Source organism: Diplotaxodon limnothrissa, linkage group LG3 (assembly GCF_057381915.1).
Source record: "Diplotaxodon limnothrissa isolate DT_005_m linkage group LG3, D_limnothrissa_male_GT1.1, whole genome shotgun sequence".
Classification (NCBI taxonomy): Eukaryota; Metazoa; Chordata; class Actinopteri; order Cichliformes; family Cichlidae; genus Diplotaxodon; species Diplotaxodon limnothrissa.
This window is the reverse complement of record NC_140598.1, coordinates 34,811,135-34,883,223: the sequence shown is the minus strand read 5'-3', so window position 1 is coordinate 34,883,223 and position 72,089 is coordinate 34,811,135. Positions and strand designations below refer to the sequence as shown.

Sequence of the window (72,089 nt, the reverse complement as noted above, 5' to 3'; positions counted from 1 at the left end):
AACACTGATCATTTTATTAAAGATGGAAGAATTTAGAATGCTTTTAACTCTCAGTGATGCCGCAGTGTTCATTTGACTTTGGGACTGTCATGGCTCTGTGCGGGCAGGCAGGGAGAGAGGACCCAAAATCCAGGACTCACAGAGGCAAACATAACTCAAAACACTTTGCTTTATTGCTGGATAGCAACCAAACAGAAAACTAACCAAACTGAGACTATAAAAACAAACTAAACAGGCAGGCAGGGTAGCAAAGAGAACACACAGTGAAACTGAGGGTATGACACGACAACAAGCAGTGGAAGACGCAGACACTAAATACAAGAGGTGAACAGGACTAAGAGGAAACAGCTGGGAGACACAGCTTATGCTGATTACACTGATGAGACAGGAAGAGCACAAATAGAACACACTGATAAAATACACTGACCTTCAAACTAAAACAGGAAATGCACAGACTGGACTCAGAGATGCGGTACAGACAGAACAGAGGAAGCACAAAACCAAACCTCTAAGAACCAAAGGGTGTAAACCCAAACACACAATCAGCATAAACTAGAACAAAGAATAATAATAACAACAACAAAATAATAATAATGAAAATAAACACAAAACACTGGGTCAAATGACCCAAGACTGTGACAGGGACCTGAAGCGGAAGTTTTGGACCCAGATTACTCTGCAAGGCTCCTGACTATGGCAGCCGTAATGCTTTGACAATCCATCAAGCAGTGCGGCTTCGTAGCTTACCAAAGTCGTAAAAGATTTTTTGACAGATTTTTGAGCGCCGTGTACCACATAACATTGGTTAGAGGTCAGTGAGCACAACCAGAATTCATACATAAGGCGCACCGTCGATTTTTTAAAGAAAATTAAAGGACTTTAAGTGCCCCTTATAGTGCGGGAAATACAGTATTTTATTCATGTTTTTTTGATGCCCTGTGTTGGATTATTGACCCCATGTGTGTTAGGGTATGGGTGGTTTTGTCAGGGCTGTGTGTGCGGGCAGGCGGAGAGGAGGATCCAACCGCAGGACTCGAACACAGAATTGTAAATCAAAACCTCAGCTTTATTGCTGACATGAAAACCAAACGTGAAGTGAATACAGAAACCAAAAACACACAGACATAATCTGAAGGTACGACATGACACTAAGCACAGGAAAACACAGTGCTAATATACACAGGGTGGTAATCAGGGAATGGGCAACAGGAGGGAGACACAGCTGGGAGAAATTGGACTAATGAGACAGGAGGAGCAAAACTGCACACACTAACATAAGACAGACTTTCACAATAAAACAGGAAATAAAACACAAGGACGCAGACTAAGAAACACAGACTTAACACGGGCAGAACTAAAAATAAACCGGAATAAGCTGGAACATAGAACATCATCATCATCATCATCACAAGCACTAAGAGAATAAGAAAACAATCAAACACACCAAAGTAACTTGATTCAGAGAAACATAAAGGACAATCCATCATTCAAAAATAAACCAAAACATAACTCAAAATACTGGGTCAAACTGAACCAGAACCGTGACAGGTTTGTTTAGTGTTGAGCACACCTTCATTGTTTCAACTGATAATTATTAACTCAAAACAACATTGAGGACATTGCTTTACCAGCTACTGTAGTTACTCTAAATACGATTTCTTGTGGTATTTTTGTATGTCACAGTCTCTGGAAAATTCTGGATCCCTGCATCATTTGTGGCTCGCCTTCAGGAATGACAGAGTTGTTCTGTGCCTGCTCGTCAGTCTTTGATCCAGATAAGTGCATGTCAAAGACCATCTGAAGGAATGAAGTCAACCTTTATTGATCCCAGAGAGCTTGAATCGTCCCAATTGTCCTCTTGCTTCATGGTTTAAAGCATAGGTGTCAAACTCTGGCCCTCGGGCCAAATTTGGCCCACAGCCTAATTACATTTGGCCTGCAAAGCCATACCAAATTACTATTAGAGCTGGCCTACTGGTATTATACAGCTAATATATAAACATTGTTTAGTATTAAGCTTTGCTTGTTCCACATTCAGTTTTTCAGCAAAACTTGTTTGAGTCCATAAGAAGAGATTCATTCTTAAATCTGGAGGAAGATATTTTTCAATAAATATTAACATTAGCCCGCGACCTTGTTCTAGTTTTGAATTTTGGCCCACTGTGTATTTGAGTTTGACACCCCTGGTTTAAAGTCAGCCAGTGGATAAAATGCAAAGGATATTTATTTATTTATTTGTCCACTAACATCATGAGGTTTAAATGTAAAAGTGCATTTCAATACTTAATGACCAAATCTCATCAAAACAAATTGTAATGCCCTATTTAACAAGTGTTATCACTGTGAGATCTTAAACCAAGATACTAAACATAAACATCAACATCTCAGTATTGTCATCATTCACATGTTGTTATACTAACGTTACCTGTGAGGTGTATTGCCACAGCCACTAACAATAATGTCCAAAAAGATTGGACTTGGGAAGACATGGGACCATGGAAGCCGGTCCCATTTAATCTGTGAGCTGTAACAGGACACCACAGTCTAAAGCAGTGTTGTTCCAGTGACACAGGAAACTGATCAGATCTTGAGATAAAGAAGTGAAGCAGCTGTTATGACAAGTAATGCACTGAATATTTGTGGTGACCTCATGCTTTCATTGTCCAAACTTAGTCATAAACCTGTTTGTGTTTCCCTTGATTTGTTTTCTTTTTTCTTAGATTATATCAGTAAATGTTATCAACTAAAGCTGATTTCAATAAAGGCAAAAAACTAAAAGGAGCATTTATTTGATTTCCTGAAATAGTAATACATGAACAACTGATACTAGTGAAGCAACATACAAACAGCTTTAAATTCTGTTTATAAAGACAAACTGATTCCAGATATTTGCTTTTGGCTGCAATTACTCTGAGTTTAGTTTGAGACAATACTCAGAACTTACTTTTTATGTACACTTTATGTCCAGATTTCCTTTTCCTTCTTTAGATCACATGTCAGGGTTACACGCTCAAACGATAATGAGAGCTCAGATATGATGTCATCAGTTTCCAGAGAAGCAGGAAACTGATCAAATGTTAAGATTTAAGATTTGTTGATTTGTCAGTTTGTGTCTGTCCTGGAAACATGTTTGTGTGCACAAATGAAACAAGGTTTGGACACACTCAAGAAAACATTTCATCATAGCAAGGTCAAAGGTCAAGGCCTAAGGTATCTAAGGCCTATCTGTAACCGGAAGGTCGCCGGTTCGATCCCTGGGCTCTCTGTCCTGGTCGTTGTGTCCTTGGGCAAGACACTTTACCCTACTTGCCTACTGGTGTTGGCCAGAGGGGCCGATGGCGCGATATGGCAGCCTCGCTTCTGTCAGTCTGCCCCAGGGCAGCTGTGGCTACAACTGTAGCTGCCTCCACCAGTGTATGAATGTGAGAGTGAATGAATAGTGGTATTGTAAAGCGCTTTGGGTGCCTAGAAAAGCGCTATATAAATCCAATCCATTATTATTATTATTATTAAGGTTTGTAACAGCTTAACCAGATCACATCACGCTGGCATTAAAAGCATTTAATGAAGTTTCATTTTAACATGTGGACACTCGCAAGAACCAATTGTTTGCAACACACACATTCTTTTCCTCCTCAGACTTCTGAAGAAACCACGCCTCCTGTTACTGCAGGTGAGTGTTTCCTTTAACCAGTGCTCAAGGACAAATGCTGCACAGCCTCACTCACTGCAGGGAAGCAGATGCATCAGTGTAATTTATGAGGTAAATACTTTATGTTTGGTTGTTTGTATAATTTACTGTATAATAGAAACATAAAGTGTGTCTCTGTGGTTCTAAGTGACAACTTGTTGCCTCAAACATGTAAAACTTTAGTTCTCATATGCAGATTTTGTGGTGATTTAAGGTGTATTTGTTTATTTGTGAGGCAATTTACAATAAGCTACATTGTAATAGTTAATATCCGTCTATGCTGTACATTACACAGTGTGAAGGCCATCTACAGAGAAGAAAAAGTTAAAGAATAATTATGTTAAATAATTATAATCATTTACATGAACTCTAACCTTTTTTGATTCAAAATAAATAAAATTAAATAAAAATAAGTGTTGATAGATCATCACATAGTGGCATACATCAAAGTTGAATTAGGATGTTGTTTTTAAACCACACGATTTTTTCTTTTTTAATTTCAACATGAATGCAGAGGTATATCTCTTTATTGTGATTATTTTCTTCTTGTTTTCCAGAACAAAATGAGCCTAAAAAGCTGGTTTGGATTCCAGGTCAGCCCAGGTAACCTGACACAAGTATTTTCAAATCTAAAGCTCAGTACTTGTTTATATGTGTATAAAAATTCTTCAGAAAACTCTGCTTTTCTTCACTTGCTAATTTTTACTGGTTGTTAGAAGATTATGAAGAAACCTTTTTGTGTTTGACATTGGAGATTATTATTATTATTATTATTATTATTATTACAGTTATTTTATTTTCATGATTTTCTTTCATTTTTCACTTCAGAGAATTTGACTCCTGCGGTGCTCAACTGCATCATTATTATTGTTGTCTTGGTGCCCATTCTTCTTGTTGTTACTGTCACATACAAGTGTAAGCAAAAGAAAAACAGTAAGTCACAAATTCCTTTTTCAGTTTGCTACAAGTTTAATGAGCTCTATGAATATTTTCCCCTTATAATGGTATTTTAAAAGATGTTGGATAATGAGAGATACAACCCAAGTTACTTAAGACTTTTTAAAAATCAAACAAAACACTAATCTACCATGTTTTGTGTTTCTGCAGGAGGGATCAAAAATGAAAATAAGACAGCTGAGAGGAATTCAAGTGAAGCTTTGAACTCAGGGGAAACAGAAAATGACAACAAGCATGTAAGTAAACAATGGTCATTACTTTTATCTACTTCCGATGAAAAAAGAAGCAGAATTGCGTGTCAGAGGGAAGTCTAACCTGAACAACAAAGTTCAGTCAGAGATGAATCAGAAGCACAAAGATAAGATAGCAACTCAGGAAAAAAAACAGGGGGAGGAGAGAGAAATGAACCAGCTGCACTTAAAACAAAATACAGATGGTGTAAAAATTAATGACTGTCATGTCTGTGAATAAAGGCATGATAGTGGGGCAAACTTAGATAAATGACAAATAGACTCAAGGACAGCTTTTACAACAGGGCAACGGCCCTAATCAGTGCAAACAGTTGACCTGATTGGTTACCTCCCAGGACTTCTTTTGGGGGGTAACAAAAATAACAATAATAATATTTTTGTATTTTTATAAAAAAAAAGGTGCAATAATAATTAATGTGAAATAGTAACAGTATGCAACACTTAGTCGTCATTTTTATTAGTGGTGTGCGGATCGATACTGAAATATCGATTCTTCCAATACCAGCAATTTATGTTCTAGAATCGATTCTCATATTATAATATCGATATTTTAGTACTCTGGGGTAAATTTGTAGTTTTTCCATTAAAATGAACGCAGTGGAAAGAAACTATACAATTCGGATCGTCTAATTTGGAAGGAACTACTTCCTCTTACGCCTTTCATAGTCATATGCGGATTACGGCTGTATAAATGTGTGGCAGCTCCTGGCATGCACACTCACAACAATGGCTGAGCGCAAACAGAGTCCTGTGTGGACACGTTGTTGTGGCAACACCACTGACTCAAACACTCGTCAAACACCTCGGAGTAAATCACATCACAGAATATGATAAGCTTATGTTGAGGCGAACAGAAGAGGGGGACAGGGACAGGTGCTGCTAGGGCGAGACAGACGTCTCTCGCAGAGTCCTTTAGTGCTGCAGGCAGGCAACATGCTCAAATAGCGCACAACGTCAGTTTTTTTTTTTATTTCTATATGATTATTCTGCATTATTAAGCAATAAAAACAAGTTGTCTGATGTCCTCTAATCATTATGAAGCAATATGGTTATGTTATTATTACAATTACATAATACAATTATATATTGTATTATGAAATGCAATGAAACATTAAGTTTAAGAGTATCGGTATCGGATCAGTATCGCTGATACCACCCTGAATTTTACTTGGTATCGGATCGGAAAGGAAATCAGTGGTATCGCACATCACTAATTTTTATTAGTTAAGTTACTGTGTTGTGTTGTGATGTGTGGTATCGTGTCATGTTGTGTTGTATCTAGTGCTGACGTTGGACAGTTTTCCAATTTCATTTTACTATTGTACTATGTATGACTGTGCAATGACAGTAAAGCGTTATCTTACCTTATCTTAGTGAGACTCCATTGTAAAGCAAACATGAGTTTTTAGAGTTGCTGCTTTGTTGACTTTTGACAGCTTGTTTCAGTCTTTATTAGCCCCACTGATGAAACAATATTTTATAGCAAGTACAACTACAGTGAACAAGTACACCACCTTCACAGAATCTGTGTGGCCAATAATTATACAATCTCTAAATTCAGCAAAGTCATTAAAATAAATAATCCATTAGATTTGAGGGACCACAGCCATATTTGATCAGTAACTCATCTTCCTCTTATTTAAAAAAAATTATGAAATGTTCTGGCTTTAAGTGTTTTTCTATGATCTATATAGAATCTTGTCCTCCATCAGAAGGATGCATTGCAGAGTGTCCATGATATAATGCTGGCAGTTTTATTGTGTTAAGCTAAATGACTGTAAATAGTCTGAAATTTCACTTTTAGAGCATTTCCTTCACACACACACACAATATTCTTTATGTCTGATGATCGCTCCAAAACGTGCTTCTTTTTCATAATGTTCTACTTTTCTCCAAGTTGAAAGAAAAAGAAGCTGCAGCCCTGAAGCTCAGTGATGAACACCAGACTGAGGAAGGAGATGAGAAGAACCTGCAGACACTGCAGAATAATTCACCAAACCATGTTGTGGGTAACATTTTTGCAAATTAAATCCAAAATTTTGAAGCTTTATTTTAAAAGCTCTGACATTTTTTCTCTAATCTCAGGTGGATGCGGAAGTAGCTGTGGCACAGCAGCAGCTGCAGTGTGAGGAGCAGCACAGGGGGCATGATGAGGTGAGGATGCAGACACAGAAGAAAAGGCTGGAGAGCATGAATGAAGTGGTCTAAATGCATGAAACCAGCTCAGATGTTTCCCCAGTTGTCATCTAGTCCATGCTTAGCTGTATGCTAACCTAAATGAATGAATAATTGATCCTCTCAGCTGTGCTTCTGTTTGTTAGTTGGATAAAACTGAGGTGATGACACCTGACACGCTTAAAGAAAAGCAGGAGGCCTCTTCACAGCTGAACCTCGGCCTTGCTGTCACCACGAGGAACAAAGTAAGCAACATCACCTCTTACAGCACACATGACCTTATATTACACTAACTCAGGACAACCATGTTATGGTACTTTTTAAAGAATCTTCTTTGATTAAAAATACTTTTGTTTTTTTTTCATTCAGAAGACACAGTTATCAGTTTTTCAGTGGCAAAAATCAGCCGATGGAAAATGAGCTGCAATGGCCATCGATGCTGATGACCACTGTACCAAACCTGTTTTTTAGAGAATTAAAAAGGACTTCTAGGATTAAAATGTAGACAGCTTTTGATCTAGATCACTTAAAATCATATTTGTTTTGCAATCTGATTACACTTTTCACCAATTCAAGAATATGTGTATTTTGTTAACAATGCTAAGAAAATGTACATTTAATATACAAATTTCTTATGTTGTTTTTTTCTCTGTGATCTCAGGTGAATGAGGAAGTAGCTACAGCACAGCAGCAGCTGCAGCGTGAGGAGCAGAGGGAGGTGGATGTTAAAGTGAAGAAAAGGCTGGAGAGGAAGAAGAAGGTGGTTTGTCTTGTATGATGTTCATTCCTTCTGTATTGAGTTGGAGAAATGCAGATTTTTTTGATTACCCTTCACTTCACTCTTCTCCTAGTTTAACGACATAGTGGCCAGGTTTGAGCAGAAGCTCCAGGGTGCACAGCAGCAGAGTAGGAAGAACGCTGAGGAAGATCTTCTGGACAGAAAAGTGATTACATTTATTTTAATTTTTAATGTATCTATAGCTATTTTTATATATTTTTTCAACTAATAAGGAATTAATACGGACAGCAGTTATATATTGCAACAAAATTGAAATGTTTTTACGTTCTTAAACCGTCCTACTTTTGTAACTATAAATAATTATGAGTGATGATATAAAACTTAGGCCCTGATAGGCCCTACATATATTAAACATTTACATAACTGTGATTGCAAACCACTTACAGTGGAAAATGCTGCTTTGATAAGATTTATTTGAACACAGGTTTCATCCTGATTTGTGTCTCTTGGTTTGTCTGTCGTAGTCTCCTCTCTCCTGTGACCCTGAAGATTCACTGAAAGTCATTGAAAAGATGGATGCAGAGTTGAAAATGAAAGATAATGATATGCAGATTCTGAAGAAAGAGCTGGAAACCAATAAAAAACAGGTTATTTCCTTTAGTTTCATTCCATGAGTTCATCTCATATTTGTCTCTTTCATGTTTGATATCATATCTAGTCAGAGGTTCAGCTGCTGCTATGAAGCTCAGTGCCTCTAATCAGGACAGAAGTTAACATTGGTGTTTATTTTCATTATCTTTGTTGCAGTAATTGTTCTTATTTATTATCATTTGTCCCTGCAGTTTTGTCTCATATCTCAAAAGACATCAACAGTTTTACTCTGTTACTGTAAATCTGAATGAAAGATTCATGAATGTGATTAATTGGCACAATGGGTTAAAAAATGATTTGCTACTCTGTGTCTCATTTTATATTTACAAAAATATGAGGTGTCTTAGTTTAAAAATCACATTTGTTTGACTGATTTATAGATCCATCAGCCGTCAGCTGATCATGAGGACACAAGTCAGACTATTGATGAGCTGAAACAAACCCAAAATCTGTTGGAGGAGAAGAATGCAGAGATCAGGGAGATCAGGAAAAAGGTATAGAGATTGACAGACCACGTGACTTTCGCGCATTGCATGCCGGGAACTCGTGGCAAAACAATCCAAGTACCGCATCAAATGCAAGCATTTGCAGCACCGCAAAAGGTTCATTCTTCGGTTCCAATAAATTCTTGCTTTTTCTTTGCCCCCCAAAAACGTATGTACAAAACGAAGGAGAACAATGCCGGTCCGTACAAAGACAGACTTGATGAAAAGTCAAAGAAAAGATACGAGGAAAAATCAAAGGAGTGAAAGGGTCAGACCCTTACGAGCACACAGAGTGGACAAAAGACGTTAGCGTGCTGCCCAACTTTCGCCACGCTCAGATTTATAATTATATGGTTCTTGCAGTGAGTGCATACACTCATGAAGTTTAGTAACTTCAGGTCACTGCAACAAGGCCAGGTACAGTTTACCGACGGATGGGTGCAGGACCTTGAAATGCACCGTGTAGAACGAAAGACCATCGAACAAAGGTAAGTTTACCAGTCTCACAAATCGTCTTCATAAATACACATTCGTTAACCGTTCATTAATAGGACCTTTGAGCTCAACGGTAATTAATTAGTAGTGGAAATAATTTCTGGTAGCATCACAGAAATGTAGCAGTGACAATAATATTGTATGTTGTAATCGCACTGGGCAATTAGTGATACAAAACAACTGTTTTATCCTGTGAATAAAAGTATATGTTTTTGTCAATGTACCATGGTAATAACAGAAGCGAAACGCAATATTGTGTCAGGACAATTCACTCTTTATGCACAATAAACAAAGGAGCATAGCGCGACAATTTCTGTTCAGCGCCAGACTTGCTTGTAACCTATATCACCAATTATGTTAAGAAAAATGACGTATTAACTACAACAGCAGACTGACCTCTGTGGAAATGCTTGGAGCAGACTAACCTGTGAGCTGGAGTGTTCTGGGACGTTATATTTTGTCTTTCAATGGCTGCAATCCAGTTGCCTCTTTGTTACTTCGGAAACATGGCTCAAACAATTTCTCTTCAACGATGTAATCCGATAAAAAAAAAAAAGAAAAGATTTCCGTGGCTTTCATGCGACCGGCTATTGCAGTTAATAATACAACAGCTTCTTGCCATTTTTTGTGTTTCTTTTTATCGCTGTATAACTGATTTCAATTGAAAGCCTGTGTGCGCTAGTACCTCTTGCCACGAGTTCCCAGAATTCTTTGCGGTTTTACCCCTAAGTGACGTCACATTTTCAATCTCTATACAGAAAACCACCTTCTTAGTCTGGTGACCCGTTTTAAGACCAGAGACTGGGGATGTCTGATCTTTTGGTTTCATTTTGATCATCCTTTTCTTCTAGTTTGAGAATGAACTCAATAAAGAGAAGCGGAGACATAAGGAAGACCTGAATTGCCTGAAGGAGGAGCTTGAGGTCCAAATCAAGAAGGTTAATTCCTTGATTTTAATGTATATATTATTCATATGATTTTAGCTAAAACACAGATATAAAAACTACCTAAGAAATGAACTTGATTTTTTGGGGGGGTTAAATTGTGACTGATTTACAAAAGTGTTTAGTGGGGTTAGACATCAAGGCAGCCAATATTTGTCCTCATATTTCCACACATAATCTACAAGAGACACCCACTGATCATTAACTATAAATATACTTCCTTTTTACTTTCAGCTTTGTGTCATGTTGGTCACAGTCCATTTGACAAACTATATATTTTTGGGGCATAGTAAAGGTTGTCATTACATAGATACTGTAAGTCACTCGAACGTTTTATTCATTTCTGCGTTCAGTTTGTCAGATTTACATAAATCTTCGATTGCTAGCATTGTGACGCTGAAGTTGATTTCATTCTATAATATTGGACTTATATTTGTAGGAAGGTTTGAACTTTGAGAGTGTTTAAATGAGAGAGAGAAATGATAATGCTCGTGCTTGTCTGAGAAAAGTGTATAAAATGTGTAGTGAGGGGTTTTACAGCCTTAAAACATATAAGAATATTATATATATTATATATATACAATAATTGTAAAAAAGTAAAGCTGACTACTTTGCGGATTTTGCCTATTGAGGGATATTTTTAGAAAGTCACTCCCGTGATTAACAAGGAATTGTAAATTGTAAATTGTACTACATTTGAACACGAGGATGCTGAAGGTGCTGCTGTAGCAATAAAGTGTAGATACATTATTTATATGATGCAATACTGGTATTTCAGCATTATATGTTTTTTTTCAAATCGTAAAAACAATAAACCAGCTAACACTTTTAATGGTAAAAAAAAAAAAAAATCAATGTAAACTTCCTTACATTCCTGCCAGCTTAAAGACCAGGTAAGTGAAGTCCAGCAGCAGCTGAAGGATGAACAGCAGAGCAGAGAGGAAGCTGAGAAGAATGTGCAGACTCTGATGAATGAATTGGAGAATAAGAACAAAGAGGTGCGTATTCATTACATTAAGATCAACATATGCACCATATCCGTGTGTTTTTCAAGGCTTTACTATTTGTTCAAAATCCTTTGTCACACTTTTTGGGTGTTTTTTTTTTTTTTAGCTACAAGAGTCCCAGTGTCAGTTTGAGTCTCTCAAAGAGCAAACCAGAAGTCTGACAAACTGTTGAGTGAACTGAAAGAAAGACACAAGGAGAAGGTCAGTGATTTTATAACCTACCCATCAATTCTGTATCAGTATTCACCTTTAAATGTTTTTTGTATAATCTAAAATTGTAAAATCTGAGATTTTTTTAAGATGACTAGATTCTACTTTTCTATATAAATCTCTCTCTATATATATCTATGTATCTATCTATGTATCTATCTATGTATCTATCTATATATATATATATATATATATATATATATATATATATATATATATATATATATATATATATATATATATGTATATATATATAGTCAGATTGTAGCTGACTGTTAAAAAAAAAGAAAAGGAAATCTTTCCTTTGTCTTGTTTTCTTCAGCCTATAGTATATATTTGTATTGCAAGAGCAGTGCAGAATAATAACTGAGGCATGTGGAATATTTACATTATGCGTTGTGGGCTATATTCGCAAAAGTGTTTCCAATAATTTCACTACTGCATCTCTGTGGTCCCCAAAGGTAAGCTCCTACTATTATGTCTAATAACTAGAGCTACAACAACATGAGTGTGGCCGCTAAAAAACAAAGGATAGAGTCATTAGTGGAATTAATGAGCAGAGTAAGCTCACTGTAAGATACGACTTTTCAAATTCATACCAAAAAATGAAACACCACACTGATCATTTTCTGAGGGTTGCACTACAAAGATAACTCTGGTTCTTATTGTGTGTATTTTTCTTTGCATCATCTGCAGAAAACCAAAGAAGAAGCTTAGGAGGCCATAAGAATGTGACATTGCTGGAGATTAACATTTGGTCCCAACAAAGCCAGGCCAAGCACTGGACAATCTCTAAAGTACTGAAAAAAATAATGATGTCATGGGCCAATAAAGTTCCCCTGAATTGTATTTAACCCTTTAATGCCTAGTGCATCATATTTCATGCACAGCCTACATTTTTTTTGCCAGTTTTTGGGACTTCAACATCATCAGTGTGATTTCTTCCCCCTAAAAAAAACATAAATAAATGGTACAATACATTTTTATGTAATTAAAAACACAGATAAGCAAATATGATACAAATTAACTGTCATATATGGAAAATGAAATGTGATTTATTGAAACAATTACAAAAAAATTAGAAAATTTAAAAAAAAAAACTATTTAAAAAAAAATGTGTTAGCTTGGTGTCCTCTCTACAGGAAAGGGCAGAGAAGTTAAGGACACCAGAAACAAAATTGTAGACCTTCTCCAGGCTGGGAAGACTGACTCTGCAATAGATACGCAGCTTGGTTTGAAGAATCTGCTCGACTGTTTCTGTACAGTGTGAGGTTACTGGGGAAAGGAGCTTTGTTTCCTAATGCTTGTGTACAACAACAAAGGGGCTTAAGACATGATGGTTTTTAAAAACATGCAAAAAGAAAGACAAAATTAAAAAATTAAAAATAACATAAACAAAAGCCATGTTATTGGATGTAGTGCTGTCCTCACTTGTTTCCTGCTTTTTCTTCAGCTGCAGTGCTCTGAAATTTCCTGGTCACCTGAGTAAAACAGGTTTATGTTTCTAAATAAACAATCAAACCAACAAGTAGGCCTATGATGCTTGATCTTAAAGCCTGAGATATGACCTTTGAGATATTTCCAGGTATTTCCAAACCTAAACCTTGGCCTAAACAGTGCCAGATAACAGGTTTAACAAACTCCACTCAAAACAGATTAAATGTTTGCTTTGACTTTACTTTTAAAGCTTAGCAAACAAACAAAAAAGATACAAAAGATACACTGTCACAGATAAATATAGTTGATTACTTGTAAAACCTAAATCAGTTTTTGAACTACACCTCTGGAGTCTTTACATTATGTACATTTGTAATATAATGTTGTAGATTGTAGGTCAGTTGAAACACTGGAGCTCCTGCACTAAAGTGATCTGGTGTCCCACTTTATGTGGCATTTATAATTCCTTGTTCCCATCATCCCACAAACTGGGAGAATATCCACATTGTATTGGCTCTAGTGAATTCAGCACATGAGTCTAGATCAGGGGTCGGCAACCTTTCTGATGATGAGTGCAATCTAAAATTTCCTAAGAAGTCAATATGTCATATGATTGCATTAGCAATAAAGTTAACAACGCTATATATCAACAGTTACACACTATATAGAGCAACTTTCTAGAATTATATCTGTTTGCAGATGTTGGCAGCTATTAGCAAATAGTTATCAGCTATTTAAAAAAAAGACACTTTTTATCCATAACAAGAACTCCATAACAGCAAATGAACTACACAACAGAAAAAGCAAATGCTATTTAAGAAAATAAACTGGGCCAATGTGGCATGTTTTTTAATACAGAGATACACATGTTAATGGGATCTCCGGTCTCCCACTCAGAGACACGGGTCTCCGAGTGTCCAGCATTCAGACGACTACCTGAGGACACTCACATGAGAGAAAATCTGCTCACACAGATATGTAGAGCCAAATACTGTCAATAAGGCCTCTGCAATGTTCTGAAGACAGTTAACCTTGTCAGGTAGTGATGTCCAGACGGTGAAAATGCAGCTCCATGAACACGCACAGCTATGGATTCCAACTGCATCTGTAGTTCTGCAAACTTTGACCCCGACAGAGTTGAGGTTTTCAGTTCAATCAGCTGCATTTCGATGTCCTCTGTGTCCAGCCAGTTAAAGAGAGAAAAAATCCAGCTGCTCATTAAAACTTTCTGACAGGAAAAGAAAAGAAAACTGGTCCATACACCTGAAAGTCCCGAAAACACACTGTGAATTCTGTCTACGGATGTATCCATGTACAGTGGCTTGCAAAAGTATTCGCCTCCTTCAACTTTTGCACATTTTGTCACATTACAGCCACAAACATGAATCAATTTTATTGGAATTCCACGTAAAGACCAACACAAAGTGGTGTACACGTGAGAAGTGGAACAAAAATCATACATGATTCCAAATATTTTTTACAAATAAATAACTGCAAAGTGGGGTGTGCGTAATTATTCAGCCTCCTTTGGTCTGAGTGCAGTCATTTGCCCATAGACATTGCCTGATGAGTGCTAATGACTAAATAGAGTGCACCTGTGTGTAATCTAATGTCAGTACAAATACAGCTGCTCTGTGACGGCCTCAGAGGTTGTCTATGAGAATATTGGGAGCAACAACACCATGAAGTCCAAAGAACACACCAGACAGGTCAGGGATAAAGTTATTGAGAAATTTAAAGCAGGCTTAGGCTGCAAGAAGATTTCCCAAGCCTTGAACATCCCACGGAGCACTGTTCAAGCGATCATTCAGAAATGGAAGGAGTACGGCACAACTGTAAACCTACCAAGACAAGGCCGTCCACCTAAACTCACAGGCCGAACAAGGAGAGCACTGATCAGAAATGCAGCCAAGAGGCCCATGGTGACTCTGGACGAGCTGCAGAGATCTACAGCTCAGGTGGGGGAATCTGTCCATAGGACAACTATTAGTCGTGCACTGCACAGAGTTGGCCTTTATGGAAGAGTGGCAAGAAGAAAGCCATTGTTAACAGAAAACCATAAGAAGTCCCGTTTGCAGTTTGCCACAACCCATGTGGGGGACACAGCAAACATGTGGAAGAAGGTGCTCTGGTCAGATGAGACCAAAATTGAACTTTTTGTCCGAAATACAAAACGCTATGTGTGGTGGAAAACTAACACTGCACATCACTCTGAACACACCATCCCCACTGTCAAGTATGGTGGTGGCAGCATCACGCTCTGGGGGTGCTTCTCTTCAGCAGGGACAGGGAAGCTGGTCAGAGTTGATGGGAAGATGGATGGAGCCAAATACAGGGCAATCTTGGAAGAAAACCTCTTGGAGTCTGCAAAAGACTTGAGACTGGGGCGGAGGTTCACCTTCCAGCAGGACAACGACCCTAAACATGAAGCCAGGGCAACAATGGAATGGTTTAAAACAAAACATATCCATGTGTTAGAATGGCCCAGTCAAAGTCCAGATGTAAATCCAATCGAGAATCTGTGGCAAGATCTGAAAACTGCTGTTCACAAACGCTGTCCATCTAATCTGACTGTTTTGCAAAGAAGAATGGGCAAGAATTTCAGTCGGTAGATGTGCAAAGCTGGTAGAGACATACCCTAAAAGACTGGCAGCTGTAATTGCAGCAAAAGGTGGTTCTACAAAGTATTGACTCAGGAGGGTGAATAATTATGCACACCCCACTTTTCAGTTATTTATTTGTAAAAAATGTTTTTGTTGATGATTTTCGTTTCACTTCTCACGTGTGCACCACTTTGTGTTGGTCTTTCACGTGGAATTCCAATAAAATTGATTCATATTTGTGGCTGTAATGTGACAAAATGTGGAAAAGTTCAAGGGGGCCTCAATACTTTTGCAAGCCACGGTATTTCCACAGTGCTGATGCTGCACTGAGCTCACAGCTCTTGAAGCATTTGAAGTGTTGGAATGTGGAAATTTCAACATCGCTTGAAAAAACTGCCAGCTAGCAACGTCCCTCTCACCAGTAAGCTAAGTTATTGTTAGCGAATTACAAATTAAATCTAGTAGTTGGAGTTGTTAGCTAAGATACCGTCATTAAGAAGTGGCACAACTGATGTGACTGATGTGAGCTAATTTGCGATGTGCACCACTGGCCCGGCCATTTAATTTTTAATGCATCCTCTCAGATTAATTCACTGCGTGTCATGCACAGGGCTGGGCTGGGACAAAAAATCAGCCCGGGCATTTTGACTAGAGACCGGCCCACCAGGTATTACAGGAAAAGCCATAAAGCCTTTTATGGAAAGCCTTTGGAAAAAAAACAACAAACGCTGTTGTGACAGTGATATACACTGTTTTATATGTATGATTTCTATACATTTTACATCAGACAAAAATTTTGGTTGTAAGATTCAGATAATTATTTGTTAAAAGCTAGACATTTTAAATGAGAATAACAAAGTATTTCCTTGTGCCCCCCTTTCCCTTTTAATGCCCTACCTGGCCCCCTGGCAACACTTTGCTAGATCCGCCCCTGCACAGTTACCAGCTGTCAGCTACATAAAAAAGGATCCTGGTGTTATTTGTCTCTCAGAAACAGTTCAAAACTTCCCTTCAACTCATTCATGTGACCTAAAAGGTAAACCTGTTTCTCCATCACCTGTTCAGCTCTGATGATTCAGTAAGGACATCTCCTGGTTTCATCTTCATGTTTCCCTCTCACCATATATCCAAATCGATATCATGACCAGCAGCTTTACAGCTGTGGCGCCAACAAACATCAGCTGATACTAGAAATTAATATTAAATCAATTCTAACAACAGCTGATCAAGCTTAAACGTGCTGCTGTTGTTTAGCGTGACATCTGCTGGTTTCCTCTTTCTGGTGCAAAGTGGGCGATAAACAAACAAGAGAGACGGGACTTGCGTCAGAAAAGCCGATCAGCTGATCATTGATCAGTTTCATGATTGAAGTAGCAACGGGAGAGGGAGGGGGAGAGAATGAGAGGAGAAGAGGCAGCTGTGCAGCAAAGTCACAGAATAACTCCAGCTTTTTCCATTCTATCTGAAGTCTGGGACAAACTGTTCCTTTTCACCTAAATACGAAACGCGTAATATTTTCTCTGACGGGTCGAATCCATTTTTACGGGACTACTAACTAAGCTTATGAATAAAATAAAGTTCATTATCAGTAACATCATAGCACCCACCCAGCAGTTTAGAAACTCCGTCCTGCTAGCTAGTACGCACTACGAGTTATTGTAACTGACTGTAAAAAGTCAGCATAACGAAAATAAACTCCACCTAAACTTGGTTTATATCTGACCCAGATAGACTGCAGGTCATAACTTCTTACCTGAAGTTCAGTTCACCTGACACTCGGACCGCCTCAGGTCTCTCCTCCTCCACCAAAAAACTGAGTTATTTTTCACACCGGCCAGCACCACCTTTCATTGTTTACACCGTTACTAGAAAAAAAAAAAAACATTCATAAAAATGAAAAATCGCCATCGGCCCACTGGACAAATGGTCGGTATGCCTAATGGCCAGTCCAGCTATGGTCCGACCATAGCTGGACTGGGCATCGCGAAGGGGTCGGCAACCCTGGGCACGCGTGCTGTTGCTGACCCCTGGTCTAGAAGCATGTGGTTAACAAAGAGAGAAAACATGAAGCACAGATGAAGCAGCTGGAATAACAATAATGGGAAAATAGAACACCAGAAAGGTACAAAGGCTAACGCACAATAAAACAGTTCAGTTATCATTTATGCTTATTGAATTATTAGTATTCATCATTCAATGCCAGAGGAGCATAGTTTGTCTGTTCATTTATTTATTTATTTATTTAGTTAGTTAGTTATTATTATCAAAAACTAATTTAAATCAGTAGTAACATTTTTGCCACATATTAACTTTGTTTTGTTAGTTTTTGTTTGTCCTGGAGACATGTTTGTGTGCACAAACAAAACAAAGTATGGATACACAAGAAAACATTTCATTATAGCAAGGTCAAAGGTCAAAGGTCAAGGCCTTAAGTTTGTAATAGTTGCTCAACCAGATCATATCACTGACATTACAAGCATTTAATGAAGTTTCCTTTTAACATGCGCACACTCAGATGAACTGATTGTTTGTCTGACAGGCACACATTCTTTTCTCATCAGACTTCTGAAGAAACCACGCCTCCTGTTACTGCAGGTGAGTGTTTCCTTTAACCAGTGCTGAAGGAGTCATGCTGCACAGCCTCACTCACTGCAAGGAAGCAGATGCATTGGTGTAATTTATGAGGTAAATACTTTATGTTTGGTTGTTTGTATAATTTACTGTATAATAGAAACATAATGTGTGTCTCTGTGGTTCTAACTGATAGCTTTAAACTGTTAAACTTTTAGCCTCAAAAATGTAAAACTTTAGTTCTCATTTGCAAATTTTGTGGTGATTTAAGGTGTATTTGTTTATTTGTGAGGCAATTTACAACAAGCTTCATTGTAATAGTTATTATCTCTCTATTCTGTACATTACACAGTGTGTGTGCAATGAAGGCCATCTACAGAGAAGAAACAGTTTAAGCATAACAAATCATTACGACCTAATTAACATGAACTCTTACCCTTTGTTTTGAGTCAAAATAGATAAAATCATTTATTCTGAATATAGTTAAGTGTTGATAGATCATCAAGTTGAGATAGGATGCTGTTTTTAAACATCTACATTTTTTGAGCACAACATGAATGCAGAGGTATATCTCTTTAATGTGACGATTTCCTTCTTGTTCTACAGAACAAAATGAGCCTGAAAAGCTGGTTTGGATTCCTGGTCAGCCCAGGTAACCTGACACAACTGTATTCAAATGTAAAGCTCAGTACTTGTTTATATGTGTATAAAAATACTTCAGAAAACTCTGCTTTTCTTCACTTACTAATTTTTACTGGCAGTTAGAAGATTATGAAGAAACCTTTTTGTGTTTGACATTGAAGATTATTATTATTATCAGAGTTATTTTATTTTCAGTATTTTCTTTAATTTTTCACTTCAGAGAATTTGACTTCTCCGGTCATCTGCATCGGTGTTGTTGGTACTGTTGTCTCGGGGGCCGTTCTTCTTGTCAAATACAAGGTAAACAAAAGAAAAACAGTAAATCACAAATTCCTTTTTCACTTTTCCACAAACTAAACACTAATTGACGATTACCAATTTAGGTGTTGTTTTTTGAGAGAGCAAAAATGAAAATAAGACAGCTGACAGAAATTCAACTGAGGCTTTGAGCTGAAGAAAAACACAAAATGAAACCAAACATATAAGTAAACAATGGACATTTCTTCTGTCTACGTCAGATGAAGAAAGAAACAAAGAGAATTGCGTGTTAGAAGGAAGTCTAACCTGACCAACAAGGTTCAGTCAGAGATGAATCAGAAGCACAAAGCCAAGAGAGCAACTCAGGAAAAAAACAGGGGGAGGAGAAAGAAATTGACCTAATACACTAAAAACGAATTATAAATGGTGTAAATATGAATGACAGTCATGGCTGTGAGTAAAGGCATGATAGTAGGACAAACTTGCAGAAATAGATACCACAATAAAATTACCAACCATCACATTGAGACTCTGTTGTAAAGCAAACACAAGTTTTTAGAGGTGTTGCTTTGTTGACTTTTGACAGCTTGTTTCACTCTCTCTTTAGTGCCACTGGTGCCACATTTGTGTGTACAAATCTAAACAAAAGTAAAGGTGCACTGATGAAAACATTTTAAATAGTATGTACACTAAAAGCAAACCATTAAAAAAGCATAAAAAAATCCACTTGCATAAACTGAAACAACTTCCTCAACATGTATGTACTGAGCTCCTGATCTTTTTAAACACAGAAGACACAAGCTGAACTCAAGAGGAAGGATGAGGAGATTGAGGTGCTCAAAAATGAGGTAACTCTATATAACAAATTAAAGCATTGTTCTAGTCTGGAGGGAGTGCCCAGGGCAGATCCAGGACACAGTGGAAAGACTACATGTCTCTACCAGCTTGGGAGCTGCTTGATGTTCCCCAGAGCTGAAGCAGGGAGCTGGGAAGATGGAGTTCTTGGCTTTCTTGCTTACACTGCTGGCCCCATTCTACAAGCCTGGATGAGCAGATGAAGATGGATGGATGTGATAATATGTCACTCCTCTCTTCATTTTTGACCCGAGACAGATTGGCAACTCTTCCCCCATTTATATGTAGCTATTACGCTAAGCTCTGGGATAACCAGTATGACTGATGTAACATTGATCCTCCCCACTTTTGTTAGCTGGAGAGACTTCAGTGGCTGAGAAATGACACACTTAAGGGGTAGGGGTCACAACGGAAGTTCACCAAGATTACCTCTGCTATCAAAAGGATGGAGAAAGTAAATCTCAAATACATACACAAATTCTTAAACATGTAGAGAGTAAAGGGACTTTTGCAAGACTTCTTTTCATTGATTTTTCTTCGGCTTTTAATACAATACAGCCCCATATTTTAATTAAAAGACTTTTAGAACAGTTTGAAATCAGGAAAAACCTGGTGGGCTGGATTTTAGATTTTCTAACTGACAGGTCACAAAGAGTGAGAATAAATGGGGTTCTGTCTGACCCAGTGTTCTCCTCCACAGGTTCTCCTCAAGGGTGCGTCCTATCGCCCTTATTATTCACTCTCTATACAAATATGTGTCAGGGCAGACATGAAAACAGGGTCATTATTAAATATGCAGATGACTCTGTTATTGTCAGCTTACTGAAAGAGGGTGAAATTAACCACGGTCCAGTCATTGATGACTTTGTTCAGTGGTGTGAGGAGTCTTATCTCCAGCTGAACATATCTAAAACAAAAGACATGGTTGTTGATTTTAGGAAACAACAAAATGGGCAAGCAGTCACTTTAATTAAAGGTCAGAAAATAGAGCAAGTACAATCATATAAATATCTTGGGACCATAATAAATGAAAAACTGAACTTTGATCAAAATTGCAAATCAGTTTGTAAAAAGGGTCACCAGCACCTTTATTGCCTTAGGAAACTTGTTCATTTCCACATTGACCAAAAAATTTTAACTTTGTTTTATCGTTCTTTTATTGAGTCTGTTTTATCCTTTTGTTTGGTGGCATGGTTTGGTCAGACCTCTGTCACAGAGAAAAACTCTCTAAATCAGATAGTGAGATGGTCCAGTCGTCTGATAGGTGAGCCACAGTCTTGTTTAGCCTCCCTGTACTCTAAGCAGGTACAGAGGATGGCTTTATCAATCCTTAATAATGGTTCCCATCCTCTAAGGGGTGAATTTCAGCTTCTTCCCTCAGGACGGAGGTTTCTATTTCCGAGATGCAGGACAAAGCGTTATAAAAATAGCTTTGTCCCCGTTGCTGTCACTGAATTAAATAAGAACTGTTTTTGATTCGAAATATTAAAGTATGTGTCACAGTGAGTTTTATATATTTACTAGGTATGTGTGTTTTTAAAGGGATGTCAAATGCTGTCATTTTTCTGTAAAGCAAATTTACCTTGCCTTTAGGTATAAATAAAGTTACCTTACCTTACCTTACAGTGATACCATATCAATATCAAGTCATTCTGATTATGCCTTCCAAAATAAAAGCCTTTTTAAATTGTCCATAATTTACCTAACTTTCAGTGATTTCAAAATGCTCTAAAATGGAAATTTCCTGTTTCCACAGGGTAATTCCACTTTAGATCAACAGTATACAGCCCCACAGTGATACCATATTAATATCAAGTCATTCTGATTATGCCTTCCAAAATAAAAGACTTTTCAAATTGCCAAGATACGACCTACTCTTTTAAAGATTTCAAAATGCTCTAAAAGTGAAAATTGCTGTTTCCACAGGATAATTTCACTTTAGGTCAACAGTATACAACCTCACGATGTTACCATATCAATTTCAAGTCATTCTGATTTTGCCTTCCAAAATAATGGCCTGTTGAAAATGCCCATAATTTACCTAACTTTCAGTGATTTCAGAATGCTCTAAAAAGGAAGATTTCAGTTTCCACAGGGTAATTCCACTTTAGATCAACAGTATACAACCTCACGATGTTACCATGTCAATTTCAAGTCAGTCTGATTTTGCTTTTCAAAATAAAAGTATTTTCAAATTGCCCGTAGACGACCTACTCGTTTAACGATTTCAAAATGCTCTTAAATTGAAAGATGCTGTTTCCACAGGATAATTCCACTTTAGATCAACAGTATCCAACCCGACAGTAAAACCATGTAAATTTCATGTTGGTCTGATTTCGCCTTTCAAATTAATGGCCCGTCGAATTTGTCCATATGTGATATACTCTTTCAATTATTTCAGAATGTTTTAAAAATGAAAATTGCTGTTTCAACACATATTGGGTTTTCATTTTGAAAAGCAAAATCAGACTCAATTGATTATGACAGAATTGAATCATAAAGATGATGTAAAAGGAAGCCGAAATTGCCACTAGGTTGTAATTGATAGTACGTTTATATTTTAAGTCTGTGGAAAGATGTCATTCTAAATAAAGAAATTACAAAACAGCTTGCAAACCAACCATGACATCTTTCCACAGGGAAAGGTCGGGAAAGGTCAAGATTTTTAGGTGACCCTGGTATTAGAGACACAGCAGAAATACATTTAAACTTAATACAACAACATGGTTATTCATTTATTTTTCAGTTGGAGGAAAATGTAGACTTAGATAGGGTCCAATCACTCTTTTCTAAGAATGAATCGTTGCAGAAAGACCTGAAGACCCTGAAGACAGAGCTCGAGGACAGCCAATCAGAGGTTATTGTCTTTTATTTCCTTTACCTCTGTACATTCAGTTAGATATCAAGTTATATCTCAATGCACTGAATATTTCTATATGACCCCATCAACCTCCTTCTAAAGGAGGACTAGAATGAACAACATTTAGCTATTCTCTAGTGCTAAGATTGTTGCCAGTTGCTATAGCATCAACATGAATGCTTGTTCACCAACCAACTGGCTTTCTGAGAGCTTTCTTCACTTCAGTTAACCGTCAACTCAACTGTAAAGTGATTTCTCATTTTGAAATAATGTTTCCCTTTGACCAAGTTAAAAGACAAAGCAGATGAAGTCATGAAGCTCCGTGCTGAGAAAAATAGGAGCACAGAAAATGAAAAGGAACTGCAAACCATGAAGCTGAGGATTGAGGACAAGAATAAAGAGGTACATGATTTTGAGGTTACTTAGAATCATTCAAAGTGAGTACTCTTACTCACAGGACACACACAGCAGATAGTGGTTAAAACATTTATTTCAAAACATTAAACAACCTGAAACCACCACAGCATAAATCTTTTTCTCCTTACTCAGCTGAATGAGGAAGTATCAACACTACAATGTCTACTTAATAAAGAGGAGCAGAAGAGGAGGGATATTGAGATGGACGTGCAATCCCTGAAAACAAAGGTGGAGACCAACGATAAAGAGGTAACTTCATTTTCATTTTTCTTTTTATTATTACATTAACCTTTTACCTTATATCTTTTATTTTATACATTCAGGTTTGAATTTTACTTCAAATACCAACATTTTTGAAGATATTATATTTTAGTTGCAGTTTCTGTCATGGTCCTGGGTCGTGTGACCCAGCGTGTTATGTTTAGCCTATTTTGATGTTTATTGTTTGTTTAGGTTCTCTAAGGTAGTCCAGCCATTTGTATATATTACCCTTGCATTAAGTCTCCCTTGCCCTTCGTGTGTTTATGTCTGTGTGTCTTGTACTGTCAAGTTCATGCTGTCAGTTATGTCATCTCCCCTGTACTAAGTTTCCCTGGGTCATGAGTCCTGTCTGCGTGGTTATGTTTAGTTCTTGTCGTGTCTAATTTCCATGTTTCCTGTTTTACTTTGTAAGTCTGTATTCATTGTCAGTGTATTCAGTTGCACCCTCCTGTCCTGTCGTTAGGTTCATGTGTGTCAGCTGTGATCCCATGTGTGGCCACTTCCCCTGATCATCCCTCATGTGTATTTAGTCTCTGTGTTTCATGTAGTCTGCGTCGCGTCGTCTGTGTTATCTCCCCTACCCCTTGTCATAGTTTCCCAGCCTTAACTAGTCCTAGTTTGTACCTTGTTTAGCCATAGCTTTCCCAGTCTATGTTCAGGTTTTCCCCTCAGTTGCTTTGCTGCCTTGTTCCTTAAGTTTTCGGCCCTAAATAAAGGCTCGCCTTCTGTTAAGTCCGGTTTTGTGTCCTCACCTCTGTTTGCTCTTGGGTCCTCCACTCACTCCACACGGTCTGCCCCGGCGGCCCGTGACAGTTTCCCTCTATTCAATGTCCTTTTTTGAAGATAATTACTGATGTTTAAAATAATTACATAAACTAAAATAATCAGGTTAAATGTGTTCATTGTTTCTCTTTCCCCTGAGTTAAAAGAAAAAGAGGCTGAACTCTCGAAGCTCCGTGCCGAGAAAAATAGAAGAGAACGAGATGAGAAGGAGCTGCAGACCATAAATAGGAAGCTTGAAGCCGAGAAGAAAGAGGTTCATATTTTGTTACTTAGACTTAATGTCTAATATTCGAATGCACAATAAAAAGTTGACATGCATTTTCTTCTGTAATTATGTTGTGTGCAAATGTATCTCTACCATTTTCCCTCTCCTCCCAGCTGAATGATGAACTAGCTGAAGTTCGAAATCAGCTCAGGGAACAGCAGCAGAAGAAGAAGAATGCTGAGATAACTGTAGAGACACTGAAGAAAGGGCTGGAAACCAACAGCACAAAGGTTTTTTACTTCAGTTTTTTCAGTTTTAAGTATTATTTCATTAGCCCATTACACCATATATTCTGTTATATTGATTCTGTGTTAACTCATGCTTTATTAATCTGTTATAATTTCTCTCTGGAACCAATGATCTCTGTTCGTCACATATTTTGTTTTTAAAATTAATGTTGATATTTTTAATGTTGACATTGTCCTTTATTGTTATTATTTTCTTGATGGCCACTGCAATTTTGTCTAAAATCTGAACGCAATAACAGCTTTATTCCATCATTTTGGTTGGTAAATATTTTCCTTATCATAGTTGAACTGAACAAATAGATAACCTACGCAGTACCTAACAGAAGCTTTTCTCTTTTATTAAGAATGACTCTGTTTTCCTTTTCTTCAAGGTCAAAGATCTAGAGGCTGAACTTTTGGAGGTCCGTGCTGAAAAAAATAGAAGAGAGCAAGATGTGAAGGAGCTGCAGACCATAAATATGAAGCTCGAAGCTCAGAAGAAAGAGGTTCATATTTTGTTCCTTAGACTTAATGTCTAATATTTCTATAAATAAATAAAAAGTTGACACGCGTTTTTTCTCATCACAGTATGTAATCATGTTGTATGCAAATGTACCATTTTACCTTCCCCTCCCAGTTAAATGAAGAAGTAGCTAAATTAAAGCGTGGGAAATAGAAGCAGATGTCCTGATGTCCTTCCTGAATGAAGGAGCTTGAGACCAAAGACAAAGGTTTGTATCTTTCATTTAGATGCATTCACCAAGGTCTTCATTACTGATTTTTCACTGAAAGACAAATGTATTCAAATAACAAAAAATTCAAATAAGGAGTTCATCAAACTATCTTTAATGTGATTTTAGTTATTCTCTGTTTAAGTGCATGGAAATATATTGGTTTTATATTTGTACATTTTTTTAAAATTTTGTTTCTCTTTTTTTCAGCCTCTCAGTCATTTGTACACATAGTAGGTCCCACCCCACTTACGTATGTTCAATTCATAATTATTAACTACTTTTATATTTTTACATCACTTTTTACATTATACTACTTAGACATAGACAGTAGGGTTGTGGGTCAGAATGGCCTTTTAATCATGCCAGCTTGCATACTATAAAAAGTGCCTGCGTGTAGCTGTTAGGATGCCTGGGCCATTGACTCAGGGTTTTTGAGTTTATTATTTATTATTTCTAGTGTTTGGTTTCTTTGAGTTCTGTCTTATGGTTTATGTCTCTGTCTTCTCTAGTTGCTCTGTCTCCCCTGTCAGCTGTATCCCTTTGTCTAGTTCGCGTCTCTGTGTATCCTTAGTTGCTATATCCCCGTGTCCAGTCAGTGTCTGTGTCTGCCCTGGTCCCATGTCTTTGTTCCCTTTGTTGCAGTGCCTGCATGTGAGTCTGTGTCTTTTGTTCAGTCTGTGTTATGGGTTTCCTGTTTTACTTTGAAAGTCCACGTCTGATGTTAATGTGTCTGGTTTTGCTTCCCCTTGTGTTAGGCCTGATTTGCCCCAGCTGTGTTTCCCTCCTGTTACCCATTCCCTGATTGCTCCCTCTGTGTATTTGAGCCCTGTGTTTCTTTGTGTCTGTGTCAGGATCTACCGTTTACCTAGCTGTGTGTTCTGTCAGTCCTCTGGTTTAAGTTTATTTAGATTTTTTTCCAGTTATGTTATATTTTGAGTTTAACATTAAAGCTGTTTTGAGTTCATGACTGTCTCTGGAATCTGCACCTTGGGTCCTATTCCTGTCTGCACACAGCCACTCATAACAGTAGCAGGAGATCTAGCTAATTTTTTTTATTTCCTTCTAATTTTTTTGTTTGTTCTATTTTGTTTTAGTTATTTGTCTGTCATAGTAAATACCATTATCATACACGTATTGAGAGTGATCTAAAAGTTATATAGTTATACTTGGAGTTTATTCATTTATTTTGAATTGATAGTGTCATGAAACCATCGTAGAATTGACCATGAGAACGATAAAATTACCTATTTATCTCTGTATTGTTTTATTGTACAGTCCAGTATTACACTGCAGTTTTTCATCTTTGAATCTTACAGTCAAGTTAAATGTTATACATCTTGTAATCATATGCATCATAACATGGATTTATAACAAATTATGTTCTGGGTGTGAAAAGTGAAGCCAATTAAGCAAAGTTTGTTCAACTTATATTAAATATAATGACCAGCAGGGGGAGACTACTGTGCAAATAAATGTACTCAGCTGTAACTTATGTAGTCATTCATTACAGATTAACCTCTCTTCTTATATTTCCTTCTCTCTCAAGTTTGAAGATAAAATAACGGAAATCCAGCAGCAGGTAAAAGATGAACAGCAGAGAGAGGAAGCTGAGCAACAAGGGGAGGTCCTAAAACAGGAGTTGGGAATGGGATTTACTTAACATGTGTATATTTGTAAAATAGATGCATTATTAATTTAGGAATTAACAACACATTTTTATTTTGAACATTCATAATAAGCAAAAGGTTTTTTTGTTAAAAAGAAGAAAAATATAGTTAAAAAGTATAGTTTATACATGAAGCTGAAAACCATTCTCCGGGGCTGTTCATCCACAAACTGGCAGCAGGGTCCCTGCACAGTTTAATTAATATAACACCGTGCATTGTTTGCACAAAAACAAACACATATGATAAATGTTAGTAACAAAATAGATAAATAAAATTTTTACAAAAGACTTTTTGTCATTGTCCTCCAGTCCTCTTGTGCTCACTCACTGTGGATGTGCATCCGTATGTACATAGTGCTACATGACAGTATGTACAGATGTTTTTTTTTTCTCCAGACCTAGATGGACAATTTACTTTCTACTCATTCTTGGTAAGGGAGATTTATTTATGTACATTTTTTTTTTGTTTTTTTGTATCTATCTACCTGTTTTGCCAAGATAAATGTTTTGTTTATTTTTGAACATGAGGTCAAAGTAGTCAGAAAATCACCTCAAATTTGAAAAAAATGAAATAAAATAAAACACAAAACTAAACCCAACAACAACCCACAATACCTCATAAACTGACGATCCTATTTTATTGGTAGCTTTCGCTTCACTCCACAGCCATGCTGAGGCCTTCTACTAAAGGTAGCATAGCCTGTTATGTATAGGTCAGACATGAGTGAGAGAGATAACTAAAGCCATACTGGCTTGGATGTCACCTCAGGTCCCTGTCAGGTGTTGGGGAACCAGGACTCAATGTTGAGAAGTGGACTACTGGACTAAGAAAGTATAGACAGGGACAAGGGATTAGAACAGGCCTAATGATCCCACTACTGGCCAAAATAAAGGCAGTGTGTAGAGAATTTTTATAACTATTGGCAGCAGGCTGTCCATAAGTGAGGGCTTGGAGACTGCCAAGCAAAGACTCTCAGAGATTTGGGAGTCTTTGCACATTTGGGAGTCTTAGCTTGAGAGTCAAGGCAGGAGAATGAACCAGCTGTACTCTGAGTTGCAGGGGAACAGGATTCCTGATCCAACCCCACCAAGGCTGGAGATGGAGGGATACTGAAAAGGGATATGAGAGAAGGACAGAACACATAACAACAATTTTTATTGGCTAGTGGATCACTGAACATCAAACTGATAGACAGTGATAAACACAGAGACCTGAACTGATTCATGCCTATTGGCTAAAGAAGCTAACTGCACTCCAAGAGCATCTGGCAGCACAAATGAACCTATTAGCCTATAAATGAACTGCTATTAGACCATGCCAGACAGTCCTGATCTCCAAGAATACCCAGAAGAGACCACTGCCATCCAACTACCAGCCAATAACCTGATTCAGTATCACATGGAAGCTTCTGTCAGCCATCATATCAGTTAAGATGAACAAGCATACTGCATGGTTCAATACACGAGTGGAGCACAGAAAGGAAGTGGCAGGGGTAAAACAACAGAGCAGTTAGCTGAGACTGCAAGACCAGACCTACAAACCCACACACATGGATCCTGGAATGTTTAGAAATGTATGGACAACATTTAAATTTTTTTATCTTGCAGATTTTCAAATCAGAATTTCAAATGCACTGTGGTGCCAAGCACATATTGTTTGCCAAGAACAACTCGGTAAAATCTCTATAGGCTCGTTTTATTCACGTGAATCTCTTAAGTATTATTATTATTCTTTTCTACTTCTTATTTCAGTTATTACATTATGTGACAATGTCTAAGGCAGGAAAGGCTGGAGGAAGAAAGGGGCACATTTAATCAACATCATTTCAATGATGTTGAAATTATCATTGTTTGGCAAGTTTCCGTGTTAGCACGAACAATGATGTGCTCCAACAGATCTGTATTGTTGTGTAATGGTACATGTAATGCAAGACTCTTCAATTCTGCTTTTTAAAGTTTTATCTGCTTTTTAGTTCACACACTTTATTTGTCTTTGTGATGAATGACATCTACATCTACAAATACATTTATCTTTGTATCACACATTACTCCTTGCATACAGGTGAGGAAGGGCACTGATGCTCTTCTGCTTTGAAATTTCTATGACTTGTAACATTGCATTTAGTTAATAGAACTGTTTCCTTGTACAGTGTTTAGAAGACAGAGGGATTAGATGGATTTCAGTTTTTGTGTAGTTGTCATATTTTTGTTTTGATATAATTTGCTCAAGATAAATTTTTAGTCCTCATAATTTGACATTGTGTGCTTAGCGCACCTGAGTTTCCTATCTTAGTTTCTAGTCATCTTTCTAGTTGTGTAATATTTGTTATCTTTTTTCAGTGCTATCTTTTATTTATTTTTTTTATTTCCTTTGTATTATCGGGTATATTCTTATCTGCTCTGGTCCCCAGTTTCTGTCTTCGCTCTTTCCTTGAAATCTGCCATGTCTCCAGTTTGTTTCTTTGTTGTAATCTTTCTCTTAGTATCATTAATTTCTTGTTTTACTTCTGTGTGTGTTCTTCCTTTATTTGGCGTCCAGTTTTAGTTCCTCCATAGGCATTTTGTTAGTTATCTGTGTTCTCCCCTCTTGCCTTCTCTCTCCTTATCCTCTATATATTGTCTCAGGCCTGGCCTTTGCCGCATTCTCCATCTTGCTGTGTATTGATTTTTTTTTCTTATTTGTTCCTTGTAGTTTCCAAGTTTCCTCATTCCTTAGTTTGTAGGTTCTACTTCGCCTAAGGTTTTGATTATGAAATTCATATACTTTAGTTCAGCAATAAAACAGTGCATTTTTCATTTTTCAACAATTTGACATGTTTTTTATTCTTCTTAGAGACTTGCAACACAGATTCTGTTCTAGGGTTCGGAAAAATACTTCAAAAACACTCATACTTTTCTAGTTGGTTCACTCTTCCGTTATGGTGTTCAATATGAATCACTGCTATTATACAGTAGCTAGCTTCTTCAGATTTAACTTTGTTGCAGTCAAGAAAGTCTATGTCATTGAGTCTGTCTCCATGATTCTGTCCCTGAGTAATTAATTTAAAAAAATGTCTGCAAAATGTGACAGTACAATCTGACCACGATATGGACCCAGCACACTCCGAGATGTACGAGCATCGGGAGGCAGCCTTCACCCAGCTGGAGGAAGAGCTCCACTGGAAGCCGTGGTGCGTCCCTGACTATGAGCACATCTTCCGTGTAATTCAGCTGGCTTTTGGACGTCCCCGGAGCTGCTGAAAACCCTCACTGTACTGTCACTGACTGGGACAGAAAATGGACAGAATAATAAGGGCTGTTTGTGAAGTGATTTTTGATTGCAGATTTGTTTCTCCCATTTTTGATTTGAAATAAATGCAGTACTGTTATCACTTACTGTGTTTGACCATCTCCAACAGCAGAATGATTTTTTTTCTCCATGAGCATAAGTGTTTAAAAACATCCAAATCAATTACAAAATGGTAAAAATTACAAATAGTTCTATGGTCACAAAAGCACCTGAAAATAAATCCATGTTCAAAACCACAACACTTTTGTGTGCATGAAACAGCGCCATGGTCTATGGAAGGATATTAGTGAAATTCAACTTAAAACCAGTCTATTTGTCCTAGAAGAAAACTGGAATGGGTTAGCAGGGGAGTCATGCGTTCAACTGATTTTTGAAACAAAGGGCAGAACTCATCCACTTTGACTGCAACAGTATATTTTCAGAATCAGAATCAGAATACTTTATTGTTCCCTAGGGGAAAATATTTTTCATTACAGTGCTCCATTATAAACAAACATTAACAAAGACAGAAAATACACTAAGTAAGAATAGCACAATATATACAGGCATGTATATAAAAGTCACTTATTAATAAATAGCTGAAAAAGAACATGTGCAAGAAGGGTGTAGCTGTTGCAGTAAACAGTGGATGCATTGTACAGGGAGATGGCCACAGGGAGGAAAGATTCTTAACAAATCCTACCTTGTGAATTCATGGATTTTTTTTTCACATTCTGTCTCTCACAGTTGAAGTGTACCTCTGGTGCAAATTACTGACCTCTGTCATCATTTTAAGTGGGGGAACTTGCACAATCGGTGGCTGACTAAATACTTTTTTGCCCCACTGTAAATCTAACTTTGCTTGCATCTGAACTGCGTGAACACAGAGGTCATCCCACATATGGTCCACCCGTTAAAGGGGGACAGAGGGCCTCAGGACCAAGGAGACGTGGACATTGCAACACTAGAGTGTATGTTGTAAGTGATCTCTTTGAGAAAAGAGATCAAAGAGGGAATTGTGAGATTATTCTGTTATCATATGTTACCTTATATATATAATCAAAGTAGTTGAATTATGATACTGCTGTAGATCATATTATACCCTTTAACATAGAGTGTGTGATCAGTATGTAGTTTTAGTTTGCATTATACTTCTGACTTAAAAGAGGGTGAAAATCATTAGATCTATTAGATTGACCTGTATTACTTGACATGGTTGAATGTGTTACACTGTTTCTTGACATGCTTTACTGCTGAATCATAAAAAGAAAGGTTGTATGCAGGAGACTCTGTGTCTAAGACAGGGGAGATAGACCACATTCCATACCCCCACCTTCTGTAGAGCAGAGAAACAAGGAGCCGAGGTCATAACTTAGGTGCCGTAAGAGAGAAAGAATGTTTAGGCTTTTACGACTAGGTGGGGGCCACTAGAGGCTATAAGAAGCTGAGTAACCCGTCACCATTTTGAGACATGCTGTGACCCTCTGCAGGCATCTCTCCCGTCCGGACGTTCTTATGCTCTTAAGTGTTGAATTGTATGGAAATAAATGATTGTTGATTGAGCATTTATACACCGAGTACTGTCCTTCCTTCAGCCCAAAGATTAAAAGAATTGGGAGATTTTCAACAGTGTTCATACTAGAGTGCAAAATTAAAACCAATGGAAGATGGACAAGAAAAGTTTGAAGCCATCAGGTGCTCGGTTTAGAAAAAAAAGAAAAGAAGAGGAGGAGAAATGAGCAAAAGATGCAGGTAAGCTGATGTTTCATTGGATAATGGCAGGTCATCCTGAAACAACCAGAATCAGAATACTTTATTAATCCCTAAGGAAATTATGTGGATTACAGTTGCTCCAAGAAGAAATGGTAAAAATAGTAACAGTAACAGACAGATGTAACCCACCTAAAATTTGCCTCATGAAAATGAACTGCTGTTCCCAAAGCATGTCAGTAGGTGGCACTATGAGATTGTTTAGTGCTTGTGAACTTGAGTTGAGAACTATCCACAGGTTTCTGTAAGAGCGTACGTAGGCTGCCATGACAGACCACTACTTCCGTTGTCCGGTTTTATACTTCCGGTTACTCAAAGCGAGACCCAGCGTTCAGTCGTTGCTAACAACAAAATCAGTTACTTTGTGCGGTAATAAGTGGCTTTACCTGTTCGAAGATGAGCTCGGGTTCAACGTGTGCTGTCGTCGGCTGCCACAATAATTCAAGAAAACTGAAAAACGCATTAGAAACATTTTGCCTTGAGCATCAACAACTTAGAAAGGCCTGTCCGTGCCCACCGCCCTACGCACTGCACTCTATGCCGCGGAAGGAGGATCGGAAACTGGCGTGGCTGGCAGCTTTAAGACTCAAACACCCTCCAAAGAGAGTTTATGTTTGCTCCTTTCATTTTATCGATAAAAAGCCCACAGAGCTACACCCCGACCCGGAGCTTTATCTGGGCTATGACCGACCCCCACCGAAGAAAAGAAGAAGGCTCACTCGGACCACTTTGAGTGTGACAGCTTCCAGTAATACGAACAAAAACACAGAATCTGTACCCGGTAAGTGAAAGTGTAAATGTGGTTTGCCACCGTTTCGCATTTTAAACACGCAATTCTTTACTTTTACTAAATAATAGCCTATGGTGAATGGCGTTAGTATCAGCACTAGCTGGTTATTAGCAGCAAAGTCTAAATTTTAACGAAAGTTTATAATAATAATAATAATGCCAAAAGATTAGCTCCAAGGGCTGTAAAAGTCTTAGGTTTGTGTTTATAAAGAACATGTTTTTTCAAGTCGAAAAAACTCAAGTAAAAACGTTAAAGGCAACCTTTGCAAAAATACCAACAGTTGTGACTTTTTTTAGAATGTAAAATAAAATCTAATCACATTAATTGAATAAAATTGTGACAAATTTTTAGGGGACTTAGGAACATTTTATGTTGACATTTATGATTTTGCATTTGTGTGAAAAAATGTAGAATGAGAAATTTCACTCAAATATAATAAGCTAAGTGACACTTTACAGTTTCTCTTATGCTAACAGTTTGACTGTACATCTGATCATATTTTTGTCTTATTCAGACTCCACAGTGTTACGTTCAGTGGAATTAGACCAGGCCAGCATCTCCACACAACCCCCTGAGCCACATTTGCACTCAGTCCACACACAGTGGGAGGATCCTTCGCAACAAGACCATCAATACTGCAACAGGTCTCGCAGAAAAGATGTGCAGGATAAGATGACTCAGTGTGATGAAGTTGCATATTTCATTCTTCAAAATGATGCAGACGCTTTGCTGTACACTGGGATAGCCTTAGAAACATTTAACACACTTGTGTCGACACTGGAAGGATATGACAACAATGAATTTACCATGCCTGTCCGAGATCAAGTCCTCATGACACTTATGAAATTAAAGAGTAACCGTGTAATAGGTGACCTAAGCCGCCAGTTTCATATATCACAAAGCATGGCCAGCAAGATCATCTCACACTGGTTAGACAAGCTGGAGGAAGTTCTCCGACCATTAATTCCATGGCTGCCAAAAGAAACTATTCAAGCAACTATGCCTGAAGCCTTCAAGAAGAACTTTCCAAATAGTACATGCATTATAGACTGCAGTGAGACCCTTTTACAGAAACCCAGAAATCTGGGCTCAAGAGGGGAATCATACAGCCATTATTATTCACACAACACAGTCAAATATTTGGTTGCTGTTGCACCATGTGGACTAATCATGTTTGTGTCTGCGGCATATGGCGGCCGATGTAGTGACAAATTTATCACAATGGACTCTGGAATATTAACATACCTAAAACCTGGTGATGAAGTCATGGCAGATAGAGGTTTTACAATTAAAGACTTACTCTTTGAGAGAAAAGTTAGATTAGTAATACCCACTTTCACAAAAAAACGTAGACAGCTAACTGAGGAACAGGTAACATACACACGTCGGATTGCAAATGTAAGAATCCATGTTGAAAGAGCAATCAGACGCTTGAAAGTCTACAAAATACTTTCACAAATTGTTCCTATAAGCATGGCTCCTAAAGTAGACAAGATACTGAGAATATGTGCTGCTCTAGTGAACTTAAGAGAGGATCTCATTCGTGATACACAATAATTGTGTATGTTATGAACAATTGTGGACTCGGGGATATTAAGATGGTTACTCAGGACATAAAGTTGCGTAGTGTAATGTAATTATTTTAAAATTTGATGTACATATATGTAGAGAGTAAATAATTCCAGGTCTCACTTTTTTATCTTGTGTTCTAGATGAAAGGTTATGTGATACAGTGTGTGTGTGCGTATGTATGTATGTATGTGTATATATAAAACAATTGCAATCAATCAATTGAACAATTATTACTTTTTTATTCAACCACAATGTGATAAATTTCTTAAATGAAAAAAAAAATGTTTTTCTCAAATCTACAATAATTAGTTGTGCATTCTTGACATTTTTTTGTGTTGGAAGATTACAGAAATACAGAACTATTCACAACATTTAATGTTGTCAGTTTGTCATTCATTTCCCACCATATGTTACAACTACGTACATTTTAGTTGTATTGAAATATTTAACAGATTTCATATTGAATGTCTCCTTTCATTCACAAGACAGAGACCAAACTCTGCAGACATGTTGGTGTCTGACTGTCCCATTTATAGTTGTAACATGTATTAAAGCTTGCCCATTATCTTCAAGTATCTCTCATTTAACTGAAACCGTCCTGCTGCATACTCCTCTACAAGTCGAGGTAAGAAATATGAGAAGTAAAACCCTCTCAAGCGTTTTACTTGTTCCTTTACAAATGCTTCATCATATTGCACTGTAAATGAAACATGCTCAGTAGGTGTCCAGATCACAAGTGTGGCAGTCTTGAGCCCTGTGCAAAACATTGTAAGTTGCACTTGCATGTAATAGCCTCTGCTGCCAGTTTTCTGCAGCTGCAGTTCTCCATCTACCAGTTTGATATCGCTGCATTTCTGGGTAAGCTGCTCCGTGAGTGAAGGATAAGTCTGCACAGGACATTTTATTTCTAGAAGCACATCTGAGTCAATGACCCCGTCAGGACTCGCAGAGAGCCATGGCTCCTGGATGCTGATAACACTACCCATGTGAAGGATGTTCATACCCTGTTCTTTCAGCTGATGACAAGCTTTAACTTCATTTTCTTTACCATAGTTTGTTTCATAATTCCCACGAAAGGAAGGGTACATGTGCTCAGATAAAAATTTGTCATTTTTTGTGGTGGCACGTACTGGAACTTTTTTAGCAGAGCTTGCTGTAAGTCTGATTTTCCTGCAGTTGTGCCACAAATCAGATGCACTTTGCTCTTTTGTTTCTTCTTGTAATTGTTCTGCTTGCTCTTCAGAAACTTGAATGTATGCCTGGTAGAATGCCCTGCATGGATTACAGCTTAGTTTGTAACTGTGTGCTTGGTGTGGCTGAAAAAATTGCTCATCAACTTTACTGTTGCGGTGAGGACCTGCAGATGGCGAGGCATTGTACCACTTTCCAATTAATGTGTTCTTGAGGAGGAAAAGTGGCTTCACTGGTGCTTTGCTAACACTGTCAATAAAGTCTTGATGTGTATGGTGATATGGTGTGTTAGGGAGAGATTGTGTCACTGCAGTCCGGGAGTTCACATCGTACTGCTGCTCTGCCCTGTGATGTCTGAAGTTTATCTGGCTTAGACGTTTAGGTTCAAGGTTCTTTGCTGTCCCTGCATTCCACCTGCGCTGCTCGTCTGTACACGCAAGCCCTGTCTTTCCACTGATCGCAGCATTCTGCACCTGTAACAAACATTAATAGTTTTTTCTCACTGTCAATACTCAAGATTTAACATAACGAGGAAGTTTACACTAACAAAAGCAGTACACGGTTGGTGTCCTGCATGTTATAGATATGACCCTGGGTCAATACACCTGAATCATATCCAAAACAGATATAAACACTGGCAAAGTCACCCATATTATCCATTTCATATTAATAGTCAGTTACTTTTTGATGCAGAAATATACATCCACAGTCAAATTTTTTTCAAAGTAGTGTGTGTGTACAAATATACATATATATAAACAAACATGTATTATACTACTCTGTGTCACTTCTTATAACTATAGTTTTTCTTGTCTTGTAAATTTGACCTTAATGTTCAGTCTTTTATTTTTTTTTATATTTTATCTTCATGTGATTGTACAGCATACAGCCCACACAAAGTTAACGAGTGGCTTTCACATGTAAACAGTGCTCCACGTAATACTTGGCTAGATGGCAGTAGCGTGACTCCTTAATCACAGCCTTTGACCAGTCCAGTGTTTCTGTTTCAGTGATTTAAACATTGTGATATCCAGATAAGTGATATACCTTCCACAGAATAGCAGCCGCATGGCTACATGATCTCCCTAATCCGGCGATACAGGAACAGCCGACTGTCTCCACTACTCCACTTTCTCTTAGCATTGCCCATGCTAAGTGTTTCGCTTGATTAATACTCTGGCTCGGCTCTACAGCTGCTTTAAGAAAAATAAAGTCGCCTTGTTTGTTGAGCAGTACTTTATCAATTTTGTTGCTGTGCAGGTAATTATACGCCTCGGTGCTCTTGTAATTACGTAATTCCTCGCCATCAACGCCTTCGGAAAATACAAGGTAATTAATAATGTCGATGTAGCTAACATCGGGCCATAGTTTCATGTCATCTACCCACTCCGTGAGAAGTGACGGGTGAGGCACTGCAACTGAACTGTCCTCGCTGCTTTTTAAAACATCTCTACTGTGTATCCACCTTCGATGTGTTGCCATTTACTCCAGGTAAAACAAACTGCAGTGAGAGAAATCTTTATCAACAGTGAAGGTGTAACCCCGCAACTGTCAACAACAGCGCAAGCGGAAGTAAAAAACCGGCTTCCGCTATGAATCGGGGTAATGGCGCGAAATCAGAAATACTGTGGATAGAGAAGGAGAATAGCGCTAAGGCTACGTATGCTGGTCGGAGCTACTCACCGAGTTTTTCTTTAATCCTTGTTCAAGAAAAAGGTTATGTGTGAAGACACAAATTGGATTTTACTCTTCCGCTTGTTAGGAAGCGCGGACACTTTTTGTTGATGCTGATGTACCTGTTTTTGTGTTTTTTGTTCATTTCCGGTGAGTTGACTAACTGCGCTAGCATAGCAAGCTAATCGTTAGCTAATCATTAGCTTAGTATAATGTAAATTTCATGTGTTCCTTTTAAGTGCTGTATTATCTTTTTATTTCTTCACTTGTGAATGTTTTAAACCAATCGGAAATATTTCTTTGGAAGCTAGTAGGTAAGTTTTATTTATTGTAATGAGATGATAAATATGAGCAGTCTTTGGCTAAATAGTACTGCGACCACGTTTTGCACTTTCCTCGTGCATCAGTAATGTACATTCTCTCAATTCATTGGATTGATGTGACTGCTGTTCACAAAATATGAGATGTGGAAATTGTTTTAAGGTTCTTTGATTAATTTTATTATTGATTGCATTAAGTCGTTATATACAAAGAGTGAGAGACATTTGGTCACTAGTATTGATTAAGTTGTTATATGATATTCATGTAAAATATGTTCACTGCCCTGTGCAGGTTGGTTTTTTTGTTGGAGTCTAAAGTTGCGAGCCAGGATTCCGGATCCCCAGCTGCCATGCAGGAAAGATTTCCAGCCTATTTAGAAGTGACTTCTTGACAGATAAGCTTATGAGATCTCAGAACAATACACTACCCGGGTAGTACTATTAACATTAACACTATACACACACACTCACACACCTGAACTGAAAAGAACTCTGAACTCTAAAACTGAATACACAGACTGACAAATATGGACAATTGGAACTGTTGTGAACTGTTGAATGACTGTTTTTGGTTTTGTTTTGAATAAATGTTGACTGTTCTTTTAGCTGTGTGTCATTCGCTCCTTAGTCGATTCCTAGAGACCATAAGCCTAAGATCCTAACTTTCTCTACATTCAGTAGTGGTAAAGTATCGTGTGTTACAAATACATTATGTTACAGAATTTAATATTAATTAGTCATTGTCAATTGTTGATTTGTCCTGTTCTCGTTGTATGACGAATTATGATGGCTGTTTGGTAGCCGTTTGTATACTATGCATACTCTCTCTCTCTTCATATGTGTGTGTGTGTTGGGGGGGGGTGGCGGCGGCAGAAGGAGTGTTCACCCAGGGCGCCAAACAGGCTAGGACCACCACTGGCAATAAAGCAAGAGATTAATCAGTAAGAAACCTGACAGCTCAGTAGGGATGGGTACCGGTGTCCGGTGCCATGATGGCACCGGTTCTGACATAAACGGTAGTAACCAGACCGAAAAGCAGCGGTGCTTTTTTTTTCCTGAGCTGTGATACACTTTAGATTCTAGCCAATCATTTTACGTTTCCCAGGATAGTAGGCGGGGCCAGGTACGTACGTTCAGTTAGAGCAGAGCTACAGATTAAAAATGCCCAAGGCGAAGTGGTCAAAAGTCTGGCTGTACTTCACAGCAAAATATGCAAACTCAGCAGCCTGCAACAAGTGCTTTAAGCTGATACTGTGATACTGTGCAAAGGAGGTAACACCTCGAATCCGATGAAACACCTGGCGACGCATAGCGGGTTTTTTTTAAAGCCGAGAAATGCGCCGTATTTGATGGCAGCAACAGCCGTTCTTCTCTGTTGTTCGCGTGTAATTTACATTGAGTAGGCTAACCACGTTATTACATTAATGCATGTAAGGTGAACTAGCAAACATCATCATAGCTACATGCAGCTGTCTTCTTGTTTGATGGCAGATACTCCCTTCACCCTGGCCAAAAAGGCTAAAATGACCAAAGAAAAAGAGGGAAACAGCTAAACATGAGAGGTTTTTGGATAAAGTTTGTATTTTTTCCATTGGTTAAGCACTGCTTCCAGCTAAGAGTGATACCATATATGCCCCATAGCTGCAGAAAAGGCTAACATTGTTATCTTTTTACATAAAACCAGCTGAATATGAGAGGTTTTTGGACCAATTTTGTGTTCTCCATTCTTTAAGCACCAGTTTGAGCGCCGTTTGAGCACCGGCACCGTTTCAAAAGTACCGATTTGGCACCGGTATCGGATAAAACCTAAACGATACCCATCCCTACAGCTCAGCATCAAAAACCACCAGATTTCTGTCTGACTGAATAATATTTCATGATTAATGAACAGATTAGTGTGTTGGGGTTGTTGGATATAAAGAGGGCATACCGCAGTTTGTCAGATCCATGTCACTGGTGAATGATACATGTCACTGGTCCTAATATTGAAAGACACCTGGCCTAGAGAAGAGGTCTGCAGGTATTTGGTTCACTAGACAAAGAAATGAATAAAGGTTGCTCTGTTGACTGAACTCTGCTTTGTGTCTCTCATGAGTGCCCTTTGCAACCCTAAGAAAAAATTATCCACAAATGTTTGCTCGGTCTATGTTTAATTCATTGCTTACCTGTCTTGTGAAGGTGTCCTTTGATCAGTGTGACAGCATGCAGCAACACTGACAGTTATTAGTATGTTTAGCTTTACGCACTAATTGGTAAAACAATGGTGCAACATTGTTTTAGGAATCCTGAGTCTTAGTTTGAATTTGGTAAAGAAATGTCCATGGTACTCATTCACACTGTCATATGAACAGACACATTATGTGGTTTAAAAACACGAGGACTTACACATGAGCTTTAAATGAGCAGTTCTTACCTTTAAATCTAACCTCTCCTCTTCCTCTCCTGTCCTCTTTCTTATTTACTCAGCTTTGATCAATGGTCATGAGAATTTGCATATTAATAATCAAGGAACTGACCTCCCAGCCCATTGTTCCTTCAGTGGTGCTAGTTTCAGTCATTATGCAAACGTACTGCAATGCAAATGTTTATCAGGTTGTGGAAACCTGCAGTCAGCTGAGACTGAAGAAGTCACTTGGATGAGTGACGAAACATTTCTCCCAATGAAAATGCTGCATCCAGATGAACAGAATCAACTTTTGGGGATTTACTAACTAACTAACTGGATGACTGAGCATGAATCAAGACAAAACAACATTAACCTAATGATATTAACTATACACACCACCTTTATAAAGCATCTGTCAAAAAAGAAAAAGTGAAGATGTGGGTAACCGTTCTGTCAGATTAATTATTTTATATCTGTAATTCAGCGGGTTTGTGTATGTCTTGTATGTATGTGGCATCAGCTGTTACCTGTGTTTTCCTTAGCAGTAGGGTTCTCAGATCTCTTAGTCACTAGTATAAATCAATGCTTCCAAAATAAGCATTTTTTAAAAATGTATTTACTTTTGTTGTGCTTCAATCCTAACATACATGGTGAGTGCATTTCTTATGTCAACTTTTACCTAGATCTTTTTAGCATGTTTAAAAAACTTTGGCCTACAGAACAGGCTGAACCTGTTAACACTACCAGGTGATGAGTAGATGTCAGCTGGGCTAGAGTTTCAGCTTTCATTCAGCCACATGATAAATAAGCACAGTTTCGTGAACTTGAAGACCTTTCAATCAAGTCTCTTACATGCATTTTAATTTGCTGTTCTTCTGGATTGTTTCCATCACAATTATAATGTGTCTGTGTGCTTCCATTGGTGAATATGTGCTATGATAATTTTATGAGGTGTTTTGATCTAAATTTTGTTTGTTTAAATTGTTGATTTCTGTACATTTCTGTGTACAAATCTAAACAAAAGTAAAGGTGCGCTCATAGAAACATTTTTTCACAGCAAGGTCTAACATAGTGTAGCTTTTAATGTGCAGCAGGTGAATATAAAACACTGCCATCTAGTGTAGTTTTGTTCTGATGTACACTAAAAGGAAACCAGCATTTAAAAAAACCAAACCAAAACGACTTCCTTGACACATGTGCACAGAGCTGTTAGCAGTGTATAAAGGAGAAGTTACAGAGTCATACTCACCTTAAGGACCACATTCAGCTTTTGACCATTGAGGTAAATATTGACTGTGTGGTTATTTGGTATTTTAGACTGCAAACATATTTCGTCTATTTATGCATCTGTTAAGTTATAATTATGCTAAAATGAAGCAAATTATTGTTCACATATCGCTTTCTTTATTTTGACACCTAAACTATTCAAAATGAACTGAAAGAGAATAATGAGGTATAGATTATTCATTTTAATGTAATTGTTCTCTCCATGTAAATATGAAGGCCATTTTTAAATGTCACATTTTTCCTTTCAGAAAAATTTCCCTTCATTTGACCTTGTGCATTTGTGGCTTTGTTGTCCTTACTCTAAGTGGAAACAAAAAGAAAACCAGTTAGTAAAAAAAGTTCTAATGTGACACAGGTTTCTTAAGCAAAATTAATAAAGATTGAATGTATTTTCTTAATATTTATTGTATTTTCGAGTTGCTACAAATTCCAAGACTGCCTGGATAAATGAAGGCTTTTTGCAGAAAAAACAAAATACTAATGTACAATTACCAATATGAATATTATGTTTTTGAAAAAGAAGGAAGCTAAATAGAAAAGTATTTCAACATTTTTAACTTTCAGCTGAGAGGAAGTCAGCAAATATTTGAGTTCAGGTGAACCAGAAAATGAGACCAAACCAGTAAGTAAACAAACATTGTTCTTATCTGCTTCCAAGGAAACAGTGAGATGCTTGGTTCAGAAGTAATGTCTAATCTGAATAACAAAGATGTTCAGTCAGACATAAATCAGAAACACAAAGCTGAGAAAGGGTAATTTAATAGATTGAGAAGGAGATAAAGATATAGAAAAATTTCAAACAAATTTCTACTGAATGTTTCTCTGAACACAGGAATGAACTTGCGGTAAAGACTTTCGGGACTTTATTTACACAGTTACTTGCAGAAGGGAAAATAAGGTTAATAGGGTGAATGGTTGATCCAATTGCTTGTCAGGACAGAGGCAGAGACCAGCGTCTTTCTGGTGTGACTTCTGATTTTGAGAGGGACATCAGAAACAGAAAGTATTAAAATAGCTTGGTGCTTAACGGAGCCAGACACCACAGCTCTCCTAGTTAGGGCAAGGGAGCACAAAGCTTAGGGGCAAAAATTTGGAAACAGAGGGGAAATGTCCAGGAAAAACTGAGAGGAAGCACCTGAATTCACACAATAGAACAAAATATCAGAGCTCTAGCAGATGGAGACTGATTGAGCTAATCTAACAGATTCCCCCATTCCACCCCATAGCTCAGTAAGACCTCACTCACAAAGCCTTAGACAAAGCCTGGGCGGAATGCAGTTTTTCTCTGGAAATTGCTGTTTCTGTTCAATGTCTTTTTATGTTTACATTAATTACATAAACTAAAATAATCAGGTTAAATATTTAATATTTGATTTGTTCAGTTAAATGTGTTCAATGTTTCTCTTTCCCCTGAGTTAAAAGAAAAAGAGGCTGAACTCTTGGAGCTCCGTGCTGAGAAAAATAGAAGAGAACAAGATGAGAAGGAGCTGCAGACCATAAATAGGAAGCTTGAAGCCGAGAAGAAAGAGGTTCATATTTTGCTCCTTAGATTTATTTTCACAATATAAAAAAAGTTGACATGCATTTTTTTTTCTCATTACAACTTTATTGTATGTAGAACTCTTATAAATGTACCTTTACCTTTTTCCCTCCCCTCCCAGTTGAATGAGGAAGTAGCTAAACTACAGCAGAGGCTTGGGAAAGGGAAGCAGAGGAGGCAGGATGCTGAGATGGCCCTGAAGTCCTGAATGAAGGAGCTTGAGACCAAAGACATAAAGGTTCATATCTTTAATTTAACTGCATTTATCAAGGTCTTCATTACTGATTTTTCATTAGACGACAAATTTATTGAAATGGCCTAAACTTTACATTGGAAGTTCATCAAACTATCTATAATATGATTTTAATCCCTTTCTGTTAAATTGCATTACAATATATCAGTTTCATATTTGTTAATACCCAGCATATAGATACATACTCTAATCTGACTTTAATAGAAGTTACTTTTGGTGATTAATTCATCCTCAGTAAGTCATTGTTGATTCTGCCCCCCATTTATGCACATAGTAAGTCCCACCTCATTTACATGTGTTCAGTTCAGTTTATTACTAACCTATACTACTACTAAAAGTAGCTGCGTGTAGCAGGAGATGCAGCTAAGTTTGGCAAATTGCATTTGACACATTGTGTGTGTGTGTTTTGTCCAGAATTACACTGCACTTTTCATCTTTAAATCTTACAATCAAGATAAATGTTATAAATCTTGTAATCATATGCATCATCAACAAATTATGGTCTGGGTGTGAAAAGTGAAGACAATGGAGCAAAGTTTGTTCAACCTCTATAACCAGCAGGGGGAGACTGCTCTGCAAATAAATGTTCTCTGCTTTAACTTATGTAGGCGTTCATTACAGATTAGCCTCCTTCCTTATATTCCCTTCTCTCTCTTCCAAGTTTGAAGATAAAGTGACTGAAGTCCAGCAGCAGGTAAAAGATGAACAGAGGAGGGAGGAAGCTGAGTGAGAAGTGGAGCTCTTCAAAGGGGGGTTGGAAATGGTATAGTCCTGAGTCTGTATGAGTCGAGTACATAATTACAATGTCATTGGCTGTGGATATGGTTCATGTAGTCTGGGTCTAAAGCACTCAGATTGTTTCCTCTTCGTTCCTAAACCTCTGTTTGTCTTCTTTTCTCTGTATTTGTCATATTATCACAGCACTAAAGTAGAAGAACTGATAATGGGTTTTTTTTAGATTCACACTAAAATCTGAAAAATAAAGCAAATGATTTACAGATCATTATATTGGTAAAAATGAAAGTGTAACGTGGTTTTTGTGTGTATATCATCTTTTATTCAGCCAAAGACAGCAGCAGTGAAATCTTTGACAGCATCTCACATTTTTGGAGGAAACTGTGATTAACCCTTGTGTGGTGTTCATATTTTTGTTACTCAGCCAGTGTTCATGGGTCTGGTGGACCCGCTAGAGTTTTGGCTTTCCAAATTAACACTATCAAACAATTTTATGTTAAATTACTCAACAGATGTTTACTTCATCCCAATTACAAGCCATATGAACAGCAAACATGGTTATTTTTTCCCTTTACCTTTGTTAGATCACATTTATGAATTAATGTGCTTCTCGTTTTTTGGGGTTTTTTTTCATAAAATGTTATAAAAAAATAAATCAGTTATAATCAAGTGGAGTGAGTGGAAAGACAACACATTTACACGTGAAGCAATATGTTTCACAACTAAATGGCATCAGCTGCTCATCAATGGGGACATTAGGCCCAGGGTTGTAAAACAGGGGGAGTCGGTGCCCACACTTATCCCACACTGTCCAAGCAGCTAGCTTGTCTCTCTGCCGTCGAGCTGGTCTGTCGTCTCGGTTATCAAAACGGATAATCCTGGAAATTTTGTGGAAGTTTTTTAGAGACATTGATGCACGGAAAGGTTTGTGCCAGTTTCTGCATCCCACAGGGATTCTGTGGATTCCCCTTTGGACCTGAAAACTCCTGCAAGGATAAGAACCCCAAAGTAGGCCTTTGGGGTTCTTAGATGAATTTGGTCCATCTCCTTCCACCTCTCTCCAAAAATAAACCTTCCTTCTAGATTACTGCAATCCAGAATAATTTTCTGGATGGAATCTGGGATGAAAAGCTCAAATGAAGACTTGATGTCCTGCACATGAGTAACTGTCAGCCATGTTGGCCCTGGCTTATCACAGTAACAGCTCTGCAGGGTGGCTCATTTCTTGGGCAAGAAGACCATTCAATTTCACCAGTTATTGACATCCATATTTCTTCACTTGCTGTCTGGTGGGCTTGTTCTGGTCCTGGAGCTGGCTGCAGATGCGGTACTCGTCTTTGTTTTGTTACTAAATGGTGCTCAACCTCATCCTCTTCTTCAAAGTCACTGTCAGACTCTGAATTTTCAGAAATGTGAAATATTCTGAAACCTCTTTGTCAACGTCATCATCCGAAGCTCCTCTCTGTTCCAAAATCAATTGGATGGCCCTCGCAGCAGATAATCTTTTGCCATCTTGATCAGTTGTGATAAAGAACCACACCGGCACAGTCTTATTTATAGTATTATGCCCCTAATTTGCAGGTGGGACAGGGTATGAGAAAATAAAATTTGGATCCCTCAAGAAAGAGGGTAAAATGTGTGGGAATGTCAGAGCAGATGGTGTCGATAGTTGGATTTTCAACAATGTTGCAACTTTGTGCGGGAGCAGGAGGGGAAGAAAACACTATCAGCAGCACCAGAAAGGAGGAAGACAGAGTGTGGGAACACAGGACCTACACTTTCAACACTTTTATTAGACCTGGGTCCAGTGGACCCGAACACCTTGTATGTAATGTAAATGCGTGGGGGGAGGTACAGTATGAGGTCATTGAAAATTAGTTCAGATTTATGTTCTTCACAGAAAATAAGCCAAAGCCAATGAATTTCAGGTTGAAAAAATAATTCATTGTTTAATTTTTCTTTTGAAAAAAACTGAAAACGGGTCTCACAGACCCGAACACCATACAAGGGTTAAAAGAGATATTTTATCTGGGTTGCAGGGCGGCTGGAGCATAACCGAGAATTGATAGAAGGCGGGTTAACCTTGGACAGGTCGCCAGCCCATCGCAGGGCTAACACAAAGAGACAGAGATCCATTTAGCTCTCATTCACACGTATAGGTAATTTGGAAGTGTAATTAATCTAGGTCTATTAATTGCATGATTTTTAACTGTGGAAGGAAACCAAAGTAGCCAGAGAGATCCCACTTGAAACTACACTGATTGTGAATTTGAACCCAGGACCTTCTTGCTGTGAGGCAACCGCACTAACCACCACACCATTGAGCTCTCAAGCTAGGCTTAAAAAAAGTAGGAAAGCTAAGATTACAGTGATTTTACTGACATTTCAAATCTCATGTGATCTTGTGAGTTTCGTGAGTCCAGGCAACTAAGCACTCTCACTAGATTTTAACATGTCATCTCAACAAGAACAAATTAAGTTGTTGAATTTCATGCAGATGCTACATGATTTAATTAGGTTCACCATAGAAACATGAAATTATTTTGTTCAATATAAAAACAAAGTAATTTCCATTTTTTTAGTGTATAAACCAATGACTGTATAAAAGATGGACAATGCGGTATAGGTGATAAACCCCGCCTCCCCCACGTTAGCGAAGGGGAGGCGGGTCAGACTAAATAAATTTATTCTCCTCAGATAATTTTTTTCCAAAGATTCTTTCTTTTGTTATCAATAGTTCTCATCACGCTGATTGATGTCCAAGGGGTCTCCTCTCCCATAAGTTTGATTCTAATTCCTACCGCGGTGATGTTAAATTGGGGTGAAACGTCATCATAACAGCTTTGACTGGCAGCTGCAGTCACGGAGAAACTTGCGTATCTCTGTTCGGGAATAGCAGATAGAGCGTAGGCTCTGAGAGGAGGGCCAGCGTTTACGCTACGAAAACACGACCGAGTGTTTTAACCTGACAGCCTGAGGTGTTCTTCAGTAAACTGGACTACCCGACAGAAGGACCCGAGGCCCCGCTGCACTGTTTCGGTAAGTTAAACGTGTTTGTCAGCTAATCCGTAACTACCGTCCTTAGCTCGGTCCTGAGACCTAGCTAGCTAAGATGAGAACTCGGCTGCCAGGGTTCGTTTAGCTAATCTGTGCAGGTGAATGAATTTACACCGACTAAAGAAATCAAGAGAAACGCTCCGGGCTACTCAGTCACTAATTACTGTTACTGTACTTTTATTACAAGTATTATACTGTAAAAGCAACAGGCTGCACCCTGCTTCAGCTCCTGTGCAGAGCTGATTATTAAATATGTGCCAACAACAGCATGTTTTCAGTCTCTTGCCACATCTGTAAAGACAATAACTTTAAAAAAAAAGCTTGTACCTTGTAGCTCCTCATTAATCAGGAACTATGGATTAAAGTACTGTAGTGTACTGTAATACTGAAAAAATGTAAGAGAACAACTTCAGATCCTGAGTGTGTGAGGACAGAAGAATCAGCTTTATTTCAGATTGGAGAGATAAACTTTATATTTTAGTTTGTGATGGTTCTGTTCTCTTTGTGATTACAGGAGCTGCCCTCAGATTCAGACCTCAGCACCACCCAGTGACAGCAGACAGATCATCCAACATGTTCACATGTTAACTGCAAAATGAACTGATGTAAACAGTACAAAGGTTAAAGTACCACATGTGCTGTAGTGAAAGCTGCAGCTGTTTTATTGATAAAGTTAAAGACAAAAAAACAAAAGGATTAATCACCCATGTAACTGTGTCACTATATATCAGCATTAACAGGACCTCAGTTTTTATCTCAGACCTGCACAGCTTCTGTTTTAAACACTTGAGGTACTCAGCTGCATGAAGAGCATATGAGATTTTCTCTGACACAATTAAATAAAACCTGATGAAGGTCAAAGGTCGTCACTTGTATGATGAACTACAAACTTGTCATCTGGAATTCTTTCACAGTTTTTTGCAGATAGTGTGTTATTTAGTTATTCATACCAGAGTAACCAGAGAGGATCACATATTTTTAAATATATAACTTTCTACAGGACTGAATATAATATCTTTATGTAAAAGTCCGGAGCCTCTGGGGAGTATCCAAGTATTTATAACATTACACAAGCCAAAGGTCTCCATCACAGTGTTCATGAAATGCTGGGTTTATCCATCTTCTGGGGCGAGCCTACAGAGGAGTGCTGAAGATGTCCCTGTGAGGGAGCTGCTGGTGAAGATCATGAGTCCTGCTTGATCAATGCCATGCGCTTCAGTCTTCCTGGTGTTTTGTAAATGATGCCTCTTACAGTGGGTCAACAGAACTTATGGCACAGGACAGCTGTGATGAAAGAAAGGGAAGAAGTTTCTCCAAACCTCTGGACCCAGAGACCCAGCTTAGTCCTCATGGTCTCCCTCACTAGTTTCTCTCCAGGGTGAATGTAGCTGTTGATATAATATGGACTCTATTATTAAATGAAAAGAACAAATTACACTACACTACTGAAACGTTCTGCTGCTGTTTTAAAGGTTTCCATGTTACCAGGCTGTAGAGGGGTCTGAAGATTTAAACAGTTTTAGATCCATTACACTCACAGTCTTAAGGACAGCATTATATTTTTGATATTAACAGTAACTAAATCTAAACTCTTTAAACGTCAAAGTTGATCATTAGATTGTTTTATGACACAACAGTGGTGAGTGTTCCCACCTTCTGCTCTTTGTAACTTAATGCGATCTTTCCGTTTTCGAGTTTTGGACATGATTTTGGAGTATATCCGGTAGCGATTGACCACAAAGTAAAGCTACCGGAAATGTACAACCCTACATCCGGTCTCAAACCAGGAAGTTAGCATTTTCTCGTGCACAGGGTCTATTCCCAGTTTATGTTCACAAACAGAAAAGTTCATAAATATAATGATTTCATGGTTTTTAGTGATTTAATGTATTTGCATTATAAGGTTGATCGCTGTAGCAATTTTCCAAATGTGTAAGTCAGTTCTAACTATGCATTTATAATAATCGACAATGACGGCAATACTGTCGTGACTATGACAGCAGGAGAAGTTAAAGGTTTAACTAAGGTTTAAAAAAGAGTGCATATGAAAGCATTTAAATGCTGACGAATATAATGTACTTTTTTTGTATTCCATTTTTCTTTGTTAAAAATAAGAAAAATATAGTTTTATAAATGCAGCTGAAATACAGGTTAACAAACTCCAATGTATTTTTAGATCAGATGAGGGTGGCTGTACAAAACGGTATAGAAGTAGATATAAATGTATAAATAGTGTACAAATTCTCTACATGAAACATGTTGTGAGCATGCAGTGTGTGTCATTACATTTTGTGTGAAGGCAGAATCAGAATTGATCTTATCTTAAAGTTAACAGGGGACAGTCAATTTTCTGCACTTATGCACTCAAGGAAAAAAAAACACGTTTAGTACACAAACTAAAATGCAACACATAGAGTTCATTCATGACCACCATTATCAAAAATATATATATATTATTATTTTTATTTATTTATTTCTTAAATGGGTTTACTTAAAAAGAGGCCAGTGGGGATTTACAATTCTAGTGTATTTCTTTATTTCGTTCTTTCTTTTTAATATGTATATTTCTTTGCAGGTGCAGTGTGGAGCACAAAGTGGGTTAAAGTGCTTAAACATATCACCGTTATCTCTTCATCAGCTGTCAGCTTTATATGTCAGCACAGTGCACGACGTGTGTGTGCAAACGCATCTGTATGCAACCTTAGATGATAACAACAAGGACCTCTTCCTCAGTCGTCGACCTAACAAAAAAAAGAAAAAAGTAAAGATGCAAATGACCAGACAGGAAATGAGCGTGCTTAGCACCAACATGTCGGGGGCATTTCACTCATATGAGTCATTTCTGGATTGTGGGACTCAATGTTTAAATTTGAATTGGTGCCATTATTATGATTATTATTATTATTATTATTATTATTTAGATTAATAACAAGGTCTCTGTATATGTGTGTTAACCTTTTCTCCTGCACTTTTGTGTGTAGATGACTTCAGTGTACAGCACGACCACAGGGTCAATTTTACCTGCAGCAAAAAAAAACAAACAAGCAAAGTGTTGCAGAGCATTTAAATGATAAAAGTTGGACACATGTTTATTTGTTTCATTTACAGTATTTTAGCGGAGTGAAACTGTAACAGTCTTCTGATTGTTACTCTTCATATCTCACAAGATAGTAATTTCTTCTGCATGCATACCTTTGCTGCTGACGCTGAGCAGAACAGCTGAGAACAATAAGAGGAAGATGCAAGCCACAGGAAACCGAAAGTGTGTCAGGCCAGGATGACGCAGTTCAGGATGTCCTGCTTCAAAGCACAAAAACCACAGGTTAGCATGATGATGGAAACAACTATGTCCACTGTGTACATGGCTCTTTATTATTCTTTATTTTCATCATCAGTGATTTAGGGCAGAACAGAACTGAGGATCCTTCGATTTGCCAACCAATTTATCAGGAACAGAAAAGAAAGTCCCCTGACGTCATTGCACTATTTCACCTCCTTAAATCTGTCAGCTGCACATGCATGACACATCCAGTTTAGAGGATTTCACTGTTGTCACTGGAGAAGGCTGTGAAGTCTAAGCTTAACCACAACGCTCCTTCAATGTGTGAGACGTCACACTTTCTGAAGATGTCGAGGAATTCTGCTGTTTTGACAAATTAACATGCATAACCATTACTGCACAATGCCAGAACATATGTAATGACAGGTGATGAAACTGGATAACTTGCATGAGCATAATCATCTTACTCCTACTTCCTCTCTGTATCTAAGATGGTGAACATTGGCAGCAGGGAGTGGACCGCTTCACAATCAAACTTTTACTTTTATTACACCATCAAGTACCAGCAAAGTCTGTACTGGTACTTGTCAGGATACATTTTTTGACTTAAAATAGCACTTTTAAGTAAAAGATTAGATGAATTTATCTTTGTAAGCCAACAGTTACGTTGTTAAATGCGATTCACATAGTCATCAACAAAACTTTCAAAATACGACCATCCTGATATCATCACACTGCCAGGAGCAGTTTGATCAATTTAAAGCAGCTTAGATTCAGTAGGCGTAAGCCAGTATACATTTGTTCCTAATAAAATTCACTCTACAGTTAAACGAAGTAATAATAATAATAATAATAATAATAGTCTTACCTCTGACAGTCATCCAGCTGTCAGGTGATTCTCCTGCTCCAGAGATGTTGCACTTGTAGAGTCCCTCATCACATTTAGAGACTCTGTAGATAGTCATGTTTCCTGTTGAGCTGCGCCCAATAAGAAGCTAATTTTTGTAAAATTCACTTATGACATTATCATAGAGAGTGGCCATGTATTTACAGTTCAGAATTACAGTATCTCCCTCCATCACAGGATGAACGGGACTCTCCAGGATCACAGAACCAGCTGAAACACAAATATGCAAAAGGTCAACGTGATACTGGAGTCTACTCAGTTCTGGCTATTTTAATTGAAACAAACAAACAAACCAACAAAGAGCAAAACTACTTCTTCTTGTCACGCTATAAATTTACAAAATCAAGAATCCATGCTGGTATAAAAAAATCTAAGTTAATTAAGTAATGAGAAAGTACATTAAGACATACATTATACTCAAACATGCATGTGCACTCTGTCAGGTTAATATTAATTATTGGACCGGGTATGTCAGCAGTGTCACCGGGAAAGCAGGAGGACGGCACAAATGCAAACATTGCGTTATTTAAGACTACTGAGCTGGGCAGAGGGTGGGAGAGTTATGTCTTCAAGCAGACTGTAAGCAAATGGACATGGAGGTGCTCAGGAGCTGGAAGTATTTTTTGTTTCTGTTATACGTAACAGCAAGCAAGGTTTATGTAAGTTTATGTAACTTTGCTTGTAAAGTTTCTTCTAGATGAATACCTCCCTACCACAGACAGTTTGCAGTATATTCCACAACTGCATTTCTTGAAGCCCTAAATCACAACTGAACTGCTTGCCATTTTCACATGAGTTTGTTTTTCATCATCATTCATTTAGAGTCCTTAGAACAGGAATGCAAAATATTTTTAAAAAAGAAAGAATTTGAAACACATGACCTGACAATTAGATTCACATTTTAAGTCCATTGTTAACAGAAGAATGAAACATATCTTAGTGGAAACCTACCTGTTACTGTGATGGTGACAGCATCGAAGCACTCGCCTGCTGCAGACTCACACCAGTAAACTCCAGTGTCTGCTGGGTAAAGGTCACTGATGTTGCAGTGAGATTCATCTATTCCATTTGAGGATGAGGGACATGTTGTGTTTATGTATAAGGACGTGTTCCTCTTAATACGCCACACTGAGGAGTTGTCCTGCTGCCCACAGCTCATGGAGACAGACTCATACTGGAAGAACTGGGATTTGTTGGGAATGATTCTTAGAGAAGCTGCACAAAACAGATAAATGATGGAAAGCTCAGATTTTTAATTAAACATGTTACACATGCACAAATATATTTAGGTTATTAGTGGAAACATTCTTATTGACTGACACAAAGGCATACTTTGCAGGAATGAAAATTTATGAGTATTTTCATACTATTGTCCATGTCTATGAAGTTGAAAATAAAGTGCCTAAACCATACATTAACACTCTAAGACCTACCATAGAACCAAGTCCGCCAGAGCTTATATTATATTTTTACATGTTGTGGAGCCATTTTTGGGAGCATTTCAAGTTGCTATACATCAATGCTACCATTATAGCCCAAATTTTAATAATATGTATTCATTAAGTGCATAGTAATTACATAAATTGCAAAAAAAGTGCAATAAACTACAAAAAAATTGAAAATCGTTTTTGCTTTTTTAACATATATTTGTAGTTAGAGAAATTTAAGAGGCTTATCCCTCAAAACTGTAAATACAAAAAAGTTGCACAAACTAGTTTCCCACCACAGGAAATTTATTTTGAGTGTCTTCATAGTTTTATTTTTGAAATACACCAATTTTTATATACTGCAGGAAAAACGAAAATAAATATTGTAGTGCAAATTTGCAAAAAAGCAGCATGTGCATCAAAATAAACTATTTCCAGCAGTGCAATGTGAGTCCTAAGCATCCCAGAAACGACACAGAAAGTCATAAAGTCAAACATAACTTTTAAAACCACCAGTATAGGCTCATAAGGCCCTGATGATAATCAAACTACATTTCCACGACAATGACGTCACTTCCGGTTTTGGGCAGGTAATGGCGGACATGCGAAAGTTCGCTCTGACGTCTATTCCACTGTAGGAAGTGTTACGAACAGCTGATCCGATTGGCAAAGCGTGTTTCTGGAATATTATATTTTTGTTGTTGCAGTTTTTGCAAAGCTATATGTGGAAGGAAACTGTGACCTAGGACAAGCTGATGGCATAAGATGTAAGTACAACTCCTCTGGTTTCATATGCAAAACAATTTATTGCGCTAGCTTATATGGTTGCAGTGCTACCGCGATCTAAAAATAGTTACGCAAAACAGAGCGTGCCAGCTCTGACCGGTTTTAAAGGGTTAAATCAAAAGTTGCTACAATTAATAAAGTTTGTCTAATTTAGCCTTTAAGACTTTAAACATCCTTGAACTAAAGTTGAATATTTTCTCAACACACACCAGAAAAAAATAAATAAAAACTAGTAAACTTTAAACATCAAAATTCAAATATTTGCTACTTCTGCTAAATCGTGTCACATTGCCTCCAGTTGTGAGAGCAGATGTGAAAGTGAACTGTAAAAGAAACCACTTCCTCATCACAGCCCGGACTAAATTTTGATGTTATTTGAATTTTATTGTCTTTATGGAGCACAAATTAAACACATTAGCCAGCCGCTAAAGTGGATTTCAGACGGCACTCACATATAAATACAGTACTCACCAACAATAGCACAAAGTGTGATGACCTCCATGATACTTGGCTGCTGATATACTCACTGGCTCAATGGTGGCCTGAGAAGGTTAAGTCACACCTCTGTCACAGAGGCCACAGCTTCCTGCTGGTGTGGATACATAAAGCATCACATCTCACAGTCAGGGGTTGTGGCTCCACCTTATTTACTTCAAATCAACCACCTTCACCTAAACAAGTACAAAAGCCTAACCCTCTGTGTGTATCGCATTAAATGTGTAACAATTAAGATGTAAAGACTTGTGCATTAATACTGTTCAAAATGTCACGATCCTGGCACATCCTCCCACCCCAAAATGATCCTGTTTTTCACTGAGATTTATTGTTATCATTCATTTAGACCTGAAAGATAGATTTTGGTTACATATTGTCATGACCCAGCTCCTAGTAACTAATTGGCAACCAATCGCCATAATCATTTATATATTTATGTTTATAGTGACCAACTGCCATTCTCATAAGTGAGAAAAAACAGCCTCTGAAAAACATAAAGATACCCATATGGAAAAGATATATATATATATATATATATATATATATATATATATATATATATATATATATATATATATATATATATATATATATATATATATATATATAGCAGCTGGATAGCGTAGTGCCTGGGGCGTCTGTATCCAGTAAGGGTCCTAAGGCTAGACCCCCTATGCTAAGCAAGCCTACCGCAGACATGAGCGAGACAGATAAATATGAAGGCATGCCGGCTCGGACGTCGCCCGGATCAACAAGGTCCGCGTCAGGTGTTGAGGAACCAGGGCACCCTGACGAAAAGTGGGCTACTGGAACAAGAAGGCATCGGTGGGCAAGAGACGAAAACAGGGCGTTGTTGGAATGCTACTATGCAAGTAACCCCGGCGGAAGGGGCTACATGAATAGGATGAGGGACCTATGGATTCTTCGATACCCAACATCCACAATGACGGCGAAACAACTAGTAGCTCAGTGTTCCAACATTCGAAAGAAGGGACTGCTCTCACAGCTAGAGATTGACGAGGTACAACACAAATGCTACGGCAAGGAGGAGTCAGGACGCCAGGTCAGGGGGGAGATATCATCACCCCCACCCGAGATTGGGTACATAGCCCCAAGTGCGATAGGAGAAGGATCGTTGAGTGCGAGAGGAACTGACCTGAAAAATAGGATCATGGCCAAGCTTGAAACCTGGATCCCGCATAGCCGGTTACCAAGATTACGTGAAGTTCCCTCAGAAGGTCTGCTAGATGATGTTAACGCAGCACTACGGGCAATACCTACAACCACGATTACCGACACTAACAAGCTGATTTACAATACGGCAACAGTGATCAGTGAGATGCTTGGCTACAAGTTGAACAGCCACAAGGGGCAGTACCCTCCATGGAGAAGGAGGCTAGAGGGCAAGATCAAAGTAGCACGGAGGGAGGTTAGCCAACTAACGGAGTTGCAGAAAGGTGCGACAAATAAGGTGCCTAAGAAATACAGCAAGCTGTCCATACCTGAGGCCTTGGAAACTGCCAAGCAAAGACTCACAGCCTTGGCCAGCTGCTTGAGGAGGTACACCAGAGAGATAGAAGGCAGGAGAATAAACCAGCTGTTCTCCACAGAACCAGCAAAGGTGTACTCTCAGTGGCAAGGGAACAATAAGAGAACAGCACCACCAAGGCTGGAGACGGAGCAATACTGGAAGAGCATATGGGAGAAGGATGCAATGCTCAGTGGCTAGAGGATCTGAGGGCTGACCACAGCGACCTCCCTGAACAGGGTTCAGTAACCATCACAGTGGCAGATATCCAAGAAAGGGTCTCCAGTATGAAGAGTTGGACAGCACCAGGGCCCGACATGGTTCACGCCTACTGGCTGAAGAAGCTGACTGCACTCCACGAGCGTCTGGCAGCACAAATGAACCAGCTGCTAGTTAACGAGAGACACCCGGAATGGCTAACCGAAGGCCGGACGGTCCTGATCCCCAAGGACCCCAAGAAGGGACCGGTCCCCTCCAACTACCGACCAATAACCTGCCTCAGTACTACATGGAAGCTCCTGTCAGGCATCATATCGGCTAAGATGAACAGGCGCACATGGGTCAATACATGAGTGGGACACAGAAAGGAATTGGCAAGAATACCAGAGGTGCAAAACACCAGCTACTGGTAGACAGAACAGTCAGCCGAGACTGCAAGACCAGACTGACCAACCTGTGCACTGCCTGGATTGATTACAAGAAGGCCTATGACTCAATGCCCCACAGCTGGATACTGGAATGCCTAGAATTGTACAAGATCAATGGGACCCTAAGAGCCTTCATCAGGAACTCAATGGGGATGTGGCGTACAACACTAGAGGCCAACTCCAAGCCCATAGCACAAGTCACCATCAAGTGCGGGATCTACCAAGGAGATGCTCTGTCCCCACTGCTGTTCTGCATAGGCCTGAACCCCCTCAGTGAGATCATTAACAAGACTGGCTACGGATACCGACTACAGAACGGAGCAGTTGTCAGCCACCTCCTGTACATGGATGACATCAAGCTGTATGCCAAGAGTGAACGAGACATCGATTCACTGATCCACACTACCAGGCTATACAGCAATGACATTGGAATGTCGTTCGGACTGGAGAAGTGTAGTCGGATGGTAACAAAGAGAGGGAAGGTAGTCAGAACTGAGGGGATTGAACTACCAGAAGGCAACATTGCAGACATAGAGGACAGTTACAAGTACTTGGGGATCCCACAGGCGAATGGGAACCATGAAGAGGCCGCTAGAAAAGCTGCAACCACCAAGTACCTGCAGAGGGTCAGGCAAGTCCTGAGGAGTCAGCTGAATGGTAAGAACAAGATCCGGGCCATCAACACGTACGCCCTGCCCGTGATCAGGTACCCTGCTGGGGTAATAGGCTGGCCAAAGGAGGAGATAGAAGCCACTGACATAAAGACAAGAAAGCTCCTTACCATGCATGGAGGGTTTCACCCCAAATCCAGCACCCTGAGGCTGTACGCTAAGCGGAAGGAAGGGGGCCGAGGACTGGTGAGTGTCAGCACCACAGTCCAGGATGAGACAACGAACATCCAAGAATACATTAGGAAGATGGCCCCAACTGACCGAGTGCTCAGTGAATACCTCAGGCAGCAGAAACCCAAGAAAGAGGAGGGAGACGAGGAACCATCATGGAAGGACAGGCCCCTGCACGGTATGTACCACCGGCAGATAGAGGAGGTGGCTGATATCCAGAAATCCTACCAGTGGCTGGACAAAGCTGGACTGAAAGACAGCACAGAGGCACTAATCATGGCAGCACAAGAACAAGCTCTGAGTACAAGATCCATAGAGGCTGGGGTCTATCACACCAGGCAAGACCCCAGGTGCAGGCTGTGTAAAGATGCCCCAGAGACAATCCAGCACATAACAGCAGGGTGCAAGATGCTAGCAGGCAAGGCATACATGGAACGCCATAACCAAGTGGCCGGCATAGTGTACAGGAACATCTGTGCCGAGTATAACCTGGAAGTCCCGAGGTCAAAATGGGAGATGCCCCCAAGGGTGGTGGAGAATGACCGAGCTAAGATCCTGTGGGACTTCCAGATACAGACGGACAAAATGGTGGTGGCTAACCAACCGGACATAGTGGTGGTAGACAAACAGAAGAAGATGGCCGTAGTGATCGATGTAGCGGTTCCGAATGACAGCAATATCAGGAAGAAGGAACACGAGAAGCTGGAGAAATACCAAGGGCTCAGAGAAGAGCTCGAGAGGATGTGGAGGGTGAAGGTAACGGTGGTCCCCGTGGTAATCGGAGCACTAGGTGCGGTGACTCCCAAGCTAGGCGAGTGGCTCCAGCAGATCCCAGGAACAACATCGGAGATCTCTGTCCAGAAGAGCGCAGTCCTGGGAACAGCTAAGATACTGCGCAGGACCCTCAAGCTCCCAGGCCTCTGGTAGAGGACCCGAGCTTGAAGGATAAACCGCCCGCAGGGGCGTGCTGGGTGTTGTTTATATATATATATATATATATATATATAACACAAACAAACAAACACAACACATACACCCCCAAAAATAAACCCAGAGAAAAATAACAAAATTTTATCATCAACAAAAGTGTGCAATGGCAACAACACATATGGTTTAGTGTTATTAACCATGATAATAGCAGTAGGTATAAAAGACAATCTACGTCTCTTTGTCTTCACTGCAGGTACTTTATAACGACGACCTAATGGAAGCAGTTAAAAATCATTAAAGAGAGGATGATCTGAACACAACAAGACAGAGGTTGCCTTCCTCCTGTTATAAAAGTCCACAAGCTGGACCTGAGACCTCCCTGAAATCTGACCAGCCACTTTAACCAGGTTGCTAAGTCTGGTCTTATTATTCAAGGACATATACCATACCAAGCAATGATACAGAAGGTTAAAACAGATTCAATAAAACTTTTATAAAAAAGAGTCATCATTTCAGATGAAACATTAAAACCTCTCAACCTCCTTAAAAAGTACAGTCTTTGTTGAACCTTTTTCACTGTAGCAGCAAGATGAGACTCAAAGGACAGAGCCTTATCAAGAACAACCCCCAAATAGTAGATAGACTATCATGAGAAAATTTTATCACTGCTCAGTGATGAAAATACTTATGAGCCCCTGAAGAAGAGGGTGATAGATTGTCTGAATCAGTTAGAACAAGACAATTTTATTGACTGGACATCATACCACAGGCTATACCCAGGGGAATCTACACCAAGTCTGTTTGGTTTACCGAAGACCTATAACATCTCCAAGTTTCTGGCTTCGATCCTCAACTCGCTGGTAGGCAGCTCTGAACACCACATCCAGAACACACTGGATTTTGTTGAGAAGGTGAGAGATCGACCGGGGAAGCAGAAGAACAGCACATCAAAAAGGCCCTGAGTAAATGTGGTTATCCCAGCTGGACTTTTGTCAAAGCTGGGAAGGCGCCAAAAGAAAGCTCCAGCTGATCCAGGAGAGGAGGACAACCGCTGCCCAAGCGAAAACCTGTAGTGATCCTGTATGTGTCAGGAGTATCGGAGCAGTTGATGCATTTTTTCAAAACACCGGGTCTCTGTGGCTTTTAAACCCCAAAACACGCTCCAACAAAAACTGGTCCACCCCAAGGATCGGGTCCCCCGACACAAACAGAGTAAAATAGTGTATGCCATGGCTATTCAACTACGAAGTTAGTTGGGCCAGATTTTCAAACCGAGGAATTTATCTGGGCCAGATATTTTTTTTGAAGCCAGTAAGCAGCAGATCATGATCAATTTCAAACCCACACAACTGTATTGAAAAACAAGTATTTTTTTTATTCCTATTCCCCTGTAAATCTGGTGACCTCTCACAAATGCACACCAAAAGGTCCATTAAAAAAAAAAAGGGAGCTATAACTAAACTATTTTTTGCACATTTGAAATAATAATAAAAACAAAAAACATTTTGATAATTCCCTTTCAAATTAAAATAAATATTTCGCTGACCACTCACTTTTCCTGCCATGGATGGAGCCCCATCCGTCACAAGTATGCAGACACGCTTCATATCCAGACCATTTTCCTCAAAAAGAGCTGAAATCTTCTCAAACATTATTTCGCCAGCTGTGTGTCCCTCTAACGGTAGTAAGCCGAGCAATTTCCCATCCAAAAAACGGACATATACGCACAACTGTGCATTATCAGTTCTGTCTGTGACCTCCTGCTATAGACATTACATCAGTTTTCTTCAGGTCATCTAACAGCATTTCAAACTCGTCTGACGCCAGAACTTCAACTCTACGAATATTTGAACTGTCTGACAGGGGTACGTTTTTAATAGCAGATGTCACACTTACTTTAATTAAAAGAGCAGGGCATATAATCGTCTTTTTAAAAGTTATCTTTGACTTTATGACTTTCTGTGTCGTTTCTGGGATGCTTAGGACTCATATTGCACTGCTGGAAATAGTTTATTTTGATGCATATGCTGCTTTTTTGCAAATTTGCAGTATAATATTTATTTTCGTTTTTCCTGCAGTGTATAAAAATTGGTGTATTTCAAAAATAAAACTATGAAGACACTCAAAATAAATTTCCTGTGGTGGGAAACTATTTTGTGCAACTTTTTTGTATTTACAGTTTTGAGGGATAAGCCTCTTAAATTTATCTAACTAGAAATATATGTTAAAAAAGCAAAAACGATTTTCAATTTTTTTGTAGTTTATTGCACTTTTTTGCAATTTATGTAATTACTATGCACTTAATGAATACATATTATTAAAATCTGGGCTATAATGGGTGTATTGATGTATAGCAACTTGAAATGCTCCCAAAAATGGCTCCACAGCAGGTAAACATATAATATAAGCTCTGGTGGACTTGGTTCTGTTAAGGTTCAAAATATTGGGGATGGAGACAAGAGAAAAAACCACAATAACAACACTGGTCCGGCCGGGTTGAGTCAAACGATGATTTTAATGAACACACGCGTGGGAGATGGACACTGATGCAGACAGCCTCAAAATCTCAAAATGGTGGAGCATTGCTCAAACTTTTATAGCCTCTGGTGCCTCCACCTTATCATAAAAAGCCTAAACATTCACATGCTCTCTCTCACACAGCGCCTGAGCTACGACCTTGGCTCCCTGTTTATCTGCTCCTGCTGAGATGGGGCAGAAAACTCCAGCACACTCTGTTCTCTTCTACTCAGACAAATTAGACAATAACCTTCTGCGAACAGTATTTCTTATAACTCAGCAATATAATGCATCATAAAACAATATCATTCATTCACAACAAGTCAGCAATTTAATGTAATGCAAATCAGTTTAACTAATGTAATAGTTATCAGCTTCTTCTAATTCAGGAGAATAATGCAAACTAAAACTACATAATAATTCACAATCTTTAATTCGGGGTATAACATGGCATAAAATAATATTAGAATCTAACAATTCTTTGGTAGGTCTTAAAGGGTTAAGGAACTAACCTCCCAGCCCATTGTTCCTTCAGTGGGCTGGTTTCAGTCATTATGGAAATGTACTGTTTATAAGATCGGGGAAACCTGCAGTCAGCTGAGACTGAAGAAGTCACTTGGATGAGTGACGAAACGTTTCTCCCACAAAACGCTACGACAAGATGAAAAGAATCAACTTTTGGAGATTTACTTACCTGGATGATTGAGCATGCACCAAGACGTTTCAAAATTGTACCACTCTCCATTTTATTTTTATTTATTTAATAATAAACGAAACACTAGAGTGTGCTGTTTTCTAATGAAATCATTATTTTGTGACACAAATTCCACAAAGTTTCTTTTGATTTACATTCAAAATGTGAGAAATTTGCAAAAATGAACCTACTGATTAATTGTTGCCATCATTAATACTGAGATGTGTGTCAGTGTGTTTACCTTTTCTGTTGTAGTTTAGTTTGGTGGCGACTTCAGTGTAGAGCACAACTGAAGGGTTGATTTTACCTGCAGCAAAAAAAACAAATCAGAGAGCATTACAATCCTGAAATCCTGAGATTTTTTTAAGGTGGATATGATGAAGTAAACTGAAAGCACAGCTGTGTTTAAAGTTAATTGTGAACCTTTTGTATGGTAAACATGGGCACCAAAACTGTGACAAACATTTGAAACATTACTATACAAAACATTATTTCATTAACTTCTTTAAAAGCTAAAAAAAAGAAAAAAAAGAAAGTAAAATAGTTTTTTCATTTACAGGGCAGTGCTATTTTTCCATGTGCTGACCTTTGTTGGTTTTATAGAGACTGAGCAGCATTACTGAAACCATTGAGAGGTAGATGCATACCACAGGAAGGAGAATGTGTGTCAGGCCAGAGTGAGCCAGCTCACGGGCCACTGCTTTAAAGCAAAAACACTCCAGGTTATCATCAGTGGGGAAAAAACAAGGCTTACTTTACTCACGTTATATTTATGTGTCTCTCATTTACAGTAAATCATGCAATGAACAAAGTGGAGGATGCATTTTTAATAGCCAAAAACTTTATTGGGAACACGAAACAAAAACAGCTCCCATGACTGCCTCACATATTTTATCCACATAAAATACAACTACACATACATGGCATATTCCAGAGCAACCAGAGAGCATTGCTTTTGTCAGAGCTGTTCAGAGTAAAGTTGAAGTTACATAAAAAATAACGTCCCAATATAAGTAAAGAGGGGAAAAAAATTATGCCCCCTCACCCCCGAGACTGACAGTCAGCAGGCTGTCTGGTGATTGTCCAACTCCAGAGATGTTACACTTGTAGAGGCCTTCATCTGATTTGGAAACCCTGTGGATGGTCAGGTTTCCTGTAGAGCTGCTCCCAATGAGATCATCATTTTTATAGAATGTAGCAGTGAAATTGGAGGAGGAGTCTGCATTGTGTTTACAGTGTAGGGTCACAGTGTCTCCCTCCACCACAGGATGGGCAGGACTTTCCAGGATCACAGAACCAGCTGAATGACACAGATGTCAGAGAACAAAATGAGTAAATCAGCATATTGGAGTCTACTCTATTAGTTCAATCAGTTTTGAAACAAAGAGCAAGGGTTCTCTAAATTCTCCCCAATTACACCAACAAGTGTTGCTCACAGTTTTGCTGCAGCATTAAAATTAGTACCAAATATCCTTGGGAAAGATAGTAACCCCAAGTTGGAATGTGATGAATTTCAGATAGAAAGCATTTAAGGGTGAATGAGGCATGTTATATAAAGCCATTTGAGAGCTCCAGGAGAGGAGAAAGGTGCTATATAAAAATCAGTTTGTTTACCAGATCTTTTGAGGAGTTTATGATGAGAATAATTTTTGATAATGTGGGCAAAAGCTTGTTAGGAGGCTAAAATCCAATGTGGACGTCTGTAGTATGCAAGCATTTATGTCCTTAGGATCGAAGAAGTCTTTAACTGTACTGGGCGTGTCGACACTGTTACCAAGAAAAAAAGGAGGCTTGAGATGAATTTCTTAGGAAGGACATTAACAAACTGTCAGATTGTGTAAGACTACAAAACCAGGCAGAGAAGGAGTACTTAGTAAATTTATGAAATTTGATTAGATTAACTAAAAAGACAAAATAGCAAATTAAACTTTGTCTTCCCCAATGTTTCTGTGGTTGCTACTGAAAAAAGGGCAATTAAGATTTGCAACAGATGTCTCACTAGTTATATTACATTTTTTGCGTTTATGGTTGAATGATGAGTAACTGTTGTGTATCGCATAAAAAAAAGAAAGAAAATCTGAACCTTATTTGTTTAAACCCACCTGCCACAGTGATGGTGACAGCATCAAAGCACTCGCCTGCTGCAGACTCACACCAGTAAACTCCAGTGTCTGCTGGGTAAAGGTCACTGATGGAGCAGTGAGATTCATCTATTCCATTTGAGGGTGAGGGACATGTGGTGTTTGTGTATAAGGACGTGCTCCTCTTAACTCTCCACTCTGAAGAGTTTTCCTGCCCCCCGCAGCTAATGGAGACAGACTCATACTGGAAGAACTGGAATCTGTCGGGAACAATTCTCAGAGAAGCTGCACAAAAGAAAAAAAAGGTGGAAAGGTGAGATTTTTCTTTTGCCATCAACCAGCCATTTAGTCATATGATGATTTCAGAAAACCAATCAAAGTAATTCAAGCTTCTGGTTGAAATATGTGTTTCATTACTGTTAGAAACAGTTCAGAGATATAAACATAGATTTGTGTTCCAGTAACACTGCAGCACCTGACTCTTGCAGCTCTAGTAAACAACATTAATCGATACCACAGCAGAAACTGTTGGTTTAGGACATGATAAGCAACCTTATAAGAAACCACTTCCTCATTACAGACTGAGCTAAAAACGGAGGTTACTGGAATGTTATCGACAGCATGGAGCACAAATCAATCTCATTATTTAGTGACTGAAGTGGATTTCAGACAGTACACAGGTATAAATACAGTACTCACCAACAACAGCACAAAGTGCAGCAACTTCCATGATGCGTGGCTGCTGATGTACTGACTGGCTCAATGGCAGCTGAACAGTGTTAAGTCACATAAGATGTAAGTACAACTCCTCCAGTTTCATATGCAGTCAGAGGCCACAGCTTCCTGCTGGTGTGGAAACATAATGTGTCACAGCTCATCACCTCACTTCCTGGCTCCACTCTAATTAAAACCTTTTTTTTTTGTTTATTTGTATTTACCCACAATAAACTGCTAATAGCTTAAAATGTCTCAGTAACTCTAACTCCTTCTTTCACACTTAAACAGGTAGCATTAGGTTGAATGTGTGTCACAAAATATTTTATCTCTACCATATCTTAGACTGATTTCTGTGGAAGTCTTTTATCATATTTTGAGAAAAGTTGACTCAAGACTTATAACAAATATAAAGACATATAAAGCGTGCGTCTGTTTCTCTGTGTTAGCCCTGCGACAGACCCATCGAGGGTGCACCCCACCTGACAGGCAGCCCCCTTGACCTTGAATAATCAATGAAAAAAGGGGATGAAGTTGATGAACCCCAAAGGCGACAGAAAATTCACACAATATTAATCATAAGTGCTCGTATTAAAATGCACAAAAAAACCCCCACATTTAAAATACACTTTTCAATGTGACACTAGTATCAACACTTTTATTATCAATGTGAAATTTCAAAGGTTTTGATTAGTGACCACAGATGGCCAACCAACCCTTAGAAAATTATACAAAGTCATCTAATGAGGCTGATTATAGTTTCTATACGGGAAACATTGTTTCTTCACCTGGTTCACTTTTCCAAAAAAAATAAAAAAGACCTGTGGCACTACACTGTGGCATTATTCGCATAATATACATGTTTTTTATGTTTCTGTGTGTGTATACTTAACTTCACCCTCTGTTTAGAAAACAACTGCAGGGCAAACTTGGTGAATAGAATTAAATCCTGAGATTTTTGGTGTAGTTCCAATGAAACTATCTTCAGTTGAAGCGGGCGCAGTCAGGCACAAACACAAATCTTTGTTACCAGCGCCAATCACTGCAACTTTTTTCATATAGACAGAAAGGCTACGTTCACACTGCAGGCGAAAGCGCATCAAATCCGATTTTTTTGACCCTATGTGACCCATAACCGATCATGGTGTGACAGTGTGAACGGCACAAATCCGATATTTTCAAATCCGACCTGGGTCACTTTCGTATGTGGTACTGAATCCGATACATATCCGATGTTTTAGAAAGCGACTGCTGTTTGAATGGTCATGTCACATAAAATCCGTCTTTTACGTCACTGACACAAGACAGACGCCAATTATCAGCGCCGGAGAAGACGAACGCTTCCTGGCCCTCCAGTGTAGATGTCAGTGAAACTGTTGGGAAGACAACGTGAACATTTTATTCGTGCTGTATAATCTGCAGGTTCTGACAGAAATCTGCAGCTATCCTTTGAAGCACCGCTTCTCTAAAACAGCAATAAGGATAATAATTAGGTTATCTACATTATTATGTAAATAACAAAATAACTTAAAGCAAAAATTCTCTCAGCCCATCCAGCGGGTTAAACTGTGCTCTGGAGGCTCAGGAGAACATAGGCCACCACCTTCTTCACGTTTGCTACAAACACCTTTTCAGCCAGAAGCTCAGTTAGCTGCCGGGTGGTCCCCAGTTCAGTCTCCTCCTGTTCTCCAGTCAGTTCAGTCTCCTGTTCAGTCCTCGAGTTCAGTGCACTCTCTTGTATTGCCAGCACCTCAGCCATTAGCATTGCCTGCTTCTCAGCCACCATCTCCACCCACTCATTTTCAGGAGGAGCATAGCCCCACACCAACTTTTGTTGCTTTTACTCTCTCCAGGGCCTCCCCAGAGGTTAGATATCAGCATTCAGTTAACTCTGGCCCCCTGGACGTAAAGAAGCCAGCGCTACCTGTTTTGTCCCTGGCAGAGACCCGTGTGCCTGCTGGTTCAGTCCTGTGTGTGCCAGGGGCCCCGGTGCCCACTGGTTCTGAGACTGTTTTCGCTGGGGGGCCCAAGGAGCCCGTCCAGCCTCCGAGTCTTCATCCTCGCCAGCTGCAGCCTCCGAGTCTTCATCCTCGCCTGGTCCAGCCTCAGTTTCAGCTGCCTCATCCTTGTCTGGTCCAGCGTACGCTTCAGCGTCGCCTGGCGCAGCCTCCGCTTCGGCCTCTGCCTCGCCTGGTGCTGCGGGGGCCAAGCCGTCTTCAGGTCCCAAACCGCCTCCTCAACATCACCGGCCACTTTCCAGGCCACCGGCTGGGTGTCATCGCCGTCGGGGACGACCTCCTGAACGCCGCCGCTGCTTTCCACGTGGCCGGCCTCCGGATCTGCTCTGTCGCCGCCGCTGCCTTCCGCGTGGCCGGCCCCCTGAACTTTTTAGGGACTCGTGATAGATTTGGTTTAGTTCTGCCGGTTTTCCTGGGCTTTTGCTCCTTGTCTTTTGGTTGTTTCTGTCCCTCCTTCCTGGACCCCCTCTGCCCTCCCTGGTCTGGTTTTGTGGGTCTGTTGGTTTGTTTTGGGCTGTCGGGAGCCAGCCCTTACGGGGGGTGGGTGGGGTGGGGGTGGGGGTGGGGGGGGGGGTACTGTCACCGTCACCCAGCTTTCTGTTCTTCATGCTTTTTTTTTCACGTGTTTTTCTAAATTATGATTTATTGATGATACTGTTTTGATTATGATTATTATTTAGTAGGCTTTGGTCAGTGTCAAGTCTGTCTCTCCCTGTCTAGTCCGTGTCTTAGTAAAGTGTGTTTTGTGAACAATTAGATTCAAGATTTTTTTTCTTTTTTGTCACATGCATAGTTATACAAATACGCAGTGAAATGTATCAAAGAAGTGGACGAGAGCACGAGCGCTTTAGGTGAGTAAAAAATATATTCCACAGTACCCGTGTGTTAATGTGCAGGTACACATGCTTCAAATATCAATAATGCGCATTAATTCTGTCACTACCCTGCTTTTGCGCACCACTTTCTTATATGCGTTTTTCTTGTTAACACACAGAGTACACACTGCTGTGCACAGCGCGCGCACACGCAAAGTCAGCTGATCTCATCTGATGCAGATTTGCTCCTTGATCAAGTGACATTTGTCCGGATTTTTGCCACGAGTGGCGATCAGCACCGCAGCTGGATGGCCTGATTTACAAACCCAGCGCAGCTGATACTCACCAGAATAATTTACTAAAATTATGCACTCCTGTTATTAAGTCCAGTTCAATCTGTTAATGTTGATAATCATTTCAAACGAACGTTAATAGGTGTGTTGCTAAGCCTAATAACTTAAACAACAAGCTTGAAATTTACCCGTCCCATTTTCCCCTTTATTGTTTTTTCTCTGTACTTTAAATCTTCTGTCTAAGAAGAAATCTGAGGCTGCTGTTCTGAGAATGAGCTACCAAAGCTATTTCTGAATAAATCAATAAAGATCCATTTATGGAAAGCTGTGGTGAAGGCAGTTTTGTCTTTAATTATATTCAACAATATAACATATTCGACCACTTTTAAGTGATTTTTCTAAAGTTAAGGCTATATACGAAATTTCTAGTAAGTGGCCCAGCCCCTCCTATATTTTTATGTATGTGGCCCTCAGTGAAAAAAGTTTGGAAACCCCTGGTTTACGTATATACTCTGTGGCTTTCCGTCAGAGACTACTTCTACTACCGGGGAAGGGGTCATTCAACCGCAGCTGTTTAAAAAATGATCTTGAAGGGAAAAATAAAATCTAATTTGGTTTTGGTACTTGCCTTTGTATTTAATTTGTTTGTATTGCAGTCTGGCCGTCAAAGAGAAAATACTTTTGAATACTTTTGGAAAAAAAGTGTGTTTGTGTGTCTTTTTTTCTGTCTTTTTTTTAGACATAAAGACCTTTATATTTTTTAAAAAAGGTACACATAACATTATACAACATGATAGTGACACACAACACTTTTTTCAGCCTTTATTGCAGAACAACACGCTCAGAATCTGAAATTTTGGCCGAAATTCCTTCATTGCTTGAAATATGAAAAAATGGCGCCACCTGGTGAACAAATGGAAAAAATAACATTTTAAGGCCCGGACTCCAAAGTGTCACCCTAACTAAAAGCATTGCATTGACCCTAGTTAAAATGATCGTGCAATGAAAATTAGCGTTTATAATGGTGTTCAATGGGGCAAAAATCAACCACGAGGTCCCTTAGAGGATGTGTGTCTGTAATTTTGCCATTTAAACTAATTTAAGGAAGTCAGACTGATATTTAAAATAAAATTAAATATATATTGGAAAATTTGGCTATTATCCATTCAGCACAGTGAAAATGGCTTGAAATTAAAAAATGCAAAGGCCACAAAATGGTCCCAAGTCCTTTCAGAATTTGATGATATTTTCTCATGAAAGAATCTCTAGCATCATCCAAGTTGCTCTAAAACTAATGACACTGACATCACTATCAGACTGAAATTGTGCTAAATGTCTATAATTGTTCATTTTCTACTATTGCTAAATTCAGACACAAAATTGAAGGAACAATTTCTTTCTTTAATTTTCTATTGACAGTTCAATTCACTTCCTTCAAAGTACTCTCATTTCTTCTAAGCATTAACCTTTGGAGCTTCTTGAGAGGTAGAGCAGAACAGCTGAAAATAGTAAGATGTAAATCAAAGTACAGGAAGTATGTGTGTCGAACCAAAGTGAGGCAGCTCAGGAAATCCTGCTTTAAAACACACACACATGAGGATAGCATCAATGCAAATAAAAATAGTCTGTGTCTAGATGACTGAGTTTATATTCATTATAAACGATAGTATTATTATAAATTATAGTACAATGTAATGATGTCATCAGTGAGCGCAAGTTGGAACATGAGTGAGTGAGGGCTAACATAAACAACGTGGGAAGAGAGAGGATGGCTTAGCAATGGCAAGCTTCATGTAAACAGCAAAACTGGAAAATAAAGTTTCCAAAAAGAGAATTGAGTGATATGATATTATGTCACAGGTCTTACAGCATGTTGTCATGTCACAAAATGAGATGTTGTTAGGAAACTGGAAGAACTGAAGAGATTTATGATGGAACATACAGACAGTAGTATGTCTGAACAACTACAAGACAGAATCTTTGTATGTATGTTTGTTATTAATAATATGAGATTATTATCTAATAATCTCATATTATTAGATTCCCCCCATAGCCATTCATGTTATACCAAAGTAGTAAGTAACAGATAAACAATTAAATGACAGTAAATTTCCTGTTTACACTTTCTAGTACAGAAATTTCTTCTAAAGTAAAAGAAAAATTTCATCAACGAACAAAAACTTTATTCTTTTAAATACAGGACAGTCTGGGAGCAGACAGATCTTTTTTCTGTAATTTTGCATCTTTATCATGTAGAAAAACTGAGATGTGCTGTTGAAGTTGCATTTATTTATCTTATATTAAAATTTCTCAGGGATTAAATGTGTAGTTAAACATCTTTACAGTGACAGAAAGTGCAGTTTCATTCATTCATTCAGCCCACTTGAGATCAAAGTGGGCTGTATGTAGCCCTTGATGTAAAATGAGTGTGACCACCAACACATCCCTGCTTCAAATGTTAGAAATATTCCAGTGTTAGAAAATCAGCACTGCTCAGTGTTAGCCATTGTTAATCTTCAAAACTGACTAGGTTACTTTTAAACATATAACACTGTCAAAAGTGTTAATTTAACACTCAACAGTGTTGTATTTAACACTCAGGGGTGTGGACCCATACAGACACTCTCTAGTGTTAATTTAACACTGGAGATTTTGCTGTGTACAGCACGGGAAGTATAATGAATGTTGAACGGTGAGTAGCTGAGGAAGTTCCGCTTCGAAGCACAAACACATCAGGATAGCATCAATGCAAATAAAAATAGTCTTTGTCTAGATGACACAGTTTGATTTATCATTCTCTCACTTAAAATAAATTATAGTCCAATGCAGTGACGTCATCAGTGAGCCAGGTGGGAACGCGAGTGAGTGGAGACTGGCATAAACAGTGTGAGAAGAGAGAGCATAGGTTAGCAATGGCATGCTTCATTTAAACTGCAAAACTGGACTGCAGGAAATAAAGCTGACTTACATATACAAAGACATGAGTAAGAGATAGGCAATGTATCAGCAGTGTCATCTCAAACTACTACAGAATGGACAGTGGGTGGTTTGGTTTAAGGTTTGCAGTGAAATGGAAGTTACAGAAAATCCTCAGTGGGGGTTTGCATTCAATAAAGTGGTGACTTTGTGAGGACATGCCAATCAATGCTCATAAGTGTTAGAAAGGTGCTAACAATGACACCAGTTAAGTGAAACAATTCCCTCAGATTCTGCAGGCGTAACATAAGAAGAGAAGCCTTAAGGTCTTTATTTAACAGTTCACAATTAACCATATGGATCATACATATAACAATGTGGAGCTATATGAACCATGTTGAGGTTTCTTATAATAGAAAAAAGGAAAAAAAAGTGAAAATAACCATTACTGAGCACTATACATGCTAACTAACAACATAATAGTCAACAACAAGTTGAATAAAAATGAGTATAGAGAGGAGCACATAGAAGCTGGTGACAGTAGACCTAATCCACAGTATCCAGAGGAGCAGTCAAAAAGCTGTTGTTACTGAGTATTTTAATGCAAGCAATCAGTCCAACACAATATTTGGGAAACTAAATGAAGGATTTCACAATAAAAGCCACAACCATTACAAAAGTCGATAACTGTAGTGCAAAATTTCCAAAAGTTGTTCAAACAATCGCAACATCTTGTTAAGCTTGCGTCACGACTTGTAGTGATAGCTGTGTACACAAAAACACACAAGAAAATGTCAGTATCATCCAAAATAACATGCATTTTAGTTACTTATTTATCATTCACGATAATAAATGATATTATCATTATCATGAGGATAAAAAATTGTAAATTTGGGTTTGAGAAAATCTTCACATTTACCTGGCTGCTGCTGGTTAGTTGTTCCTTTCAAAGCAAAGACGAAAAACTGCTGCTGTTACCAGATATTCTCATTTAAACAACCAAGACATGCATTCAAATGCCCACAGCAAGTTTGCAAGTTTTAGTTTTTCATAAAAACCTCCACAATATTCACAAAAGTCAGTAAAAACTGGTTTGAAACATATGCAAACGCTGTTCAAACACTTGTAACATCTTGTTAAGCCTGTTTCCTGAAGTGCTGTGATAGCTTTGCATACAAACACAAACAAGTACACAGACTTGTGAATGTGATCAAAAGTAACAGGTGTTTTAATTATTTAATATTCAGGATTATCATTCATATTTTTTTAAATAGTTTCTAATATTATTGATAATAGTAAATGTGAAGTGTTATCCTTGAGTATTAGAGTTTCAAATGTAAATTTAGTTTTGAGAAAATGTTCACATTTACCCGTCTGCTGCTCAGCCATTCCTATCAAGGCAAAGACAATCACAGCCACAATGACAAAAGCAGTGATGATGCCAATGTCAAGGTAAATGTCTGCCTGCAGTGCTGAAAGAATAAGAAAACTAGCAGTTGGAACAAAAAGTCCACAAATAATTACATAAATAATGATAATTATATGCATTCAAAGTTCAAAACGATAAAAAAAGGAAAGAAATATATCAAAGTTTAAAATTAATGTTATTGAAGGAAATATTTTCATAAATGAATTAGATTTTTCTAAGTGGTTGAAGATAAACCTGTTATAATCCTGTCACTCATTTGTGCTTAATGAACTTGTACTTAAAGTACAGTCATATAGAAATATCAGCAAATGTTATTTTATCATTTTTGTTTCACCAAAATGATTTATCATATTGAAAAACACATGGAAAACAATAATAATAATAATACATATATAGAGCAGTTAATTTAAATAAAAATATAATAATAAGAATTTTAGGTTGTTTCTTACGTGAATCCTCTGTCAGTGTTGAACCACTCTCTGTTGGAGCTATTGGGCAAAATGATTGCGATAAATGTAAGAACACTCAATCAGTCCTATTTTGATTAATTATTCTTATTTTGCAGTACTTTATCTGTTTTACATACCAGACAATTACTTGGTTGTTCAAACTGGAATAAACTTTGTTGGTATTATTCAGCTAGTGCCATATCTGTTGTACTATATAGTAAGAATATGTAACATACCTGTTGAGGCTGCATATGTAAGAAACAAAATGATGAATCCCACTGATGACTTCATTGT

At 38.5% G+C, this 72,089-nt stretch overlaps 3 protein-coding genes and 1 pseudogene across 3 annotated transcripts; 2 read left to right on the top strand and 2 right to left on the bottom strand.

Annotated features, from left to right (window-relative positions):
- The first annotated feature begins 18,828 nt into the window (after nucleotides 1–18,828).
- LOC146635526 (uncharacterized) lies at nucleotides 18,829–25,460 on the top strand. Its single transcript, XM_085350583.1, has 10 exons — nucleotides 18,829–18,868; nucleotides 19,079–19,158; nucleotides 19,908–19,964; nucleotides 22,781–22,828; nucleotides 23,120–23,233; nucleotides 23,381–23,497; nucleotides 24,432–24,545; nucleotides 24,671–24,787; nucleotides 25,177–25,290; nucleotides 25,422–25,460. The coding sequence occupies exons 1-10, from the start codon at nucleotides 18,829–18,831 to the stop codon at nucleotides 25,458–25,460; spliced, it is 840 nt and encodes a 279-aa protein (XP_085206709.1).
- Nucleotides 25,461–32,759: 7,299 nt separating this feature from the next.
- Nucleotides 32,760–34,569, top strand: LOC146635525 (uncharacterized). Its single transcript, XM_085350161.1, has 2 exons — nucleotides 32,760–33,003; nucleotides 33,527–34,569. Exons 1-2 carry the CDS (start codon nucleotides 32,760–32,762, stop codon nucleotides 34,567–34,569), a joined length of 1,287 nt encoding a protein of 428 aa, XP_085206287.1.
- A 15,159-nt stretch (nucleotides 34,570–49,728) lies between these two features.
- Nucleotides 49,729–53,929, bottom strand: LOC146635524 (sialoadhesin-like; annotated as a pseudogene).
- Nucleotides 53,930–59,609: 5,680 nt separating this feature from the next.
- LOC146635523 (uncharacterized) lies at nucleotides 59,610–63,891 on the bottom strand. The gene is made up of 6 exons (XM_085350160.1): nucleotides 63,861–63,891; nucleotides 63,183–63,446; nucleotides 62,135–62,380; nucleotides 61,667–61,777; nucleotides 61,322–61,387; nucleotides 59,610–59,725 (listed from the first exon to the last, which is right to left on the bottom strand). The coding sequence occupies exons 1-6, from the start codon at nucleotides 63,889–63,891 to the stop codon at nucleotides 59,610–59,612; spliced, it is 834 nt and encodes a 277-aa protein (XP_085206286.1).
- Between the last annotated feature and the right edge of the window lie 8,198 nt (nucleotides 63,892–72,089).

Bases quoted from the DNA above. Each gene is read 5' to 3' on its own strand.
- LOC146635526 (XM_085350583.1), top strand. From the start codon at position 18,829: ATGAGCCTGAAAAGCTGGTTTGGATTCCTGGTCAGCCCAG. The intron at 19,159-19,907 runs GTAAACAAAAGA...TTTTAAACACAG, and splicing joins TTCTTCTTGTCAAATACAAG to AAGACACAAGCTGAACTCAA. The intron at 22,829-23,119 runs GTTATTGTCTTT...CCTTTGACCAAG, and splicing joins TCGAGGACAGCCAATCAGAG to TTAAAAGACAAAGCAGATGA.
- LOC146635525 (XM_085350161.1), top strand. From the start codon at position 32,760: ATGCCGCGGAAGGAGGATCGGAAACTGGCGTGGCTGGCAGCTTTAAGA. The intron at 33,004-33,526 runs GTAAGTGAAAGT...TGTCTTATTCAG, and splicing joins AAACACAGAATCTGTACCCG to ACTCCACAGTGTTACGTTCA.
- LOC146635523 (XM_085350160.1), bottom strand. From the start codon at position 63,891: ATGGAAGTTGCTGCACTTTGTGCTGTTGTTG. The intron at 62,381-63,182 runs GTGGGTTTAAAC...TGTGTCATTCAG, and splicing joins TGTCACCATCACTGTGGCAG to CTGGTTCTGTGATCCTGGAA. The intron at 59,726-61,321 runs GTAAACACACTG...TACCCCTGTCAG, and splicing joins ACTAAACTACAACAGAAAAG to ACAGTTCAAATATTCGTAGA.